Consider the following 59,959-nt stretch of genomic DNA (forward strand, 5'->3'; position numbering starts at 1 on the left):
CTGTGGGCACGAGGAGGAAGCGCAAGCGCCGCTCCCTGAGGGAGGGCACCCTAAGGTGCCCCCTTCCCCCCCCCCAGGGCCGTGTGGTTATGCAAAGTGACTCAGAGAGAGAGAGAGAGAGGGCTCCGTGCGCGCAGCGTCCTGTGCCAAGTGTTTTGGAGGCGCCTGACAGAGACAGAGCGCGCCCTGCTCTCCAGCCACACACGCGCAGAGGCACCGCCACCACCACACCTCTCCTCCTCCTCCTCCTCCTTCTCCTCCTCCTCTCCGCCTGGCTATCTCGGAGCCGCAGAGCCAGGCAGACTCCGCCAGTAGCAGCACCAGCACCAACAGCGGCGGCGAGAGGAGGAGGAGGAGGAGACGCGAGAGACCCCGCAGCGTGACGAAGGCGCACGGTCCCCGTCCTCTCTCTATCCATACGCGCGCGCGTTCCAGCCAAACCAGCAGCCGGCCGAACGCGAGCGAACGAGAGCAGTTCTGCCGTTGAGGGAAAGAGCTGCCGGCTGCTCTCTCTGCCTCCGTCTCTTGCGCGCGTGTCTCTCGTCTCTCGTCTCTCGCGGCGCGCATCCCTCCGGCCTCCATCTCCTTCCCGTGCGTCTTTTCTCCCACCACCATCACCACGAGCCACCATGGCGAAGGAGCTCGCCCGGAAAAGGGGCTTCAACTGCAGGCGCTTCCTGAAGAACAACTGGCTCCTCCTGGCCACCATCCTCGCCGTGGTGCTGGGTGAGTTGGCGGGCAAGGGAAGAAGAGGGGGAAGGAAGGAAGGAGGGAGGGAGGGAGGGAGACAGGCAGGCGAAGGAAGCTGGAGCGTCGCGGGGGCGCGTGGAAACCTCTTTCATCATTCGGGGGGGAAAGGCAACCCTTCCCTTTGGAGGGAATCCTTGGCGGCTGCTCTGGGTCAAGTTTGCCTCCTTCCAGCCGTGTGCAGTAGTCTTCCTTAAGGTGGGGTTGTAAGCAGGAAAATAGAAAATGGCAAGAAATAGTTCCATTTGCTTAACATTGAAGATTTATATGTGAATACACACAGAGAGACGTGTATATATAGGAACAAAGAAGATTAGATAGATGATAGATAGATAGATAGATAGATAGATAGATAGATAGATAGATAGATAGATAGATAGATGATAGACGATACACACACACACCAGGGGCGAAACAAGGCATTATTTCAGCCTGGTCAAAGACCAGCTTGGCACCCCCCCCCCCCATGCGCATTTGCGTACACACAGGTTGGGAGCATCAATGGTTTCCCTCTGGAGGCTTCACACAGGGCAAAAAAAAAAAAACCTGGCTACCCCCCCCCCATAGCTACGGCTCTACACACACAGAGAGAGAGAGAGAGAGAGAGAGAGAGAGAGAGAGAGAGAGAGAGAGAGAGAGAGAGAGAGAGAGATGCTAAACAAATGTTCAGCCACCATGGGAGAATTGTAGCGTTGTATTATGAGCATCCTAGAAAGGTAACCCAGCTGGGACTGGTTCCGGGACTTATAAAGGACCCCTGCTATCATTTGGGCAGGATTGCAGTCTATCTCTTCTAAGCTCTTTGCCAACCCCCCAGCTGAGCTTAATAATACCTAGTACACACACACACACACACACACACCCCTCGAATATCACATGATGAAGGTGGATAGGTGTTTTCCTCGAGGAGAGCCCTTTCCAAAAGAATGGATATCTCCCTGGAAACAGATTTGTTCTTTGTGGGGTGGATGGAGGTTTCCTCAGCCCTGTTGCAATAAAGGAAAGAGCTGGCAGTGAGCAAATCTTTGCCACTGTGATGAAATGGTACTAATGTTTAAGAGCTGATCTGGCATTCGTTGAGCCTCTATAGAATGATTATAAAATCAAAACACTGTGGCTCCTGAGTCAAAATTCGTTTATTCAGGTGTAAGTCCCACTAAGTTCAACCAGACTTGGCAAGTATTTTAAGAAAAGAGGAAACCTTAAGGAGAGCTGATTGCCCAGGTCTAGCCCCATTGCAGATCATTAAATCGTTCTTCATCTCAGCAATCATTGACTTGCCCTATACTAGTACCTGGCCCCGCATGATCCTAGTAATCTTGGAAAGGAGGCTCATTTCAGAAATGTTTACTTCCAAGTAAAGCTTATTAGGATCATAACTGAAGTAAGGGAAAGATGACCATTCTGTGAATGCCGCATAGGAGCTGTGTAGCCTCATTTACATTATATTTACTTGCAAATAAACCCTGCTGAGTTCAAAGGAACTTGCTACTTGTCTAGTAGGTTTAGGATTGCAGGAGAGCCTAACCACGTGTACTCAGATGTAGGTGGCTCTGTATTTATTTGTTTGTTTGTTTGTTTGATTGATTAAAGTTAAATACTGCTTGGGTGTAGAAAAAACCCCTCAAAGCAGTGTTAAATGGAACGCACTCCCAAATAAATGCGAAAAGCACTGCAGCCTCAGTTTCCCTTCCTTCCAGGAAGAATGATCCCCATTCTCTTTCTTAAATCTCCCAAGACACTTCTAGTACGTGAAGTTATTTCTGTGTATTTTTTTAAAACTAGAAACAGACAAGTATTTTAGTATATAAGCTGTATGCTCTCACTCCAGCGCGAATTGCCTCGCTGTCAAAAAATATAAAGCACCCTTGGTGATCCAGCCAGGATTTGTTAAATAATTCATTTCAGTAATCTCATTTACTTGCCTGCATTCAGTTATTGGTATTACTCTGGCTGTTAGTAGTTTAAATCACGCTTATCCAACCAGCATCATTCTCATGCAATATTAATTTGTTAAATGCCATCCGTTCAGTGTATTTCATAATGATGTCGGCAAATTAATACTAGAGACAAATATGCCTCTTCCCTCTCCATTTCTCTCAATACTGGTTTCCCAAAGACTAAATTATAGCCCTCAGTATTCCGCAAGTAAGTCATGGTGCCATAAAAAGACAAACAGCAGTGCTATTTTTCTTGAAGAAATTAAATCAATATAAATATTGCGAGCATATAAATTCCTTTTGAAGTAAGTTTGTTTACTTTAGTGTTACAATTATATCCACATTTCTTGTTGTTTAGTTGTTTAGTTGCGTCCGACTCTTTGTGACCGCATGGACCAGAGTACGCCAGGCACTCCTGTCTTCCACTGCCTCCTGCAGTTTGGTCAAACTCATGTTGGTAGCTTTGAGAACACTGCCCAACCATCTCGTCCTCTGTCGTCCCCTTCTCCTTGTACCCTCCATCTTTCCCAACATCGGGGTCTTTTCCCGGGAGTCATCTCTTCTCATGAGGTGGCCAAAGTCTTGGAGCCTCAGCTTCACGATCTGTCCTTCCAGTGAGCACTCAGGGCTGATTTCCTTCAGAATGGGTAGATTTGATCTTCTTGCAGTCTATGGAACTCTCAAGAGTCTCCTCCGCAGCACCATAATTCAAAAGCAATAATTATTCGGCGATCAGCCTTCTTTATGGTCCAGCTCTCACTTCCATATCCCACATTTATTTCCTCCAAATAGTTCAGTGGGTTACATTTCATCCTCACAGCAACCGTGTGTCGTAGGTTAGGCTGAGAGAGGGCAACTGGCCTAAGGTCATTCAGGGAGATTCATGGCTGACTGAGGATTTGAACCCTGGTCTCCTATGTCCTGGTCTGATTGGGGATTTAGGGTCCAACCTTAAACCAAGATCCACCAGTGAGTTAGGCTGCAGTAGATCTCTGGCTCAGTCAGCTGAGGCTGCAGTGGTTTAAGTCCCCCAACCCTAGCTTAGCTGGAGATGCACTGGTGCAAAATGCTCCTCTTGGCTCAGACGGCGCTCAGCCAGCCGACCCAAAGCTGACTGGATCAAGGCTGGTGTTAAGTCCCCAGGAAAGCATGTTGGGGACAGGGACAGGCAGGGAAGAGACTTCATAGGGACCCTAACTCTGTTCATCTCAATCATGTGGCCTAGCAGCCCAGCAGAACTTATGCCAGCAAAAAAAGGGGTGTTGTAAGTCACACTCTTAATTTACGGCTTTTTTAAGGCTATTACAGTGGTACCTCGGGTTAAGTACTTAATTGGTTCTGGAGGTCCGTTCTTAACATGAAACTGTTCATAACCTGAGGTACCACTTTAATTAATGGGGCCTCCTGCTGCCACCTCACCCCCGGAGCACAATTTCTGTTCTCATCCTGAAGCAAAGTTCTTAACCCGAGGTACTATTTCTGGGTTAGTGGAGTCTGTAACCTGAAGCGTATGTAACCCAAGGTACCACTGTATTTTAAGGCTTCCCTCAAAACAGGGTTGGGCTCTTTCGGTTGGCAGTAGCCTTGCTCCCAAATGGGGTATGGATCTGGCTTACCTTAAAGGTAAAGGGACCCCTGACCATTAGGTCCAGTTGTGGCCGACTCTGGGGTTGCAGCTCTCATCTTGCTTTATTGGCCGAGGGAGCCGGCGTACAGCTTCCGGGTCATGTGGCCAGCATAACTAAGCCGCTTCTGGCGAACCAGAGCAGCGCACGGAAACGCCGTTTACCTTCCCGCCGGAGCGGTACCTATTTATCTACTTGCACTTTGACGTGCTTTCGAACTGCTAGGTTGGCAGGAGCAGGGACCGAGCAACGGGAGTTCACCCCGTCGTGGGGATTCGAACTGCTGACCTTCTGATCGGCAGGTCCTAGGCTCTGTGGTTTAACCCACAGTGCCACCCACATCCCTCCTGGCTTACCTTAGGCTGACTTAAATTAAGACAGGGCCATTAAGCTGGCTTCCCATAGTTAGAATTGCTCCTTTAACCATCAGAAATAGCAAAAGATGGGCCTTACAGTTCAGTGTACCCTTGCTTAGAAATATGGAACTACTTTTGAATGTGTCTAGGCTCTAGTTTCGTGTATTCTCAGAACTGATCTAAAAAGGCAAAGGAGCATGCATCTGGACTGTGTATACATATTTAAAAGGTAAAGGTAAAGGACCCCTGACAGTTAAGTCCAGTCACGAACGACTCAGGGGTTGCGGTGCTCATCTCGCTTTACTGGCTGAGGGAGCCGGCGTTTGTTCGCAGGCAGTTTTTCCTGGTCATGTGGCCAGCATGACTAAGCTGCTTCTGGCAAACCAGAGCAGTGCACAGAAACGCCATTTACCTCCCTGCCAGAGTGGTACCTGTTTATCTCCTTGCACTTTGACATGCTTTCGAACTGCTACATTGGCAGGAGCAGGGACCGAGCAACAGGAGCTCACCCCGTCGTGGGGATTTGAACCGCCGACCTTCTGATCAGCAAGTCCTAGGCTCTGTGGTTTACACCAAATGTGTTGAATATATGCTATATGGTAATTTATGGGCCTAATAAAGCCATTTGCACGTAACAAAATATGTATTTACTCAAAGTAATTGTTGAACTGAAATACAATTAAGAAGAAGTGATATTTTAGGGAGCAGGCTAGCAGGCGGCGCCCATTATTTACATCATAGGAGCCTACACAACACAAGCCACTGTTGCTGTATGTAGATTTTATTTTATTTGTTTTTAATCTTATATTTTGGAAATGTACATCCAGGGTTTTCTTCCTTTAATTTTTTTGGGGGCCCCCAAGAGTGTAGAGCCCTAAACTATAGCTTGTTTAGCTTATACATAAATCCAGCACTGACTTCAGGACACCTGTTGTGGGGAGAATTTGACTGGACTTAATCGTCCAGGGGTCCTTTACTCTTTTGGGGGGGAGAGGAGTGTCTCTGGAATAATTTTTATATCATTTGACAAAGCAAGTCATCCATTGGACTCTGCATACATAGCTCTGAGCACCAGTGGCGTAGCGTGGGTTGTCAGCACCCGGGGCAAGGCAAGTAATTTGCACCCCCTAACCCGTGGATTTTAGCACTCGAGTGCGAGCTCACCCCCCCCCAGATGTTGCGCCCGGCCCCCCCTGCACCCCCACGCTACGCCACTGCTGAGCACGAGGGGTTTGAATACATCCTTTGTAAATTCTTATTCATTTTCCTTTGAACAACTCATCCCTGTGCCATAGGACATACTCCTTCAGAATCTTATCAGGTGACCTTGGAGGTTGCTGTTTTTGCATGTGGGGGTACACCTTGGGATGTTGGGATGAGTTTCATAATTATTTGGATCTTGGCTACAGTTCAGTTACTTTTCTGAGTTTTGTACATTCAGGATTTGATCCAGAAGGCAAATTCACACATGCAATGCTCATATTTTGATCTCCCCCACTGCTTTCCTGCAGGGAGAAATTTAGAGATTTTAATCCTTCTCCACTGATTTAAAATAATACATACAAACAGAATCTACTAGCAAATTTGTTGTTTCTTCACTGTAAGTTATTTTGTTTCTAAAGCAGCTATATATTTCACATGGAAGTCATTTTAGTTTTATGCTTTCCTAAAGAAATCTACTTTAGATAAGTAATGGTTGTGAAAAGATAACATTATTTAAAAAAAACATGTTGGTAAATTTTCCAGAAACTCATAGCATCAAATTTTAATGTATATAAACAATTTTATGTCCATACATTTGAATTCTAATAGATTTTTTGAAGAAAGCAAGAAGATCTATTAGAATTGAAATGTATGGTCATCATAAAATTGTCTCAATTTAGCAAAGAATTGGGCAATTAAAGGCCAAAATTGTGGGTATGGGTTAATGAAGAATAGTCTGGGTATGAAAATAGCTTTTCCATATAGCATTATATTAAGTTCAATATGTACTGCTATACTTCAGTACTTCGGAACATTGTTAAGGATAACTGCTATGCTTAGTGTATTTTTGGTATTTGGGATGATAAAGCGTGTCATACTTCAAAGAAACCAGTTAAATTGCTTTTTTGGTACAAGGACATGCCCTTGTGTGCAATTTTAATTTTTTTTGGGGGGGGATGGGGGGAAATAGATGACAACAACATTTCAATTAGAAACCTTTTCATAGCTGAAAGTGTAATCACACTTTTTTCAAGGTAAATTACAAAATACAATTCCATCCTTCCTTAGTTCAATCAAACGCTATTTGATGTTTGGGGACTTAATTTGCTTGAGGTTCTTAAAAATAATTAAATTATTAAGTAAAAAAAGCAAAAGAAAAGAGTGCTTCTGTGGAAGCTTTCAAAACTTTTGCAACCAAGCTTTGAGTAAGCAGTAGTGGAGTAGCGGAACTGTATACAACTAATATACATCATCTACTGCAGGCTTCCTCAACCTCAGACCTCCAGATGTTTTTGGCCTACAACTCTTATGATCCCTAGCTAGCAGGACCAGTGGTCAGGGATGATGGGAACTGTGGTCTCAAAACATCTGGAGGGCCAAGGTTGAGGAAGCCTGAACTACTGTGAACCGTATAACTATAATTCAGCTTCTTCTTTGACTTGACAGAATGTTTCCCCATTAAGAGTCAGGGGCAAAGCTTAACTTTTGTCTACACCAAGCTAGCAGTGTTGGTCAGTGGAATGGAAGAAAGGAAGTAAACATCTGCTCTGGGAAATCCAAACTTCCATTAGTCTTGACTCAGCCCTCCAGATGGTTTGGGACTACAATTCCTATCACCCTGACCACTGGTCCTATTGGCTAGGGATGATGGGAGTTGTAGTCCCAAAACATCTGGGGGGCCGAGTTTGCCTATGCCTAGTCTTGACATTAAGTACGGCGTTAATGTGAAGATTTCACATTGGTTGAAACCAAGAAATTGCAACTCCATTGCAAATTCTATTTCCATGTGAGCCCTCTCTTTGCAGACTGAGCAATTGCATTATGTTCATGACCTGGTGCAGGTGTTGTAAGAACTACCACACTCATCAGTGGTAGAGTCATAAGTAGAGGTAGGGAAGGAATTCAATTCAGTTTGCAATTAAAGTGGAACCTACCTAACTTGCATTTAGGTTGGCAGTTCAAATCCCCATGACGGGGTGAGCTCCCATTGTTCAGTCCCTTCTCCTGCCCACCTAGCAGTTCAAAAACACGTCAAAGTGCAAGTAGATAAATAGGTACCACTCCAGTGGGAAGGTAAACGGCATTTTAGTGCGCTGCTCTGGTTCACCAGAAGCCGCGTGGTCATGCGGACAAACACCAGCTCCCTCGGCCAGTAAAGTGAGATGAGCGCTGCAACCCCAGAGTCATCCGCGACTGGACTTAACTGCCAGGGGTCCCTTTACCTTTAAGCTACTGAAGGTAATGGGACCCTTTATATGTCCAGCCGTCCTTTGTCTACAGCAAATTGTCACTGTTTTTTGTGTTGAATATATGCTATATGGTAAATTATGGGCCTAATGTATCTAAAGCCATTTGCACATAACAAAATATGTACTTTATCAAAGTAATTGTTGAAAACTCCATGCAGAATGCAAAGTCCATGCAGAATGTAGGCACGCTATCTATAGAAATGAGCAAACCGGTGATATTTTAGGGAGCGGGCTAGCAGGTAGGGCCCATTGCTTACGTCATAGGAGCCTACACAACACAAAACACTCTTGCTGTATGTAGGTTTTATTTTATTTGTTTTTTATCTTATATTTTGGAAATGTACATCCAGGGTTTTTTCCTTTAAGTTTTTTGGGGGGCCCAAGAGAGTGGAGCCCTAAGTTATAGCTTGTTTAGCTTATACATAAATCCAGCACTGCCCTTACACATTTGTGGAGGCATGTATGAACCTTTCAACAGGCATTATCCAGTGAGTTTTTATATCATTTGAGCAACCACACTCCACAGAGTATTCTGAATAGCAACAGCCCTACAGTGGTACTTGGAAGATGCAACATCCCTGAAACTCCAGTGCTTCTTTGTAAGATGTCTTGACAGCTGCGCATTAGTTTTGCTATGAACTGCTAATATAGAAAAAGCCCCCCCCCCCAATGGCTGCAATGGCATTTGAAAACAGATCAGTGGTGCAAGTGCAGGGTTTATTTATTTTTTGAAAAGAATCTGGTATAGAAAGGTTTTAGATTAAAAAAAACAAATTCCCATCCGGAATTGTGAGGATTTAATTCACAAACAAACTGAGCTCTAATTTTATTTGTGCATCTATGGGTAATATATATTCATTACTGGCCAAAGGCAGTAATTTGCCAGAACAGGAAGCCCTTAACGCCAGAATTCCCAGATGGGCTCCCTCCATACATTTATAAATCTGATGGTCGCCATAAGAACCATTTTGACAGAGAAAACACACCACAGGGAAGCCGCCTCCAGCTCAAGAATCACAGGCACATGGTGTCAGTGTGCTGAAAAACAGAGATGACTGGGGTGTAAAGCACAGAAGGACTGCTTTGCTTTAGAGACATATTTACAGATACAGGGACAGAAATCATGGGATTCCATAGTAAAGTCCTAATAATTTCATATGCTGTGCAATGCCCAGAACATTTTAAATGGTTGATGATATTAATAGTGGGTAATATCATCAACCATTACCATCAACCATCAAAAGAGAGTCACTTTTGACTATAGTATGCTGCAGGCAGTGATGATGATGATAATGATGATAAATTTGAATAATAAAACGGTGGGGGGGGGGAATCTCTCCAATGTAAGTTTCATTCACCAGCCTTCCAACCTACCACAAGGAGCCAGGAAATTCCAAAGCAGCAATAAATCTTGCAAGCGGCTTGCCATGACTCCCAGCAATTAGCGCTCGCTGAACTCAGAGCCACGTACCTCATCAGTCAATGAGACAGTCCTCCGATATGCACACAGCCATCTCTGGATCTCTGGGCCCATAACCATTGTCGGAACACATGGGGGGGCATCACACAGCCCCTCACTGAGACAGACCTCTCTGGGCATCTTCCTCTGGAGCGCAACCCGTGACGCTCATAACTCTGCAGTCCTAGTGCGCAGCAGCGACACGTATCCAAAGATATATGCTCACTCAAACAGCAGAGTAAAGCTGGAAGCTCAGGCTATGAGGTGTGACATCTAAGTAATTTATTAAGCGATATATACAGAACAAAGCAGGGACGCAAGTGGCGCTGTGGGTTAAACTACAGAGCCTAGGACTTGCCGATCAGAAGGTTGGCGGTTCAAATCCCCGTGACGGGGTGAGTTCCCGTTGCTCAGTCCCTGCTCCTGCCAACCTAGCAGTTCGAAAGCACGTTAAAGTGCAAGTAGATAAATAGGTACCACTCCGGCGGAAAGGTAAACGGCATTTCTGTGTGCTGCTCTGGTTCGCAATAAGCGGCTTAGTCATGCTGGCCACATGACCCAAAAGCTGTATGCAGGCTCCCTTGGCCAATAAAGTGAGATGAGCGCCGCAACCCTAGAGTCGGTCACAACTGGACCTAATGGTCAGGGGTCCCTTTACCTTTACAAGACAAAGCAACCATGGTGTCCTCTCACATCTTCTCCAAGAGAGAGAGAGAAAGTACAAAAATACAATCCAATGGAAGAGATAGAACTGGCTTCCATTTCCCTCACTTTCCAAGCACGGAATGTAAACACAGACATGTGATGTAATAATCACACGTCCAGTAACGGGAGAGAATGAAAATGCTGACAGTTATTGCGACTTCTGGGCTAACGGGTCAGTTGTTTACCGGCAGCTGTATTCCCTGGGGTCAGCGGTGGAGGAAGCCTCTTGGGCTCCTGGGGCGGTGCACCCAGGTGCTGGGCGAGCCTCCCATAGGGGCGAGTGCACCGTGGGGCCTCCGGAGTCTGCCTGCCTCCTCCCACTCAGCCGCCCTACAGCTGGGAGGGAGGCAGCAGGCGGACCATTTGGGCAGCATGGAGCCTGCGCCGCACAAGTTACTGCGTCACTCCCAGAAGAGACGTGTGGCTCGGGCGCGTTGCAGGCCCCGCAGTGAGTGCCGCCCAGCATTTTGTCACCCCCCTCAGTGGTGACACCCAGGGCGGTCCGCACCCACCACCCACCCCTTCCTCCACCCCTGCCTGGGGTGTCTTCACTACAGATTTAAAGGAGCTTAAATATCCCCTCTCCAGTGTGGTGTAGTGGTTAAGAACGGTAGACTCGAAATCTGGTGAACTGGGTTCGCTTCCCTGCTCCTCCACATGCAGCTGCTGGGTGACCTTGGGCCAGTCACACTTCTCTGATGTCTCTCAGCCCCACTCACCTCACAGAGTGTTTGTTGTGGAGGAGGAAGGGAAAGGAGAATGTTAGCCACTTTGACTCCTTCGGGTAGTGATAAAGCAGGATATCAAATCCAAACTCCTCCTCCTCCTCCTCCTCCTCCTCCTCCTCCTCCTCTTCTTCTTCTTCTTCTTCCTCCTCCTCCTCCTCCTCCTCCTCCTCCTCCAGCTACAGGAGAGCTTTGCATTTGCTGCACATCACATTCTCCAATTAAACAAAGCTTATACTCCCAAGAGATTAGGTCTATACTCCACAAAACCAAATATAATAAAAAGTTCTAAGAAGTTTACATAAAAACCATTAAAAAACAATGATTTTCAGTTTTTAAAAATCCTAAAGACTAGAACAAACTGTGTACCACAAATGAAACTGAGCAATGTAAATAATTTGGTTAAAAGTGTTTTCAACAAGGTAGCATGTTTGAAAACTACCATGCTATGCCATGTGTGAGATAATGTGCCTATAACTATGCTAAGAGCAGTAATCAGAAAACAAAATCCACTCTAGAATAATAAAAGAAACTCCTTGTGTGAAAGTTATTTTCACTCAACATATCATTAAGTGTTTTCAGTTATATTTTTGACATTGCTTTCCTTTCCCTGGACTGACTGCAAGTGCTTATAAAATAGGGTGACTCAACTTTAGGAATGAATTTGTACGTAGAAAACCTGGTTAACATATGGCCAGCTATTCCAAAAGGTTTGTTATGAAACTACCATACAACATGTATTCATATACATTTGTTTCCTTTAGCTATATATACAAATACAATAATAATAATTTGAAATTTACTATGTGCAGACCAGACATTCTGAGTAAAGTATGATAGTCTGGGAATGTAAGGAGAGGATTCAGTTTATTCCTGCTGTGATACTGAGCAAGATAAATCACACAGAATGTCACCGCATGCTAGACCGCTTCCTTAAACCACTGAGATGCTTTGTGTTGCTTCCTTTTTATAACGTAGCACAACGTACTTCATTAAAACAAAATAAATTTAGCATGTCAATGAGGAAAGAGCGCTGAAAGAAAGAATGTGTCTTTCTTTATCCAAGGCAGATGACAGATGGCTTCATCTGAAAGCTTCACGTTTGGGCTGAAACATTCTTGAGAAAATGTCTCTCCAGAACAAAAGCATAGAGAACTGAAGCCCAACTCATTTCCTTTTCTTTATATTTTTGTGTATATAAGCAGACCGCTCAGTTTCAAAACTTTATGTTGCATAGACACACACAGAAAACATATTTGATGGGTTGGAACAATGGGGCAGCTTCAGGAGATGCTGGTGGTTTAAAACCATGAGATTGGTGGCTAGGTGTAACTTTTGAGCATGCTCCAAGGTGAGGCATGAGCCAGTGAGAACAACAACAGGAAGAATGCTTCCATCGTTGAGTTGCCTCACAGGTCCGTACACCTAAAGGAACCTTCTGCCATCTTTGAATAACATACATTGGTACCTCGGGTTAAGTACTTAATTCGTTCCGGAGGTCCATTCTTAACCCGAAACCATTCTTAACCTGAGGTACCACTTTAGTTAATGGGGCCTCCTGCTGCCGCTGCGCCACCACCACACGATTTCCGGTCTCATCCTGGGGCAAAGTTCTTAACCCGAGGTATTATTTCTGGGTTAGCGGAGTTAGTAACCCGAAGTGTTTGTAACCCAAAGCGTTTATAACCCGAGGTACCACTGTACTTGTGAAGAACAAACATTTCCAGCACTGTCATAATTTGTTTTATGCTGATTAAAATTATATTCAAAACATGATTTCATTCCTCCTCCCCCCCCCCCAAATACTAAATCTGGTTTTGTGTTTCACTGTTACTTCTTAGGCATTGGATTGGGTGTCGCCGTTAGGGAATATGGAAATCTCTCCAATCTGGATAAATTTTACTTCGCCTTTCCAGGAGAAGTTCTGATGAGGATGCTCAAGCTAATCATATTGCCATTAATTATATCAAGTATGATAACAGGTAAGACCAAATATATATCTTCTTATTTCTGTAAATAAAATCTGTTTGGTTAAAAAATAGCATTAAGCATTTAAAACTTTACTTCCACGACTTTCAAATGTAACATTTCTCAAGTCTTACACTGATGCTATTTTAAGAATATAATGTAATAATTATTTATTATTTATTATTTATCCCTCGCCCATCTGGCTGGGTTTCCCCAACCACCCTGGGTGGCTCCCAACAGAATATTAAAAACACAATAAAACATCAAACATTAAAAACTTCCCTAAACAGAGTTGCCTTCAGATGTCTTCTAAAAGTCAGATAGTTGTTTATCTCCTTGACATCTGATAGGAGGCCGTTCCACAAGGTGGGTGCCACTACCGAGAAGGCCCTCTGCCTGGTTCCCTGTAATATCAAAGCATTTCCTTCACCTCCTATTTCTAGATTATTGTTCCATAACAGGTTTTGGGAAGCTCAAACTTTGAAATTTACACAACTGTAGAGCAGGTTCTCAGCTCAGGGTTTCTCCTGAGGGCTCTTGTCTTTTGCCAGTTACATGCAGCTGCTTCACCAACTGCAACGAGTTCTCAACAGGGATAGCCTAACCATGCTCTAATAACCTCCCAAATTGAATTGCCAGGGGTGAGGGGAGGAGTCCCTAATCCCCTATCAATTTCCCCATCCTCTAAAATCATCTTATGAGATCCTCCTTCACGTAAACTCCCTGCCAGAGGTGGGGTGGTCAGAGAGAGGACCTTTTTCAGACATGGGTCCCCAGTTATAAAATACCCTCCAAAGCAGACACACCTGTCCACCAGTGCTGTTACCTTGTATGTACCAAGCAAAACTCTGGTTTTGCTTCTGGAAGGAAGAGCTGGGAGTGTTGTTCCTATCAAGTGGAAATCAGATGTCTTGTGCTGTTTCAGAGTAACAACAAACCTTTGAGAAGTGAATACATTTTAGAGCTCCGGGATGCAGGTGGCGCTGTGGGTTAAACCACAGAGCCTAGGACTTGCCGATCAAAAGGTCGGCGGTTCAAATCCCCACAATGGGGTGAGCTCTCGTTGCTCGGTTGCTGCTCCTGCCAACCTAGCAGTACGAAAGCAAGTCAAAGCGCAAGTAGATAAATAGGTACCGTTCCAGCGGGAAGGTAAACGGCATTTCTGTGCGCTGCTCTGGTTCGCCAGAAGCGGCTTAGTCATGCTGGCCACATGATTCAGAAGCTGTACGCCGGCTCCCTCAGTCAATAAAGTGAGATGAGCGCCACAACCCCAGAGTCGGCCACAACAGGACCTAATGGTCAGGGGTCCCTTTACCTTTAGTCAGAAGGCATAAATTGAAAGTAAATCATCCAGTAAGCTTAAAGAACCATCCTGTTAAGGCACAAGACAGCATATCCTAAATGCTAGTGCCTTGTGATGACAAGCACACACCCCAAACTGTACCCTGGCATGTTCCCATTTTTGTCCCTAATGGCGCTGAAGTTCTGCATTAGGCCTGCATTAGATTAGAGGAAACCTAATACAGTCATACCTTGGTTTTTGAACAGCTTAGTTCTCAAATGTTTTGGCTCCCGAACGCTGCGAACCCGGAAGTGACAAAAGCCGGTTTGCAAACTATTTTTAGAAGCTGAACATCCGACAGGGCTTCCGATTGGCTGCAGGAGCTTCCTGCAGCCAATCAGAAGCCGAGCTTTGGTTTCCGAACGTTTTGGAAATTGAATGGACTTCCGGAACGGATTCCATTCGATTTCCAAGGTATGACTGTACTGGATCTCACTCTCTGAAGCTGGAAGGGGATATCCAATATATCCTATGGGCCCAACACTCCTTCCCAGGGACCATCGGATTACATGCTCAGAAAGCAAAAACAAAAATGTATGCCATATTAATTATACATGAACATCCAAAAGTGTTTAAACTGTTTTTTTGTAGGAGGTACCTAATAAAGGTGCACTTAACATGATTTAAATGTTTTATTCACAGAAATCCCAAGTTATGCTTCATTTAAAAAAACAACAAAAAATGGATACTTTTAAATATTTTTAAATATGACAACTCAGTAATGTACACTTCTGGTTTACTATTTAGGCTTCAGATGGGGAAATTAAGAAGCTGGAAATTGCTGACATGTTAATTTTTGCTTACCTGGAGAGTTGTATACATGAATAAGTGCGCTTCTTACAGATAGTCATCTGATAATGTTACTTACAAATTTGATGTTGGAACCGACTAGTATTGTATCCATTTCCAGTTGTCCAATCCAGCCACATCTGCAGGGCACCCTGCTAGATACCTCTACAAGAAAGTAGCTGTGGCTTTGCAGTGTGAGATATCTGAGTCGTCTTAGTAGGGATGTGTAAATAGGCAGAAGTTTGCATATTCTGAATTATTAAAAATCTTACAAGGAAAGGAAGAAAGTGTTCAGATCACTGGCGTGAAGTGGAAGGAAATGACTGTGATGAAGGGCGTTGTTTGCCAAGCAGGACAAAGACTGGAGCTAAATGGAGTACTCATCTTTTGAAGCTAATTAGGACAGCTGAAAGGTAAAAGGACCCCTGGACGGTTAAGTCCAATCAAAGGTGACTATGAGGTTGCGGTGCTCATCTCGCTTTCAGGCTGAGGGAGCCGGTGTTTGTCTGCAGACATGTGGCCAGCATGACTGAGTCATGTGGCCAGCATGACTAAACCGCTACTGGTGCACGGAGGACTGTGACGAGTGCCAGAGCGCACGGAAACACCATTTACCTTCCTGCCACAGCTGTACCTATTTATCTACTTGCACTGGCATGCTTTCGAACTGCTAGGCTGGCAGGAGCTGGGACAGAGCATCAGGAGCTCATCCCGTCGTGCAGATTCGAACCGCTGAACTTCTGATCGGCAAGCCCAAGAGGCTCGGTGGTTTAGACCACAGCACCACCTGCGTCCCTCAAATTCAGAACTTAACAATCATAGAATCACAAAACTGTAGAGTTGGGTGAAGTGAAGGGCATGAGGCAGGAGTTGGTAATGCAGGTGCAAAGTTATTTTGGCACCTGTTTCTACCGCTTCATTTTCCCCTTGAACAATGTATAATGAAGGAGACAAAGGTCACAGACAGAGCACGGCAGACCACTGAGAAAGCCAAAGGTTAGATAGAGGGCATGATGTTCAGACAGCTGGGGCTTGTCTGCGGATAGAAGTGTGCTCCACATACGGTGGTCATTCCTTTAGTTTTTTTAGTTTTGGTGTTCTGAACACTAGACTTCTCTTGATGCAGTCTCTAGAATTGCATTAGCTTTTCTTTTCTTTTTTTTGGTGCTGCATCACACTGTTTACTCATATTAAGCTTGTGGTCCACTAAGACCTCTAGATCCTTTCATATGCACTACTATCAAGCCAGGTGCACTCACAAATCCTTCAGTAAGTCAAGATTCCCTCTTGTTCTGACAGTCATCAGATGAGAGTTAAAGGAGGAAATGGGTCGTGATTCATAGAAGACATGTGTAAATCCTCACAATCTTCTGGGAAGACAATGATTGTCTTAGTCTGAAATTTGCAAGGTGGTTGTGATGCAGTTTTCAAAGAGATGGTAATGTGATTGTTCTGTAATGTAGGCAAACTAGAATTTCCCCCTCATATTAGGTTATGTGAGTTGATCAGTTGCACATCACGTGCAACCTAGTTTGTGTGCAGGTTGCTTTTGAATTCCAGATCATCCACATCATTCTGCTGACACGTTCACAAAGCACAACCACATTTGCCGAACTGTACACCAAAGTGGTTGTGTGAATCAGTTCTTAATGCACGTGCTCTTTGAGCAGAGCTCATTTTAATGTTTGATCGCGCTTGGTTAAGTAGTAACCACACTCTTCAATAGTGTGGCATGTGTGCTTGAGGTCATGTATTTTGTCTCCGCAGTCTATATCTCGTGCAAGCACAACAAGCACCTATTGTCTGCCTCGGGAACTGGCCAAGTATGCAGTATGAAATCAATCTCTGTAGAGAGAGGATTTATGGTTTGATCATCAAATAGAGCAGTGTTGGCACAGGCAGTTAAAACAGGCCAGGCTTTTTTGCTGATCCTCTTTAATGACCAATTTATTGTGTGGGCTAAATGGAATGGAGGAAGAAATAGATTCTGTCAGTTTCCCTCTAATAGCTAGGTGACTTGTTCGGGCCTTGCTAGAAGCTCTGAGAAAGGGAGGAGGAGTACTGCTGATTCACACTCAGTGATGACTTTCAGATTTCATCAGTGGCTAATTTCTGAAAGAGAGTTGCTTTGAGTTCAAGCCTGCCTGATAGGCACATCCTTTGATCTTCTCCCTAATATCAGGTGTTTTGAGGGACTAACGCTGGTCACTCTGTGCAGGGAATGAACTCTGTACATGTGCAGAGGCACACATATCTTATTATCTCGCAACATCGTTCAGAATGGAAGCCTTGCTCAATTGAAATCTGGTTTTGGATCTCCATTTTAGTAATTTAGTGCGACCTTTAAAACACTGAAGGGACGTGGGTAGCGCTTTGGGTTAAACCACAGAGCCTAGGGCATGCCAATCAGAAGGTCAGCAGTTCGAATCCCCATGACGGGGTGAGCTCCCGTTGCTCAGTTCCTGCTCCTGCCAACCTAGCAGTTCAAAAGCACGTCAAAGTGCAAGTAGATAAATAGGTATTGCTCCGGCGGGAAGGTAAACGGCTTTTCCGTGTGCTGCTCTGGTTCGCCAGAAGCGGCTCAGTCATGCTGGCCACATGATCCGGAAGCTGTACACCGGCTCCCTCGGCCAATAAAACGAGATGAGCGCCGCAACCCCAGAGTCGGCCACCACTGGACCTAATGGTCAGGGGTCCCTTTACCTTTAAAACACTGAAATGCTGACACATGGCAGTAGAAGTCAATGTGCCGAGGCACCACCCCATAAAGAACATAGAACAGAGCTCTATAGCTTTGTACTGGGACATGATCACAATTCTGGCAACAGTACAGGATAAGCCATTAACACACTATACTGGCAGCTGCCACATGGCTGCACCAGGGCAATTATGTTGATCTTGGGGTGCAAGGAAATGACAGGATTCTCTCCACAGCAGCAGAGCAAGCCGATTGGGCGCCTGGGGCGGCGCACATGCCCTGCGCTATGGGGCGGGGCCACCCACCCACGAGGTGGGGCAGGATGCTCCATGGGGCCTCTGGAGTCTGCCTGCCTCCTCCCCTTCAGATGCTCCTCCCCTTCAGTTGCCCTATGGGTGGGCCGTTTAGGGTAGCGCGGAGCCTGTGGGCACTCAAGCCACCGTGTCACTCCCAGGAGAGACACATGGCTCGGGCTCTGCAGGCCCCGCGGTGAGTGCCGCCTGGCATTTTCTCACCCCCCTTCAGTGGTGACACCCGGGGCAACCCGCCCCCACCACACTCCCCTTCCTCCACCACTGCCTCTCCAATCCCCTTGTGTAATACTTGGGTCCCTTTGTCCCTTAAAGGAACTATTGAGAGTGATACAGGGACTGGAAGGTGTTTAAAGCAGTGTTTTTCAACCACTGTTCCTGATGTTGCCTGGTGTGCCGTGGGAAAAATTGAAAAATTTGAAAGATTTAAAAATAAAGTATTTTATAATTTTTCATATTTCTGTTTACTTACTATTTCATAATAAAGTAATTATAAAATACTTTCTTTGTGTTTATTTGATTCCTATTCAAGAGAATTACTTTATATATAGTCAATATAGGCACAGAGTTAAATTTTTAAACATTTTCTAATGGTGGTGTGCCTCGTTATTTTTTTTCATGAAACAAGTGTGCCTTTGCCCAAAAAAGGTTGAAAAACACTGGTTTAAAGGATACTTGCAAAACCATATTGAAAAATCAGAACTCCTATTAGAATAAACAAGTTCCGTTTTAAATACTGAAATACTAAATAAGATGGATAACAATGTGTAATAGAAAAAGAAGCATGCAATTAGGTTAAAGGTGTGTGAAAGAAAGCAATAGAAGTGGAAAAAATTGCAATGGAGTAGATTGGAAGTCTAACACAAAGGTGGGGTGAGGGATGGTGGGTGGTGATGGGAAAAGGAATTATCTGTGGGATTGAGTGTAGGTATGTTTGAACATTTTTAAGGATTGTATGAAATGTATGTTTGTATGCTTGTATATTCACAATATGAGTGTGTATTAATGCTGAATTATTTTAATAATAAAAACTTTTTAAAAAAATAATTTTTTTTTTAAAAAAAAGAGAGTGATACAAATTTGCACTGGTTATAGTTAAGGGGGTGTAGGACCAAACCAGCCAGGACACTGAAGAAAGGAGGTAGAGGAGCTCCTACCGTAACTGCATATTTGTCCTTTTGCATAGAAGAAGGGCTGTGAGGAAAGCACTGGCCCAGCAATTCAAACACAGCTTCTCTGCCAGAGTGCCTAGCATTAACATGATCAAGTGATAAGATCTCCTTGCAATGGAGCTAGGAAAGAGATTGATCCTCTGTCCTTCGGTTATTTGTCCATAGGAATAGGTCTTCAGAGTCTTATCTCTCTGGAAACCACTGAAATGCTGGGAAATTTTTTAGCAAAAGCTCTTTACTATGTGATTGGTATGTAATGCAGACCTTGCTTATTAAATCGAGCTTGTTGCAGCTTTTCCCTAACTGGAAAACCTTGTGAAATTTGAACACTGTCCCAAGGTTTGCTTGATTGTGTTTTGTTTTTTAAGAAGTTTTATCTGTGTTGCTGAGCAATGAAATTTCTTAGCATTGACAAATAGACAGAAGTACTTCCTTCTTGACTTCTGTTCCAGGAACATTTCTTAACAGAATTATTATTAAGTGGAAGAGGGAGGTTTTGGGGTTTTTTAGAACAATAAGTGTCTCTTTGAGCATGAACTGCATTTATTTAGAAATGTTTATGAACCAGAATCTCATTATTTTCCAAATATCCCCAGGTGTTGCTGCTTTGGACTCCGGCATTTCTGGAAAGATTGGCTTGCGGGCAGTTGTTTACTACTTCTTCACTACAGCTTTAGCCGTAATCCTAGGTAATCCTAGAATCTTTATAATCCTTAAATTTATTTGCATTGTACAATGACGTTTTGTTTTTATTTTAAATGCACATCAGAAGTAAACAGTCATTTTCACCTCACCCAGATTTACATCTAGAGTCATTCTCATGGAGTAGGATGTTTCCCCCCCTCCATGCTACATTCCACATATGTGATTTCATAGGCATACAGGATTGTCTTAACAACAATCATAATGCTTAACCATGGGATTACCTGTACCTGTACCGTTACCTGTACTGTTTAGGGAAGCTTTTAATATTTGATGAATTCTTGTATTTTAATATTTTGCTGGAAGCTGTCCAGAGTGGCTAGGGAAACCCAGCCAGATGGGCGGGGTATAAATAAATTATTATTATTATTATTATTATTATTATTATTATTATTATTATTGAGCAAACAAGGACCAGGCAGGAGCAAAGCAGCTGCAATTTCCTCCTTAGGATCCATGGGGCCATGTGCTGCCTTGGTTCATCAATAGGCTGAATGACTTGGTGGGTTGTGTGTTTATCCTTTCACCTCCTATAAAGCTTACACTCTGCTGTGTGTGTCACAGAAGCTCAGAAATGAGTCAGCTGTTTCCTCACTAAAGGAATTAACCCATTAAACTGCATTCCTTAACACAATCTTGTGGCGACTTTGTATCCTGTAACAGTGAACTCAGTTTTCCACCAAAGTTGAAAGCTGACATAATCCTGGCCTGTCATTTGCTGCACTCTGGAAACAGCCATGTGCAAGATTTCCATCTGTTCAGAATGTTATTTTTCTCCATTACAGGGGTTGTGTTGGTTGTGGCTATCAAACCAGGAGTGTCCCAGAATGCTGCAGAGATTGACAGAATGGGAAGTACACCCGAGGTCTCCACAGTGGATGCTATGTTAGACTTGGTTAGGTGAGCTTTCATATTCTGTTCTCTTACTAAACTGATTGCACCATAAATTCCACTGTCTCAAGCTTTAAGCTACCAAAGCATATGTATCTGAGAGATGGAAAAGCTTGTACAGTCATACCTCGGGTTACAGACGCTTCAGGTAGTATGTTTTTGGGGTTGCGCACCGCGCCGAACCTGGGTTACTTCCAGGTTTTGGCACTCGCTCATGTGCAGAAGCACTAAATTGCGCTTTGCACATTTCCAGAAGCGCCAAATCGCGACCTGCATGTGCGCAGACCCGGCGCTGCGGGTTGCGAACGTGCCTCCTGCATGGATCACATTCGTAACCCGTGCTTTCACTGTAGTATAGAACTTTTAAGTAATAGATTGTATTCAGTGCTGTCTGCAGACCTTGAGCAAGCAGAATAAACCTCTGCTTTTACAACGAGACTTCACATTCCTCTTCTCCCCATGGAGCCCTCTGAGTGCTTTCAGTCACCTGGAGCATATTTTGTGGGGAGAAGCAGGGATGTTGATGTCCAGATGCCCAAGTGGAAATCTGTTCATGCAATGCTGGATTCTGACCAATATAAAGGACTTTTTCATAATGATGCAGTTCCATTTCTTGATAAAGCACAAAGGGTAGCGTATGCAATTCATACTAGCTTTTTTTTTTCATTACTCAGCTGGTAGGTGTCCCCTGCCCAATGCAGTATTTGGAACCATTTGTCTGACAAAACAAAATGATATAATCACGAAACATAACAAGGAGGAAAGTGTTACAAAATCTGGGTGGGACATTTTTATCCTACTCTGTTAATCCAGTAAGGTTGTATATCTGTATCCCATCCACTGCATCCTGACTGAATGACAAATATAGCATGGAAGAAAGATCCCAGTCTGCTGTGAACCAATTTGTTAAAACGTTGACTCTTAAAGGCCTTACAGAAGTGTTTCACCTTGAACAGATCTTCCTAGAACTTTGAGCCTTGATATAATATATCCTGGGATATGTGGAAAGAGAGAGAAAGAGAAACATTATCACCAACATTCCCTATGGCTTCTTGAATATACTTTGTATTGCTACATTGCAATATCATTAAAGCATTTTAAATTCCTTCTGCAGGAATATGTTCCCAGAAAACCTTGTGCAGGCCTGTTTCCAACAGGTAAGTTCAATCTTGGTATTTACTAACCCCTATTCTGGTACTTACTAACCCCTTCTCTGGGTGGCACAGTGGGTTAAACCGCAGAGCCTAGGACTTGCCAATGAGAAGGTCAGCGGTTCGAATTCCCACGACGGAGTGAGCTCCTGTTGCTCTGTCCCAGCTCCTGCCAACCTAGCAGTTCGAAAGCACCTCAAAGTGCAAGTAGATAAATAGGCAGGAAGGTAAACGGCGTTTCCGTGCGCTGCACTGGTTCGCCAGAAGTGGCTTAGTCATGCTGGCCATACAACCCGGAAGCTGTACGCCGGCTCCATTGGCCAATAAAGCGAGATGAGCACCGCAACCCCAGAGTCGACCACAACTGGACTAATTGTCAGGGGTCTCTTTACCTTTACCTTACTCTGCATTTATTTCTCCACCTCCATAAAACAACATTGTGGTGCTTATACTGTAGGATACTGTGATATTTTGGGTGCAAAGAAACACAACCCTAATGAAAACATCAAGGAAAAATTAGGGTCTCCAAAAATTCACTTTCCTTTCCAATTACTAGCGCTTTTGGCAACAATTTTCAGAACCAAAGCAACATATAAAGCATGCATTCCAGGGCGACAATAAGATACAAAACCAAAGCCCTTCATAGATCAAGTGGTTCCCTTTTTCTAGTGGTGCAGAAATATTTCGTGGCTGCAACTTCCTCAGCACTGGGATTGGCCCGCAAGGCGTCATCTTTCCAGCCCACAAAAAGAAAGTGAGGAATCAGAGGGAATTTTGTGGTTCTCTGATTGCTTGCAGTTCTGGGTTCTGAGGAGAAGCGTTAGGTAGAAGGAATAAGGAATGTAGAAATAAACCAACACAAGGACATGACCCTGGCTCAGGTGTGGCTGTTCGGAGAGGATGTTGTGTTCTTCTAACTGCCCCTCTCCCAGCACTCTTAATTCCCTTGGCAAAGTTTTCTGGAACAGTCTCACACTTATCGTCTTACACAACAGCAGTTGGCAGGGCAGGGCAGGCAGGGCCTCCCAACAGCAAGCATTGCTGCTGATTACGTAGAGGTGGATAGGGAGGAGCAACGAGCGAGGAGCTCAGCACAGGAGCATCAGATTGGCTTTGTCGAGCTTCCTGCACCTTGCCCTTCTGCCTCTCTCTCTTGGTAAGCAGCAGGGATACTCAGGGTCGGGGAGCCAGGTGAGCAACACCACCCTGCCAACCAGTGCTCCTTCATCGTTATTTACACGGCCAAATCCCCATTTGCTTGCAGTCAGCATGCTCGCAACCACTGCTGGTTTTTTGGCACCGCAAGGGGGTGTGGCGGGCTTGGGTGTGTCCTGCCAATGCGTGCGGTGCCTCAGAACACAACCCCTGTGTAAATGGGGAGTTGCCTGGGCTCTGTTTCACACAGGCAACTAGCCTTGTGAAATACAATGAACCCAAAAAGGGAAACATGAAACCAGAGTTTCCCAAACTTTGGTCTCCAGCTGTTTTAAGACTACAACTCCCATCATCCCTAGCTAGCAGGACCAGTGGTCAGGGATGAAGGGAACTGTAGTAAAAAAAAAAAAGAGGTGGAGACCCAAGTTCGGAAACCCTGCATTAAATAAATACTTCATCAAACAAACATATTATTATTATTATTATTATTATTATTATTATTATTATTATTATGATATTTTATTGGAAAAAAATCAGATATAATGCAGTAGATATAAAAAGTAGGAGAAAGGAAAAAGAACAAAACACAGAACTGTGTAAAGGCAGAAAAACTATATGCAGATATACAAAAAATACCCTAACCCATACATGCTTTTATAAATTTGATATTGTTATCCTAATACTAATAGAAATATTAATAGTCTGCTGCATTTTGTATAAATTCATTCCAAATATTGCCGTATTTATCCAAGCAGAGTCTATGTCTATAAGCAGTCCGTTTGCCGGTTGCAAGTGTTATCGTATTATTAATCCACTGGTTAAAGGAGATCATATCTTTATTCTTCCAGTTCATCAATATCAGCCTCTTGGCTACCATTAGAGAGCGTAAAATCCATTTTCGTTGTCCTTTTGCTAACTTCCATACAGTAGGTATAAAGAAAACCAAATCATTTATTCCATACAACGTTGGCTCTTGTTCTAACATAACCCTTCATGATAATTTCCTAATATCATATTAGGTATTTTTAACTATGTATAAATTAAAATGCATCTGCATGTCAGCCGTTGTTGACATGTTGAAACCATAAATCGTATGTATCAGCATTCTAGGCCTCACTAAACACCTTCTACCCTGAAAAGAAGTTTAAAAAATAGTTTCCTTGTCAATCCATGATATCCTAAGAATGTAATGTATGTTTTCTTAACTTTCAGTATAAGACCAAGCGTGTAGAAATAACGATCACAACGGAAGTAGACAAAAATGCTACTATTCCTACACCAGACCCACTCTCGACTGTACTGCCAACAGAGATTTCAAAGGTATGATTACTACTGGTTATTGTATTACTTCAACTATTGAAATTATGAAGAACGGTTGAGGGTAGTGAAATTCTGCTTGTAAATGTGATAATTAATAACAGGAATTGAAAAGGATCTACTGGACCACAATGTTAAAAGACCCAAGCTTGTGGTTGAATCCTTTAAGATAATTTGTTCTCCAGAGGCTCCGCATGCAGCCATTTAATAGCACTACACAAACCAATACTTTCAAAACTATAACCCAGGCATAGGCATGACCCCTAGCTAACAGGACCAGTGGGCAGGGATGATGGGAATTGTAGTCCAAAACATCCGGAGGGCCGGAGGTTGCCTATGCCTGCTATAACCCAAGGGGGAAAGTAGCAAACTAATCAATAAATAGGACGCAGGTGGCGCTGTGGGTTAAACCACAGAGCCTAGGATTTGCAGATCAGAAGGACGGCAGTTCGAATCCCCGCGACGGGGTGAGCTCCCGTTGTTCAGTCCCTGCTCCTGCCAACCTAGCAGTTCAAAAGCATGTCAAAGTGCAAGTAGATAAATAGGCACCGCTCCGGAAGGAAGGTAAATGGCATTTCTGTGCGCTGCTCTGGTTCGCCAGAAGCGGCTTAGTCATGCTGGCCACATGACCCGGAAGCTGTATGCCAGCTCCCTCGGCCAATAAAGCGAGATAAGCACCACAACCCCAGAGTCAACCACGACCGGACCTAATGGTTACCTTTACTAACCAATAAACACCAAACAGGCTTAAGTTTCTAGAGTTTCCTGAACGAGAAAGCTGCTTAAGTTTCACATAAACAAAATGCGTTGTTGGTATTCATATTTTATTGAAAAGATTTCAGTTTAAAGAAATAAAGCAATGCAAAGAAAAAGAGAAATAAAAAGGCCAAAAATATGTAGGGGGGAAACCCACAATATACAAATATATATGAAAAATACCCAAACCCATACATTCTTATGTAAATCTGATATTATTATCCTAATACATATGGGAATATGAATAGTTCACTACATTTTGTCTAGACTGATTCCAAATACAGCCGTGCCTTGCAAGTCGAATAGAATCTGTTCCGGAAGTCCGTTCGAATTCCAAAATGTTCAAAAACCAAAGCGCAGCTTCTGATTGGTTGCAGGAAGCTCCTGCAGCCAATTGGAAGCCCCGTCGGACATTCGGCTTCGAAAAATAGTTCATAAATCAGAACAGTCACTTCCGGGTTTGCGATGTTCAGAGCCAAAACGTTCAAGAACTAGGCTGTTCGACTTCCAAGGTACAACTGTATTGTCATAGTCATCCAACCAAAGTCTACATCTGTAAGGTGTCCATAAATTGCCAGTGTTATCATATTGTCGATCCATTTATTAAAGGGAATTGTATCTTTATTCTCCCAGTTCATCAATACCAGCCTCTTGGCATTGTTGCTGATTGGTAACTTTTCTCCTTCACTCTCAATCTGCAGAATATAACCAAGGAATACAAAATAGTGGGTTTGTATTCCGATGGTATTAACGTTCTTGGCCTGATAGTCTTTTGCCTTGTCTTCGGAATTGTTATTGGGAAAATGGGAGAAAAGGGGAAGGTGCTGATGGACTTCTTCAATGCACTGAACGATGCCACAATGTATATAGTTCAGATAATAATGTGGTAAGTAGAATGATATCTTGCCCGTACGTTTTGTTACTGAATTCAGGATGATAATAAAAAAGTAATTTACGTAAAACTTCTTTCAGAAAGTCGACGTGATTAACAGGCTTATTCCTTGAGTTTTAAAATATTATGCATTTGGCTGTGAAAGCTCTTTCTCCCTCCCCACCTCTCTTGCTTTTCCTCTTCCCCCTCCTCCGAAGGAGGCTATTTATTCAGCTTTCAAAGTTACAGAATCGCTGGTGGTTGGGGACGGTATTTTTGGTATTCGTATAATTGAACCCTTGTTGCCAAAACTATGACACAGCATGGTTTCTGCTCCTAACTTTCAAAAATACATCTCTTCAGAGCTTCTAAGGTTACCAGACGCCCCCGTTTCCCGGGGACAGTCCCCAGATTTACAAATCAGTCCCCATACAAAATCCATTGAAGTTGACACGTGTCCCCGGATTTATTGAAAAAAATCTGGTAACCTTATCATGGTAACCTTACCAATGATGGTTTTTGGATGGGCGGGTGGCACTGTGGGTTAAAGCCTCAGCGCCTAGGGCTTGCCGATCGAAAGGTCGGCGGTTCGAATCCCCGCGGTGGGGTGCGCTCCCGCTGCTCGGTCCCAGCGCCTGCCAACCTAGCAGTTCGAAAGCACCCCCGGGTGCAAGTAGATAAATAGGGACCGCTTTCTAGCGGGAAGGTAAACGGCGTTTCCGTGTGCAGCTCTGGCTCGCCAGAGCAGCGATGTCACGCTGGCCACGTGACCCGGAAGTGTCTTCGGACAGCGCTGGCCCCTGGCCTCTTGAGTGAGATGGGCGCACAACCCCAGAGTCTGGCAAGACTGGCCCGTACGGGCAGGAGTACCTTTACCTTTTTATAATAGTAAATAGCTGCTTTACTTATTGCTTACCTGATTTCAGTGTTTACCACTTCTTTCCAATCCTATACTGTAAAAACGACACATGTGAAACCTGTAACTGTTTCTTCTGTTATTTTTGTTCTGCACTCTATTGCAATTTGCAAAATTAAAAAATATTATTTTTCAAAAAGGCAATGGAGTACATTTGAGAAAATGCACTCCCTTAGGAGTGCACCTAGAAGCAGTCTAGAATTAAATTTCTTTTAGAAAGAAAGAAAGAAAGAAAGAAAGAAAGAAAGAAAGAAAGAAAGAAAGAAAGAAAGAAAGAAAGAAAGAAAGAAAGAAAGATCACTTCTATAAAGGGGCTTTTATTTTGTTTTGCAAAGGTATTCCAGCTACACAATGCAGTACTGCCATTCTTAGCTGTCCAGTGTTGATTGACTCGTGGATAATTTAGCTGAGATTCCTGCAATGCAGAGGGTGGACTAGATGAGCTTTGGGTCCCTTCCAACTCTATGTTTCTATGTCTTCATGTTTTGCATAATAGCTCAAATTATGAAGGTGTTCATAAAATGTACCAGTCATGCTAATGTCTTTTTTTACAACACCGAAAACTATGTAATGGTTTATAAATACAACTTGAGAAGCAAATAATTTCAGCCACTTGCTTTCCGTTCATTGTCAAATGCATGCAAAAAATGTTGAACAAATTTGTTGTTTAGCGTGTTTTTATAGCGAGCTCAATGAAATAACAGCGATCATAGAATACTTTTTATGACGTTTTGTGCATTCCAGGTATATGCCGTTGGGTATTATTTTTTTGATTGCTGGAAAGATAATAGAAGTTGAAGACTGGGAGATTTTTCGCAAACTGGGTCTTTACATGGCTACTGTTCTAAGTGGGTATGTTATTCCTTGAACCCTAATAAAAATGTATTGATTTACTTTTCATTTTTAATTTATATACAATAGACCGGTTTCTTATGTAACTGGGTATGAGAGGACATTTGTTTTATAGACGTTCTAATTTCACTGTGCTTCAGAACGACATTGAATTAGAAACGCACTATTTTTATTTCACTTGTCAGCTTCCAGGCAATATAATGGGGCGGGGGAGGGGAGGCACAGGGTTCCAAGCTGAGTTATGTGCGTATAAATGGAACTCATTTATGTGGTCACCTAAGGAGTATGGTGGCCAATGTGAGATTTGAATCTCCCCTCTCCCCATAATTTTTATAAAATTTTCTGTTTTACATTTTAGAATATTCATTTAAACAACCTTAAAATATCAGTGACTTCCATTTTCTCTTTCCTTGGGTTCATTTTGCATAACATAAATCCCCGCATATTGTACATAAACTAAACCGTGGATAGGCAAACTAAGGCCCGGGGGCTGGATCCGGCCCAATTGCCCTCTAAATATGGCCCGTGGATGGTCCCAGAGTCAGCATGTTTTTACATGAGTAGAATGTGTCCTTTTATTTAAAATGCATCTCAGGGTTTTTTGTGAGGCCTGCCTGGTGTTTTTACATGAGTAGAATGTGTGCTTTTATTTAAAATGCATCTCTGGGTTATTTGTGAGGCATAGGAATTCGTCATTCCTCCCAAAAAAAATATAGTCTGGCCCCCCACAAGGTCTGAGGGACAGCAAACTGACCCCCTGCTGAAAAAGTTTGCTGACCCCTGAACTAAACCATTCAGTATTCCATTATTACACCCATCAAAACTTATTTACACTGTTGAATTTACCTTAATGCTGCCAGCGTTTTCAAGTGTACACAATTTCCCAATATGTCGCACCTTGATGCATATGAGTAGATCGTACATCAAATATATAACAATATCAAACAAAATATACACGTATGTCACATATATGAGATATTGTTGGGGCAATTTTCCAAGTCAAAAACTGCAATAGCTTGGCTAGCTTGCTATTTTTCTGGTAGATTTTGGAACCTGTTGACAGCACTTCCCTAATGATTTATTGTCAGGTAATATCTGAAAGGTAATAAAGGGGGTAGCAGGAGGAAGTATGCATTCATGTTGGGAAGCAGCACCTTGGGATCAGGGCCATAGTGGGCGCCGTTTTGCATGCACCTCTGGGTGTGTGGGGAAAGGGAGAGTCACCTGTTGCCTGAACGTCTAGAGATCTATTGCCAATATGAACAGAAAAGCTTGATGGGCCACAATGAAGGATGATAACTCAGTGGGACTCACCTCCCGCTGTGCAAGTGGAGGGGCTGTGAGAGCCCGCAACCCCACCTCCTCCTTAAGGCGGAAGTGGCTTTCATATTAATTTGGACAGTTTTAAAAACAGAACTAAATTTCAAAAATGGAGCTGCGATTTCTGCATTGCAAGTGGGCTGCACTAGGTGGGATCCTTCCAACTTTACAGTTCTGTGATTCTGTGATTTCCCCTCTCCTCTTTTTCCCCCCAGGCTTGCAATTCATAGTATTGTGATTCTGCCGCTTATGTACTTAATAATAGTCCGGAAAAACCCGTATAAATTTGCCATGGGGATGGCTCAAGCACTTTTGACAGCACTCATGATTTCCTCAAGGTAAGGATAATTTTGAAGAAGAAAAAAAATCTTCTCTTCATATCGAATCCTCTTGGAATTAATAGAAATGAATTTAGAAATGATTAAAGCTGCCCTCTGTTAAAGTCTACATCTTAATTTCCAGTAGCCCCATAAGTTGTTCTCATGCCAGGTTAATAGCCATGCACATTGGCATTTTACTACTATGCTTCTTAAAGTCTTTTCTGTATTTTCTCCCCTCCCCAAATGTGTGTGATGCAGTTCAGCCACTTTACCTGTCACCTTTCGCTGTGCAGAAGAAAAAAACCATGTTGACAAGAGAATTACCCGATTTGTTTTACCGGTAGGCGCTACAATCAACATGGATGGTACCGCCCTTTATGAAGCAGTGGCTGCTGTTTTTATTTCACAACTTAATGACTTAGAACTAGATATTGGCCAAATAGTGACCATTAGGTAAGAATTGTACTCTTGCATGCTTTTCAGTTCTTCTTTTCCAAGCAATGCAACTGCTGCCTTTGTTGTGATTTTCAGTTTAGCCCTCCAAGAATGGATTAATTCTAACTTTTAGAACCAATAATTTAGAGGAGATTTAGAGCACCCCCCCAAAAAAACAACAACCTCATAGCAGTATAAAATGCACTGTTTTAAAACCATTTAATCTTAATATATCAAACAGCAGACCTTGTTGTGAATGTTGTCCCACCTCCTCCAAGACAGCTAAAATACAGTGGTACCTCGCAAGACGAATGCCTCGCAAGACGAAAGGGTTTTCCGTTTTTTGAGTCGTTCCGCAAGACGAATTTCCCTATGGTCTTGCGAGTTCTTGTGAGTTTGTTTCCTTTTTCTTAAAGCCGCTAAGCCGTTAATAGCTGCTTCGCAAGACGAAAAAACCGCAAGACGAAGAGACTCGCGGAACGGATTAATTTCGTCTTGCGAGGCACCACTTTATCTTCCCTCTTGACACCACTGCTACTAAAACCTAAAATGGCTGCAGTGTTCTATGATGCAGGAAAAGACACAGATCAATTAAAAAAAAACTGGTATATCCCTTAGAAATCCCTTTAGATTATTTCTTCAATTTACAATCATCCAGCAGTTGGAGCTTCCCATAAAGTCAACTTTTTTAGAACAGTAGGGAATATTTTTTTAAATAACAACTCTGGTTTAAAAACTTCAAGAAGTGTTTCCATAACTGCACAAGACTGAATGAAGCAGAAACATATCTGATGGCCTTTTCTTTGTTTGGGATGTAGTGTCACAGCAACAGCAGCCAGCATCGGAGCTGCAGGTGTGCCCCAGGCTGGACTAGTTACCATGGTGATTGTCCTGAGTGCCGTCGGACTGCCTGCTGAAGATGTTACCCTCATAATAGCAGTGGACTGGCTTCTGTAAGTGTCTAACCATGAATGTCTCTTGATCCTGTGTCCTCAGTAATGCAGGTACAGTGGGTTTAGAACTTAATTCGTTCTGGAGGTCCGTTCTTAACCTGAAACTGTTCTTAACCGGAAGCACCACTTTAGCTATTGGGGCCTCCTACTGCCGCTGCGCCGTCACCACACGATTTCTGTTCTCATCCTGAAGCAAAGTTCTTAATCCGAGGTACTATTTCTGGGTTAGCAGAGTCTATAACCTGAAGCATCTGTAACCTGAGGTACCACTGTATCCATAATAAAACATAGGGTAACCTGACAGCGTAGTATGTGCTAGACCATTAACTTGAGAGCAGATCTGCTGTACATCTTATTATTTGTATCAAAACATGTGACATACAGATCGCAGCCCTGCTGGGGGGGATTACTCATCCGTCCACCCAGTGTGTGGTTTAGAGGGTTCAAAGTTGAACAAATTTGAAAACGTAGAGAAAGGGTGAGGAACCTGTGGTGGATCCACAACTTCCACCATCCCTGATCTTGGGCTATGTCAATGATGGCCAAAGTTGGCCCTCCAGCTGCTTTGGGACTACAATTCCCATCATCCCTGACCACTGGTCCTGTTAGCTAGGGATGATGGGAGTTGTCGTCCAAAAGCATCTGGAGGGCCAACTTTGGCCATCACTGGGCTATCTTGACAGGGGCTGATGATGGGAATCGGAGTTCAGCAGTCTCTGGAGTTCAGCAGTCTCTGGTTTCAGGTTGTCCATTCCTGGTCTAGGTATATCACTAATAAATGTGAAATTGAACACATACTTGACAGTAGGAAGAGAATTCAGCCACTCTTGTGGTTTTTGTATCATATATATGCTGCTAATGATTGAAAACCCACTGCCCCAATTCGGTCCACAAGTAATAGCTTTGAACCTCTTGGCGAATACAGTAGCTTCCCATTGCAGTCTCTGTTTGAAGTTCTTTTATTCAAGTTTGGGTACCATAAGGTCAGTAACAAAGTGTCCCAAGAGGTTAGGGTTAGGGTTAGGTTTCCCCAGTGTGTGTGTGTGTGTGTGTGTGTGTGTGTGTGTGTATATATTGCTGTTTCTGACATCACATATGCATTCATTTAGTATTTGGCATGGAGAATGACCTGTTTTGTTCTATGTAGCATGCAAAAGGCCATTGCTGGAAGGTGCTGGCAAATATCACATTGAAAGATGAGAAGGCGAATAACCCCCTGATGTTGTGGATGGGTCACAAAAAGTTAATTAGGTTCTGCAATAGGGTTGCTGGAGTAGACATGGGCACAGAGTTGGCATCTGGGTCTGCTGCAGGGTGGGGTCCATGTCCATATATGTCATACAGCCATACATTTAACACATCTGTTGAAGTGGCCCCTGAAAGCTTTGTTAGTCCTTAAGGTCCAGACAACAGACTAGCATGTTAACCCCTCTGCAAACTATCCTAAAATCAGAACAGCATCTACCCACAGGTATTCTCCACCCAAATCAATATTATTTTCTTAGTTTGACGGTTTGCTACTGAATTCCTGTAGCATTCATTTATTGTTGTTGTTGTTTTGTTGTTTAGTCGTTTAGTCATGTCCGACTCTTCGTGACCCCATGGACCAGAGCATTCATTTATATGTCACATTAAAATCTTTACTGAGCCAACTTAGAGTTCATTTCTGATCATTATGAAATTACACAGTTCAGGAACATCGGGAATTTATTTGGAGTATGTCTGTACTATTATTTGATTTGTGAGAGCTTTAGAGTGCGAACTAGAAAATGAGATAGCAAATGGGTCAGTTTCAGGTAAAATATATATTTTCAAGTATTACTTTATAGTTGAATCATGTTCCCGTTTTGTTTCATTGTGTTAATCAGTTTATTTCTGAATGATTGGTCTTTTTGTTGGCACAAGTTTGGATATTTCACTGTCAAGTTTTCCTTGACACTCAGTTAACAATATTAACAAGAACCCAGCTAATCATTTGGTTTCAAAGCCCCAAGGCAGCCAATTGTATACCTTTTCTTTGCAACGACAGACACTTACCTTACCGTGTACTAGTAAATGAATCTATTGCCATGACAATTGCCTTCTTGCATACACTTGCAATCTTATCTGTTGCATTTATTTTTAGAACACCGAATTCTTTTTGCAGGAAGCACATTGCACCAGACTATGTGCCAGGCCACTTAGCACTTCTGCAGATTGGCCCCAGGGTGCCACGTTGATTATCAGTCTTTCACTTATTACCTCAGATGTATCATCTTTGTCCTTCCAGGAAGTAACTCATTAGCAGTCATTTAGATTATATGCAAGGTTGTGTGTCCATGGTTGCCAGAGGGAATTTTGCTCCTAACTGCCTAATATGATTTTGGACCCAAAAAAGCACTTAAAAAAAAAAAGGAACTCCCAATAATGTTCCAGGGCTGAATCCTTGGAGAAGCAAATTAACACTAACAGTACATTTTTGCCTACTCAGAGATTGGTTTTACAGCGTTCAATTGGCTGTTTAACCAGTTGTATAATGTGGTGTTTGTAAGTAAGTAAATTGTGCACTACCGTTCCAATGTAACCCCTGTCTCAAGTGCCTCAAGGCGATTTTGTCTGTTGTCTGCTGAAGAAGCAGTCAGAGCATAGACTTGATTCTAAGCCATAGCCAAGCCCATTGGCCCCCTGTTTCTGTCTAAGTGTGGCACACAATCAGTTACATAGCATGGGTTGCTAGCACCTGGAGCTGCGTGGAGTGGGTGGGAGGGAGGGAAACAGCAGAGTACACATGCACATTCAACTGTGTAACGGTGTCCATGTCACCCAGGAGATTGCAGCCACAGAGATAAGAAAGGAAAAGCCATTCCCTTGTCTGAAGAGGTCACTTCCTGGTTCACATGGAGCCCAGTGACAGAAGTTTGCAGCTGTATGGAGGCAGCACTGGGTGTTGAAATTTTGCACCCCCTAGCAATTTTGCGCCCCTGCCCTGGTGCCCACCCACCCCGCTATGCCACTGTACACAATCTCCCACTGCCTCTGCCATGTATCTCATTTTTGATGCAGGTTGGCAACAGCAGCATTATCTAGTTGATAGAGGGTATATGAAATCAAGACACTCATTAAGCCATGCCAGTCTGCAGTCCCCAAAAAGGCTAGTGTAGTTACAGAATTTGCTTAGAGCAGAGATCAAATTTGTATAGAACTCTGGGTAGTATTCAACACTAGGACTTTCAGCTGTGCAACGAAACTTGCCCTCCCTCTCCTTTCCCTATGCATTCCCTGAGCATAGAGGGATTTCCCCAAACCCTTCAGAGCAGATTTTGGGGTGTGTGGGATGCAGACAGAGGAAGTTGGAAGTTCCATTGGACAAACAAGTCCTTCTGCTAGCAGAACAAGTGCCCTCTTAATTTGATTTTTAAGGGGGGGGGGGGACTTAGTTTCAGGATCCAGTTTGCATCTTTACATGAAAGCATAAATGCAAGCAAAAAATTCCAATTGCTGGGGTCCACTTGAAAAGTCAGTTCACTCTGAATTTAAAGTTCACGTTGAATTTTTGAAACACAAATGTTAAAATTCATTCCATAGAGCTTAAAGTTCATATTTTTTTAAAACTGAGCTTTCGAATGTGATCTTTCCCACATTTTGTTTGAGTTCTGGTTCTGTGCCATTCATGACAATATCAGCCTTGTGGACTGAAACACTTTGCAGAAGCAGTATAGCTTTTGCCTTTGTAAAAATAGATTGGACCTAGTCAACTTGCCCGGACTGACCCAAAATGTTTATTCCATAGGGATAGATTCAGAACAATGGTGAATGTCCTCGGCGATGCCTTTGGCGCTGGAATTGTGGAGAAGCTCTCGCAAAAGGAGCTGGAACTTATGGACGTTGGTGCTGAAGTCAACATAGTGAACCCTTTTGCCCTGGACAAAGCAACAAAGGATGACAGTGAGGAAACAGAGGCCAAGAAATCTTATGTGAATGGAGCTTTTGCTATTGATAAATCAGACACCATATCATTCACCCAGACATCACAGTTCTGAATGAAATTGACTGACAAGGGAGCCACACTGGATTAAAGGACATGGGAAGGCCCTATGTTGAGCCATATTCTGGGCCCCTCTCACTTCAGACCCCACATGCTGTATTTTTTCTTCTTTGCCTATATTCATACAGGCAAACAGGAAGACACACATCCTGTCTCACAAAACTCCCCTTCTCAGATCTGCCACAACACAGAGAGCACAGTTGTTCTGCTCCTTTTCTTGTGCAGGCTATAAAGAGATTTAAATTTGGCCCACAGCTGAGAACGTGGCCATTTCACAACGGGATGGCCAACATGTTGTGTTGATTTCTTCAGGAGCCTCAGTGATAGCTATATTCTCAGCATAGAGATGTTCCCTGACAAATACACAACGTCAGGGAACCCTACACAGCTGAGGCCCTACACTGAAACAGGCCACGGTCTTACCTGTGTCGGCACTCTGAAGAACATCACCATGCATGAAATCATTTAGCAAACCGAAAGGATAAGTGTGTTGCTTTGAAACAGAGGCTCCAGATTTTCCTCAGCTCTTTGTTTTTGAAACATATGATCATTGTGGGCAGATTGATCCCAGTTGCACAAATACGTATTTTCTTTTAAAGAGCCATCTCTTGAGAATTCTAGGTATCTGCTTGCAAAGATCATGCTGATAAGTTGGGATAATAAACCAAAGGATATGGTTTATATCTGAAGCATAGTGCGGTGTTCCCATTCCTCTACTCTGCACATGAAATTCCTTTTTGTTTTTCAAAAAGGAAGCCTCTTCTTTTAAAAATAACTTTAAAAGGAATTCTTATTTGAAATTCCATTTCTGACATATCTCTGCAAATCAGCACTGTGCCAAATGTACATTCTGGTAGCTAATTAACTGTTAGGGAAAGGAGATGAGACTGGTCCTTCAGTACGTGTGAACTTTTAAAAAGTATGTGTATATTTTTTTTAAATAAACTATATAGTATGGAAATTGGAAATTACTACAAAAGAGCTTTCATTTTCATGTTTTCTTTTACACCATAATTTATAGCAAGAGCATATCTGGACTTTGCTGTAATTTGAAACTCTCATAATTTAGCTGTCATCATTTATTAGTCCTCTTTTGGAAGTGGCAAGAAGTAACTTCAGAGCTACCAGTATTTATCAGCTCCAGGGAAAACAGATAAAAATAAACCGCATAGCTATTCATGACATAGCTTGTCGACATTTTATGCTTTCAAGAATATACCCACTGTGTAATTGCTAGTGGTTAGCTGAGTATCAGTTTCCTGCTTCTTACTTTCATTTTATAATTTAATCTGAAAGCTTGCAGTGGCCAATATGATTGGCCTCACGACAATAAAAACCCAAACTTTAAAGCAGCCCTCGAATGGTGAAGAACAAATATTAGCATTTTACAAGTGTTCGTAGCATAACGGAGACATATTTTCATATCGGCTACATGGGCGTGGCTTTTTTATCAAACCATTCCATAATGTTAAACATTTTATCTAATACTTATACCAGGTATTTTAATGGTGCACTTTTTCCTGCAATGAAAATTATTGCAAAGTATAAACTATTTTGAGAGCACATCCCTTGTTGGCTACCTGACTTGAAACACAGACTAAAATTAAGAGAGAATACCTTTTCTTTTTTTGTAAATAAGCTTGTGTTAAAACGAAAAATATGCACTTAATTGCTATCAAGAAAAATAAAAATTTCTGTAGCATTAGACAAACTCGGTCTTACACTTTTGTATTCAGTAAATAAGCCAGGATATGTGCCAAAGACAACTGAAACCAACCAACAAAATCACATCTAGCATACATTTTGATAAATTGCACCTTAACTGAGAGGCATAATACTGTATGTATTTAAATATTATAAGCTAAAAATGCAGTGTGCATACAAAGTGAAAGTGTTGATATGTTTATACAAAATGAAGGCGTGTACAGTGTAAATTAGTTCTTTATCTTGTGCACAATTATTTTTTAAAAGATATTTGTACAGCTTTGCTACTGCTAGAGACAGAAAAACACCCAGAGCCAGTGGTACTTATTTCTTTGCAGCTTTCTTTTTGTAACGCGTCCTTTCACCACTGTACATGTTGCCTTTCTCTCATCTGAATAAACAGTCATCCTGCCTTCAAACTATCCCTGTATGCAGACTTCTCCCTGGGAACAAATACATCACGTGGGCTTCTGCTCAACTGTTCTAGCTGTTAAACTAGAATGGAAGAAAAACAATGCCTGGTTTTTCTGAAGCTGGTTTTGCCAGAGTAGCCCTAAGAAATATCACACGGCTATTCCAGAGTGAGTTGTGGCTCGGACCCGTGTTTCCTTGCGACCAGTAAACATGATTTATTATTAAGTCACCTATATTATAGCAGGTGCTTATAAATCAAAAGAAACAGTGATGTATCAGTCCTCAGGCTCACGACCAAGACCTAAAGATAAGAGCTTTGGAAACTGGAAGCTCAGGACTAGTATCCAAAATGTGCTTTGGCTGTAGCAAACCCAAGCAATCTGACAATAAACAATAGCGTTAGTCACATAATATGCATATTTAAATCAGGTTGACTGTTTTGATTGTTCTTACGTTTCTGTGAACTGCTTTGGGGGGGTGTTCCTTTGGGGATCGAAGGATGAGACGGAAATTAAATAATACTGCTATATCTGTTAATCTTCTAGATTTCTCATGGTTATGCCCATGTGGAATAAATCGTGTACAGCATCATAAACTATGATCACTGTGTACTTTCATTCTTCCTACTTGTCGAGGTACAGCAAAAGCACATCTAATGGGTTACACATAAGCACATTGGGGCTTTTCTAAAAGACGTATGCAGCAAGATCCATGTGCACAACAGAGCCATTTGCAGTATTTTCCTCAACAGCAGTTTCCTGTGCGTGTAACGGGCGTGGCTTATCTTGTGAAGCAGAAAGGTCAAGTTGTGTACAGTGGTACCTCTGGTTGCGAACAGGATCCGTTCCGGAGGCCCGTTCACAACATGAAAAGAGCGCAACCTGAAGCACCGTATCTGTGCAGGTGTGCGGTGCGATCTGGCACTTGAGGTATGACTGTATAAAGCTGATGCACCAAAACAAGTTCATGTACAAGTGTGACATTACTTGCTGGAGAAGGACCACTAACTCCCTAGCATCACTGGAAAAACTCTTTCAGTTTGTTGATTATTAATGACTTGGCTAGGAATCAATACATGGCATCGTATCATGAGTCTTGAGAGGAATGTGTGCCTGCTTAGGTGCACAAGTATAATTAATTTTCATTGAAGTCACTGGACATTACCACACGATAACTGAGTATTTTAAGTTGCTATCAAGCAGTCATATGGTATTAACCATTCATGCAGAAAAGTGTGTTGAGGGCAGCCAGCAATTTTTCCACAGGTGGAAGATCACAGTTTGGGTTTAGTTATCCCCTTTATAACCAGAATGCGTCAAGAGTACATTTAAAATATTAAAAAGCTTGTCTCCTTTGTGTACACAGGGCCTGATTTATTTCCAACGTAAGCCAATTTAATTTAAAGAGTGTTTGGCACAAACTACTAGGGCAGATTCCAAAACTGCTTGGAATAGTTGAGTATGCATTTGTTGTAGTGCTATATTGACAATTTGTTTTCTAACTTGACAAATTTGATAAAACTACATTAAAGTTTTCAGGATGTCAACCAATGAATTAAACCCAGTGACCATGACTTCTGACGTGTGGTCATGAAGTTCATAGTCTGACACTCAACACTGTGACCTGGTTCAGATGTAACACTCTCCTCTACAAGAGTTTGAACACATCTGCATGCCAGAGTGGTGCATGCACTAGTTATCTCCCGCTTGGACTACTGCAACGTGCTCTATGTGGGGCTACCTTTGAAGGTGACCCGGAAACTGCAATTAATCCAGAATGCAGCAGCTAGACTGATGACTGGGTGTGGCTGCCGGGACCACATAACACCGGTTCTAAGATCTGCATTGGCTCCCAGTACGTTTCTGAGCACAATTCAAAGTGTTGGTGCTGACCTTTAAAGCTCTAAACAGCCTCGGTCCTGTATACCTGAAGGAGCGTCTCCACCTCCATCGTTCAGCCGGACACTGAGATCCAGTGCTGAGGGCCTTCTGGCGGTTCCCTCATTGCAAGAAGTGAGGTTACAGGGAACCAGGCAGAGGGCCTTCTCGGTAGTGGCGCCCACCCGGTGGAACACCCTCCTGTCAGATGTCAAGGAAATAAACAACTATCTGACTTTTAGAAGACATCTGAAGGCAGCCCTGTTTAGGGAAGTTTTTAATATTTAATGCTGTACTGTTTTTAACACTTGATTGGGAGCCGCCCAGAGTGGCTGGGGAAACTCAGCCAGATGGGCGGGGTATAAATAATAAATTATTATTATTATTATCTTGCATTTTCAACAAGGTATTGGCATTTTGTACTTTCATTGAAACCAGGAACGGCCATTAAAACTAACTATGCTTCCAAATTCGTAGTGGCCATTCTGGGAGAGGGGGTGGGGTAAGAGAAAGTACATGAGGCCAAAGTTCATCCACACAGCAGCAAACTATGATCTGGTGTGATCCCCAAACATACCAGGTACGCTGCTACAAAGGTCTGTCTAAAGTCACTTTTGAAATAGCATTTTGTGCTCATGGATTACCATTGTAAATGTATCGTGTGAGGGGAAATGTGCCATAGGATTTAAAATCCACATATGCTTCTCAAAGAAGAATCTATGGAAGGGACCAGACAGAAAACTAGGGATCTGTCTAGAAAGAGTTATCATCCCATATACTACGTCACATTATCCTTTCAGAATCCCAGTCCATTGGCCCAAAATGTTTCACCAGGAGCTCTGCTATAGACATCATAAGCCAGTGATAAAACTATCCTCCATTAATTTGTCTAATCCATGTGTAGGCAAACTAAGGCCTGGCGGCCGGATCTGGCGCAATTGCCTTCTAAATCTGACCCATGGACGATCTGGGAATCAGCGTGTTTTTACATGAGTAAAATGTGCCCTCTTATTTAAAATGCAGCTCTGGGTTATTTGTGGGGGCATAGGAATTTGTTCATTTCCCCCCAAAATATAGTCTGGCCCCCCACAAGGTCTGAGGGACAGCGGACTGGCCCTCTGCTGAAAAAGTTTGCTGACCCCTGGTCTAATCCCCCCTTTAAAGCTCACTTAGCGGCTATGACTACATTGTAATGGCAGCGAATCACAAACACCTGGTTGGAGCCAGACTGTTGGAGCACTCCACACACATCTTTGCACCGGGCTGGGGGGGTCATGGGTTGTGATGGGCAGAGGTGTCCCCCCCCCCAGCATACACAGAGCTTTGCCAACTAAGTCGGCTGGCTGCTGAACTTGTAGGCAGGCAAAAGTGCTGCTGGCAGGGTTCCCACGTAGCCCCACAATGGGGTATTCAAAGGGCAGGGAGAGGGAGGGGCAGAGTTGATCCTACAGCCATCAGGTGATGGGACCTGGATCAGTCCAGGCCCAAACACTGCATCTCCCATCCCATCCACTATGCCCCCACCACTCCATTCAGTCTCATTGGGCAATGGCCAAGGTTATGAGTGCCCCCCACCCCAGTCAGTTGAATTTCAGTCCGATTAAAATAAATGGAACAGGTTAGTAATAATTTAACTAATGTCCTATTGATTGCAGTGGGAACGGACTTCAGCTAAATTAATTGAGATTCAGCCACTAACTGTACCGATTTTGTGAAGAAGTACCTGTTAGTTTCAGTTGTATGTTAATTGCTTAAAAGGAATGGCCTACAAATTTTTAAATTATTTATTATATAACACACGGCCACAGATACACATAAAACTTATTATATTTTGACAAGTTTATAATGTAATTGATTGCATATTTAAACTTCATTGAATTTAAAAAATACAATAATTTATTTTTTAAACGTATGGATTTATTGAAATATAGATTTTACATTATAGCAGTGAAAAGCCTTAAATAACTCTATTTTTGCACTCTCATTTCATATGCTTGATAAAAAGGAACCAAAGATTCTCAAACTGTTACTTTTTCTTTCTTAATTATTTCAGTGAATGTTGATGCTGTTGTAACATACCATCTTATCTTATTAAGCCACTGTTCCGTCAAAACTCAGGACTGTGCCGTTTGACTAATATCACTCTGGGCAGTTGACAACAAAGTATTAAAACACAAAAAAACTCAAACATTAAAAACCTCCTTGTACAGAGCTGCCTTCAGATGTCTTCTACAAGTTATAGATAGATGTTTATTTCCTATTACAAACTGGCTTCAATAATAAAAGTAGATGTGTGATTGATGGCTTCTATATATTCCTTGACATTGCTGTTTGCAATCGATAAGCTATAAAACCATAATGTTCCATGAAGTGCTTTTTTTTCTTGGAGGGTACGCATACCCCTAAAGATTTTGTGAATCTAAGTTTGGCCTCATTGAGGTGCAGTATTTCAATATGAGTAGGAAAATGTGAGTACCCATAAACATTTTTAAGAAAAAAAGCACTGGTCCTTTTAAGTTGTGGGCGAACATATCAGACGACACAGTGATTCTTCCAAAGCAGCTCTTTATTTGTAAGCTGGAACAGAACTGAACTGAGGAGCTCAGTCAGCCTGCTTATGTAGAGCTCCACTAGAATGCAACAGTAACCATTTTCTGTAACTAGCCAATCACTGCACGTCACTTTCAATCCTTCATTTGCATACAAACTATCCAATCACTGAACGTCACTTTCGATCCTTCATTTGCATAACTATCTACAGTATCCCCCTGCTGGCCCAGGGTGAGAACTTCAGTGCATAACAGGTCCCATGCCACAATGTTCAGAACCATGGGGAATGAAGACAGCAGCCTGATCAGAAACAACTTTCACTCCACACCACACCTGTTTTCACAAATGATGTTTTCTAAAGCAAAGACACAAGCTTCCTTGAAAACCTGTACCTTTCAGGATAGTTAAAAAAAGAGTACTTTTCCTCTATATTTGATTCAAAGGGGATTCAAAAATAAATAAATCTGCAACGCATCTTGTTCTTGATTCTGAGCAGTCATGTGCTAAAAACCCCGCTTACCACAGAAGCAACAAGGAAACCAGGGTTTGTTATGGGGATTAGCTGAACTGGGACCAGAGCTGGGTGGGAAGGGGGCTTTGGCCCTACACCTCGGCTGACCCAAATCAGTCTTCCGGATACCTGCTATTTGTGCCCATAGGAATTTTGCTCACATAGCAAATAGAGGGTGCGAGGAGGGCCAATTCTGAAGAAGCTGCCCCCCCAGTATTATACTCCTGATTGAGACTGGGATTCTCTGTGCAAGTCACTTTTGTCTGTTGTTTTAAAAAAGAAACAAGCAAGCAAACGCCAGCCACACAAGACAAAACGACATGAATTTTGCCACATGCAGTTTGGACCTAAATCGTAAGAGTGCTGGATTTAGGATCTGATGTGGAGCTGATCTATTTCCACCAGGACTCAATTAATAGAGAGACCCGAACCCCTTTACCTTTCATACTGACCCCTCTTAACTACTGTGTTTCAAGGATATGGACGGCCACAATGTCCTTGTTTTCACTGGATAATTGTTGGAGGGGATGGAATAGACATGGGTAGGCAAACTAAGGCCCAGGGACTGAATCCGGCCCAATCACCTTCTAAATCCGGTCCAGGAATCAGAGTGTTTTTACATGAGTAGAATGTGCCCTTTTATTTAAAATGCATCTCTGGGTAAGTTGTGGGGCCTGCCTGGTGTTTTTACATGAGTAGAATGTGTGCAAACTTTTTCAGCAGGGGGCCGGTCCACTGTCCCTCAGACCTTGTGGGGGTCCGGACTATATTTTGAAGAAGAAGAAGAAAAAGAACGAATTCCTATGTCCCACAAATAACCCTAAAATGCATCTCTGGGTAAGTTGTGGGGCCTGCCTGGTGTTTTTACATGAGTAGAATGTGTGCTTTTATTTAAAATGCATCTCTGGGTTATTTGTGGGACATAGGAATTCGTTCTTTTTTTCTTCTTCTTCAAAATATAGTCCGGACCCCCACAAGGTCTGAGGGACAGTGGACCGGCCCCCTGCTGAAAAAGTTTGCTGACCCCTGGAATAGGATGTCCCTATTTGCACCTGAGAAATGTTGGAGGGGGTGGAATATAGCTAAAATTAGGGTTAATGAGAATGAGGTTTGTGAGTTGCACTAAGAGCTTCCATACCAGCCCAACTCCTACCAAGCATTTGAGCACTGACTAGATCCAACAAGATCTACAGCAATTCACTCATCTGGCTATTGTAGTGGGAAAGCCTCATTACGCCAGTCAAAGATAAGCCAAGTATTTTCCGGGAAAGGTTAGGAAGTGTGAAATTATGCCAGAGAGCTTTCGAAACATCTTCACTGGAGGTCTGAAAACTCTGCAGCAATTCAAAATGATTAACTAAGTCCCTGATGGCATGGTTTTATGTCCATAATTTTGTTTTGGTTTTGTTACATTTCTATAGAACCAAGAGATTGCTCACACTGGCGTATATACTGAAGAGGCAAGATACAAAAACATTATGGGCTTGCTGTTGCCTGGTCACATTCAATAATAATTATGCGCCTAATCTTCCTCTAACCTGGTAGAGGAAATAGCTTTACTTGTCAAATTTAATAGTGCTATGGAGAGACATAAAATATAAAATATGGATTATGAAATAATACGCAGTTGAAAAGGTTGACAATAGGACCCATGGATTCCTTTAACAGAATACCCTTCACATAGGGATGGCAAGAGCGTTCTCCCATCCCTATCACCTGAACCAGAGCCTACCCACAACCCTAAAAGTTGTGACAATTTGCTGCGCGGTAGGCGAAAACCAAATGGAAACAGCCAATCAGCCAAGTGGGGGAAATTCCTGCCGTGCCCCTGTCCCAATGACAGACGACACACGACGGCATAGCAAGATCAATTGGAAATGCCCTAAAAGTAGGGAGAGGTGGGTGGGTGTTCCGAATGCACGAGCAGAAAGAGGAAGCTCTGGGTATATATAGGTCCCTCGATCGGTTTACACTGCACCCCATTGGCCAGATTGAAACCAACATCGAGGGACCTACCAATCAGGTGTTGTGGCTAACCAATCCAACCCACCCACGACACAGAAAGTTGGTCTCCAGGTCTCACCACAACACGTGCCCTCTTTTAGGAAGGACATGATTTCTCATCTTATTCAACGTAGTGAGTGTAGGAGAACTTTTTGTCAGGGTTCCAAGTGCCCATCAGATGCAAAGCCAATTCCGCTTCCTCAGTTTGTGCTCTCCTTCCAGTTCCAAGGTCTGGTGGTGAGGGACCACATTTTGACCACAGCAGCCAAGCTCCCCTTCCCAGCCCCCCTTTCCCCAATGGCCTGGTAAAATGGCGAAGTGAGCCAGTTATGAAGCTATAACCCAGGGCTGGAAGCAACGGGCTGAAGAAAGCATGCTGTTCAGCCAACTGCGTGAATGACATCCCATTAATCCAGTGGGGGAGATTGGATGGTACTGCTCTTCTTCAAAGCAAAACTGTTCATTGCTATGGTCTACTCTGGCTTGATCTGTGTCCGAATGGCTCAACACAGGTCACCTTCCTTTTTCTTGCAATGTTCAAACGTTGAGTAATTTAAAGAGGAAAAAGCCATCTTTGCTATTTCCCTTTGCATTCTCTGCTCAGTGACACATCAAAATAAGAGAGACGGGTCTTAATTTGCATGTCCAGTTAAAAGTGACCCTGCTGATGAATCAGATTGACACCAAAAAGGCGGCACTTTTTAGCAGTAGTAGCGACCCACCTCAGCACATGGTCCTCAGGTTCTCAGTTATTTTCTGCTTGAGCTATCGTTCACCCATTTTCAGGGCAAAATTCTTACACAGGCAGGGAAGGCAGGCAGGAAGATATTTCTGCTTCCTCCCTTAGCATATTCTAGAAATCTGGGTGTGAATCGAGAGCCCCGCTTTGCGATGTGGAATTTTACTCCTTCCAAGGTTAAGTAACTCGACTGATTGAAATGAATTGGAGACTACAGTCCGATGTCTGTTCAGTGTGGAGTATCAGAGCGGAAATAAAGAGGCCGGCCATCACATTAAGGTTTCTATTTCTATAAATCTTCCCCTGCAAGGTGCTAAGGGTGGGCAATCATTTAAAGCAGCAATTTGAAGAGAAAATTGCTTTGATCCTCTTCCAACTGTTGAGACATAACTTTTGTCTTAGCAATTTGCTGTAAATAAGGCATTAGTGTGGTCCAAGGTCATTATTTTCTTTTTCCAACACAGGGTGTGCCAAACCATAAACCTGCTGGGAAGCTGAACCTTCTGAATCTTAAAAGCCTTTCTACTTAATCCCAGGTGTAGGGTAGACTGTGGCTATTTAGCAATAAGAAAAAATGCATTCTCTCCATGTCTTTGAGGCACTGCTGTTTTTACTGTTTTACTGTTATTTCACATAGGCTGGCAACAGGTTTCAGGACTAAGTCTTGCCCAATTTAAATCCTTGAACGCACTCCTGCAGTAGTCTGCAGTAGATCATAGTTCTAGCCTAAATCCCAGTGTTGCCAACATTTTGCCCTATATTTCTGAAATTTTTATCCCATATAAACAGGAATGGGGGCATAAGATGAATTCTGTTTGCATTTTAATGATCTTAATTCAAAGCAATATGCAAACTGAAACACCATTGTCCTTTGAAATCTGCGGATCTTGGAGCAGTTTGTATCTATTAGAAGAAAGTGCATAAAAATCCATATAATGTTGAAAATAATATACAAAATGTTTTTGTGTGCATCCTGAATCTTTTACAGCAGTAAGGCTCTGCAGGATGCTTTGAAAGTTTATATTTTCTTCTAATAAAGCACTGGAACTGACCACTCTGTCGTTTTTGGCATCCTTCTTCGGCATGCCTGCATCAAACCACCCACACTTGCCCTCCTCTGGGCTTGTGGATCACGACAGTCGTTCCTTATGTTTCTGGGGAGCAAATGCATCAAGCAGAAATGCTACAACAAATTTCAATGCAGCTATTTCAGCTTTGCTCATCTAGGACTAACAGCACAATTCTATGTATGCAGACCGTGACCATTTGAGTTCGATTTTTACCTCATTTATCTATTAAATTTATATCCCGCTCTTCATCACAAGATCCCAGGGTGGTTCACAGATAAAGCCAAGATAAAAATGTAAGTAAATAATTGAAAGAAAACAGTGAAACAATAACATACACACAAACCCTATAAAAGGTACATATTAAAAGGCTATAGAATATTAATCAGGCAAAGGCCTGATTGAAGAGGAATGTTTTCGCCTGGCGCCTAAAAATATGTAATAAAGGTGCCAACTGAACTTCCCTGAGGAGAGCATTCCTCAAAAAGGGAGACACTAAAGAGAAGGCCCCGTTCTCGTGTTGCCACTCTCTGGACTTCATGTGGAGGAGGCACACGAAGAAGGGCCTCAGAGGATGAACACAGAGTCCAGGACAGCTCATACGGATCCTTGAGGTATTGTGGTCCTGAGCCGTTTAAGGCTTTATAGGTCAGAACCAGCACTTTGAATTGGGCCCCAAAACTACATTAGCAGCCAATGTAGTCAGACCAGGATCAGTATAATATGCTCAAACTGTCTTGCTCTGGTGAGCAACCTGGCCGTTGAATTCTGCACTAGCTGAAGTTTCTGAACTGTCTTCAGAGGAAGCCCTACGTATAACATGTTGTAGTAATCCGACCTAGAGGTTACCAGAGCATAGACAACAGTAGTTAGGCTAGCCTTGTCCGCAACTGGGCCACGTAGGGTTGCCATATTTCCAAAAGTAAAAACCAGGACACCCCAAAATTGTTGAGCTCTTTTTTAAAGGAAACCACCAAAATTGTTGAGCTTTTTAAAGGAAAACCCAAAAACAAGAATTTTGGATGACTTGCCTAAGATCCACGACAAAGCGCTGCCTTTCAGAAATTCCCCCAGGTCACCAATTCCGCCTTTGAAATCCCAGGGATGTCCAGGAATGTATGGCAGACCTGGTTGATGGAACAGGCTTACTTGCAGGCAAGTATGTGTAAGATTGCAGCCTGAATCTGATTTAAGAATGAACCATTTAATTTACTCTAAAGCAAGCAGCAGGGTAAGTTATAAAGGTAAAGGACCCCGGACGGTTAAAGGTGACGATGTGGTGCAGTGCTCATCTCACTTTTGGGCTGAGGGATCCAGCGTTTGTCCACAGGCAGCTTTCTGGGTCATGTGGCCAGTATGACTAAACCTGATGGTGTTTCCTGCTTGGCAGGGGGTTGGACTCGATGGCCCTTGTGGTCTCTTCCAACTCTATGATTCTATGACTTCTGGTGCAATGGAACACCATGACAGAAGCCAGAGCGCACAGAAACACCATTTATTTTCCCGCCACAGGAAGCAGATGAGACAGAGCAACGGGAGCTCACCCTGTCACGGGGATTTGAACCGCCAACCTTCTGATGAGCAAGGCCAAAAGGCTCAGTGGTATAGACCATAGCACCACCCGCATCCCTTAGAATAAGTTATATATTATACCAAAAGGCCATTCCCATGTGGATGGTTCACATGGCAGGAAATTATATTTCAGTGTTTTGAATGCACTCATCAATGCATTCAAGATGTGAACACACATGTAGTTGCACTGATGAATGCAGTAAAGGCATTTAAACATGGCAGGGGTTTTGAACAGCAACCACATGTAGCAAGTTACATTTAATTGGCTGTATCTGCAGAACTTAAAAGATAAAACATTAATATTTCAAATTGCTCAGTGCTTCTGAGGGGAGAGAAGGATGTTCGCCACACAGTCGGTGGCTGTGAAATAGTAATGAGCTCATCATTGCTATAGAAAAGAGATTAGTTTAACTTCTGGCTAGCTCTTGATTAATTCATGCATTTAAGTTTGCAAATCCTGGGAAATATCTCATGGTACTCTGCTAAAACAAAGTCAAATCAGAAATGTCTGCTTTAGAGGATCAGGAATAATGTAGATGAAAAATGCAGATTTAAAATCCTCCAACGACAGAGCTAGCAAGCTGGAGTTAGGATTCACTCCATTTCTACTGAAAGAGACTACATTTTCCAGCTGAGCATCAGTCATAAATTAAACAGGTGCATCTTCAACAGCATGGAGATGCAGTCATAAATTTCTACATTTTATAGAACAGTGAAAGGCACTGAGCCTCTGTATGGGAAAAAGAGGCAGTTCTGTTCCTATTCGTAATGGGACAAACAAGACCTGGATCTTTGTATTTAATGTAAATATTTTTTAAAAGAAAAATGTAAATAGCATCCTGAAGCGGGTGCCAATAATCATCAGGATCACAGCAGGACTTGAGGAGGGTTTTGCAGATGACACCAAACTAGAACGGGCAGCTAAGACAGAATCAAGATTCAAAATGACCTTAACAAATTGGAGACCTGGGTCCAAAATAAAATAATAATAATAATAATAATAATAATAATAATAATAATAATAATAATAATAAATTTATTTATATCCCACCCTCCCCAGCCATAACCGGGCTCAGGGTGGCTAACATCAAAATATAAATACATTAAAACATAAAATTCAGCAATTGACTGAAATACAGCTTAAAATCGGATTAAAATCAAGTAAGATCAGAAGGCAAACCGCAAATTATGACTATAGGGGTTGGAAACCTTAGGTACTCAGCAGGCTCAGCTATTTATATAAGCTGGTGGGATGAGTTAGAGAGGCCTCTTATATATAGGGTCTCGTAGGAAGAGAGGGGTCAGACTGGGCCCCGACCAAAGGCCTGGCGGAACAGCTCTGTCTTGCAGGCCCTGTGGAGAGATGTCAAGTCCCGCAGGGCCCTGGTCTCTTGTGGCAGGGCGTTCCATCAGGCTGGTCAAGGCCAGTCTAACCTCCTTGAGGCCCTGAATTTCAGTAGGGGCAAATGTAACATCCTACACTTAGGCGGGAAGAACCAGCTGCACAAATATAAATGGTGAGGGATTTATGTTGCCTACCAGCAGAAATACCCCTGGCAGTAGCATCCTCTTACCTGTAATTTGGGTGGGCGGAGTCTGCAGAACTGGGCGGAGCCAGGAGAGGGCTGCTCAGTGGACCTTGAATTTATCCTAGAGTGGTTCTTCAAAGTTTGCTGTGCATCTTACCAGCACAAAACCAAACTCTTTCCCTTCGCCTTTATTCAATTCAAGATGGTATTCGCTTCCAAATTTCTAAAACTAAGCTTTACACTGAGGACACAGTCCTGAGTGGTAACATAATTCCAAGTAGGTTTTTCATGGAAAATACTTTCAGCAGCCAAAATCTTAAAGAAGTATATAGCACCATCAATAGGATCATGACATCAACCCACAATAAGCTGATAGCCTTGCACTTGTTTGAAAATGTATAAATCAAACCTTTAATCAGCACTACAATACAGAGTGTTGTTTTCAAACCAATTTAGACATAACATCACACAGAAAATAAACCATTCATCAGTTAGTTCTAGAACAAAAGTCTTGCCAGCAATGGGTCTTCAGGTCGATATCCCAAGGCTGCTGCATTCTTTCTGGAAAAAATGTGTTAAATTGTCTATTACTACAGGATGGGGGAAACTGATAAAATATTACAGAGAAACCTCATGCTTGGACAAACCCGTAGCTCCTCTTCTATTTTTGTTTTTGTTTTGCAAGGAACTGTAACATCATTGCTCTGAATGCAGTTCTCCAATGATGACTGCAAACTAAGCAGCAATCAATTGTTTTATTTGTACACAGCCTTTCTGAAGTTAAAACCATGCTCAAGGCGGCTTACAATATATAAGAAATTACGTTAAGTACAAACATAACAAACATAACAGAAATAGCCATAAACAATAAATAAAACATCAAAAAGCACACAACCAAATTAAACCATTTCTAGATAAGTAGTTTTCAATTGTCCAGTTGCAGGGACCCTTATTAACAATCTATTGTAGAAAACCTTCTGCGCATCTACTTAAGAATTTCCATCTTTTACAATGGATTCTGGAGCATGCATCCATTTACAGTTTGCGCAAGGTGCTAGTCAGTCCTGTTTATTTCAGTCATTCATTCATTTATAATAAATTTTATATGCTGCTTTTTTGGACACACGAAAGGAGAGGAGAAAGGAAGCAAGAAGAAATTCCGACAAAAGAAGAATGTCAGACAAAATTAATGGATTATGCAGAATTGGACAAAATGACAGGAAGGATTTGAAACCTGCGGGACCAGAGATTGGAAGAAGTATATGAATTACTTGAAGAGCAACTGTAATCAACAAATTACACTAGTAGTTTTGTAAGGAGAAATAGACAAAGTGGTGCGAAGTAGAAAAAGATAGAGATATTGGTTATGAGATTGAAATGTAATAGGGAAAATTAAGAAATACATACTAAGAGATTAGACAGGAAAATTTTCAGTCAGGGCAGATGGAAGTCAAAAAAATTGAATAAAATGTAAAAGTATTTTTAAGTACTGTTGAAAATGATATGTTAAAAAACTAATAAAAAATTATATATATATATATATATATATATATATATATATATATATATATATATATATATATATATATTTGCTTTCGTTTGCTTGATATATATATATATATATATATATATATATATATAAACGAGAAGGGAGAGGAGGCTGAGGGGACACTCCACAAGGGAGGGTGTTTGAAAAAGGGTGAGAGGCTGCCAGTTCTGCAGGCAAGGGGTGACAAAACTGGACTCTTGAGCCCCACAGGGGTGCCACAGAAATAATGTAGTTGGTTAAAGGAGCCATGGACTCAAAAAGGCTGAAAACCTCTGACTTAACATTCAAGTTACAAGAAAGGAGATTCCAACTAAACACCAGGAAGAACCTTCGGACCGTGAGACAGTGTGGAAGGTGGTGGAAGCTGCAGGGCTTCCACATTGCCAGTCTGGGTTTCTTGCACGCTCTTTAAATGAATGGCAGAACACGAGGGACAATGGCATCTTCATAGCAGAGCACGAGACAGGTCCTAGCCATAGCTGTCAACCGTCCCTTATTTGGCAGGAAAGTACCTTATCCCAGTGCCGTGTCCCGCTGCTGTCCCTTATTGATGATGTCCCTTAAATTTCCCGGGTTTCAAAGGAAGCAGCTCCTCTCCCTCCCTGCCGACCAGGGAGGAGGGAGGCTCCAACTGTGTTGCTTGGCTGCATTGCTCACCCAATAAGGAGTCTAAGAATGACTGGGGGGTGGAGCTTGCATGCTTCGTGCTGATCAAATCGGCTGCGTTGCCTGGGGACTCTCCTTTGCTCAGCGCTTCCCAGCAGAGAGGTGACAGTGGTTTTCCTTGCTGCATCCCCTTTGCCGGGTTGCTGCGCTGTGGGAACCACCGCTTGAGGCTTCGTTTGGCTGCTGGTTGACTAAAATCCCTTATTTTGGCTGCTAAGCCCTTATTTTCGAGGCTGCTGGTCCCTTATTTTCAAATCTATAAGTTGACAGCTATGGTCCTAGCAATAAGCAAGATACCACTGCAATCACTATCATCCTGCCTGACCCACGTCGGTGTGAGAATTGCACCTTACGGGGCCTGGAATGCTGTTGTAATAGTTTATCTTACCGATTTGTAGCAGGCTTGATATAACCTTCCCTGTTCTTTTTTTAATCTTCTGAAATAGACCAGTCCAATAAATCGAGAGAGAGAGAGAGAGAGAGAGAGAGAAGGAGGTGGTTTTATGCAGCATACCTTGCCAATGACAGCAGTTACAAGCAGTATCTTTGTTCCGTTGAGTCACACAGTGGGGAACTCCTCAAAGAGATGGACCTTCTTTCAAGGACATCATCAATTTCGGAATCAGTGGCTCCCTGCAAAATAGTTGCCCCGTTAAACCTGGGTTGTTCATCGTCATCAGCGCTGCTAAATGTGCCTGGCTGAAAACAAATATATCAGCTGTTCTAGGAGAATTAAAAGAAGCTTATCGCTGCACGTTTGGGAACAACTGATGTATGACACTGTCCTCTAGCTCTGTCGGTCAAAGTACCTTTCTATTAAGGTTCATTAGAAGAATGTATCATCTTGGAGAGACAACAGCAAGTAATGTCACTTTGGGTTAACTCACATGGATCTGTGTCTCCATCATGGGAGCTTTGAAATTAGTGAGTGAAAGCAGTTTCTGATTTAAACAAGGCATAACATTGAGATCCTGGAGGGGGAGATGAATGGCCACAAAAAATTATGAGCAGGAAAAAAGGCTTTTCGGTAGAGTTAAATCAGGGGTGGGGAATTCCCCACCCACAAGCTGGATGTGGACCACAACTTGATTTCATCAGGCCCTTGCGGGTCCCCTTCCAGCCATCAGATGTTTGGCAGAGAGGACCTGTGAAGATATAGGGCTCTGATGTTCCACAGAGTGCACAACTGCAGCTTCTTCCTCTGCAAGATGACCAAAGCAGGGGGGGAATGCTCAGCAGAGAGGCACATTTATGTTCCCTGCAATGTGCAAAAAGTGCCTATGAGTTTTGCAATTGTGTGCATGCAATTTTCAGGATACACTTGCATTTTGAAGTTTGAGGCATTGTATATCTGCAAAGAAAAAAATTGCACTGAACTTATTTGCATTCTTCTGCTGTGATTATTTTGCACAGTTGGGAAAAACGAAGGCTCTTTGAGGGGCTTTCTGCTTGTTTAAAACCATAGAATTGTAGAGCTGGAAGAGACCACAAGGGTCATGTTGTCCAACCCCTGGCAATGCAGGAAACTTTTGCCCAATGTAGGGCCCGCAACCCTGAGATTAAGTGTCTCATGTCTACCAAGTGAGCTTGTTTGTTTTAATAATTATTGATAACCCACAAGCTATGTGAATCACCCAACTGACTGATCTTGGCAATATCCATGGCTTCCCGAATAGGCAAAAGTGTCACGACCTCTTTAGCTACTGTAGGCTTTAGCTGCTGAGGTTATAGAGGACTGGCGTATCTTGAGCCAGGCTTTGGGTCTTGCATTAGTCAGCTTGGAAAAGGAACACAGAAGTTTAAAGCCCAAAGCAGATGTTACTCCAGATGTGCAGCTGCTGAAAACAGCATGCACATATCGACTTCCCCACCTGCCCACGCAACGTCTGTTGTCATTTACTTAATGTCCCTTCAACATTCAAATGCGGGCAAGAGTTTTCCACATGGAACTGTTGCCACTGCGCACTCTCAAGATGGTCCCACACTCGTAATCCACATGAACAATCCTCATCCATCTGGTTGGGTCATCTAAACACCACAAAACCCACATAGGAGCCATTCATAGAAAAACGGCTGCCACGTAACTATGGGAACATCTAAAAGGACACAGGATCTAGGCAAAGCGATGAGTCTTTGTCTCCCAGTATTAGCAACCAATGAAATCGAGGGGGTGGGGAGGGGTGGGATGTCATGTCGCAGAGCTAAGTTGCAGCACATAGGAAGACAGAAGGGAACTAGGCATGCTGCTGCCATTTTTGATGGCGCCCATTGAACAGAGTGCCATCTAGATTGCCCAGAGCAACTTTGGCTAAAACTTTAAACTGCAACTCCGCTCAGTTAACGAGTGTTGACTAGAGTTGCCATATTCCCAAAAGCGAAAATCCAGACAAAGCCGTTGACCTTTGTTGACATCTCCCCAAAAAATCCGCCCCGATGCCATTTTGACAGTCCGATTCCCAGACGTATAGCAGCCCCAGTGTTGACTGAAATGTTTTGATTTAATAGAGATAAATAAGTTGACAGAAGTGTTACACGAATGACAAGTCCCATCATCCCTGACCTTTGGCCCTGCCTGCTGGAAGCTGGAGACCAATCCATATGGAAGACCACAGTATATCTACTCCTGTTTTATATGTAAAGCCATATTAGGCAATATAGGACTTCACTCTTGCAACTGGAGTGAGAGGAATCAATAACAGTTCTGCTTAAAGCACATCATACTTACAAAGGATAGTCTTTGTATGGCCTCATCTGAAGTTAGAAGGTTTTTCACTCTCTCGTTAATCTCTTCCCAGCTTGAATTCGGGCTGGAATATATCCTGGAAAAAATGTCAGGGGACTCAAGTCACTTGATACTAAGCGTTTGTGATTTCTCTCCATATAGTCCTATCACGTAACGCAAGTAATGTCAAGTAGCGACCAGTTCCTAGTTCCACTCCCCACCATCACAGAAGCCCTCTGAACCTCTTTTAGGGCTGTGAAATTAGGCAGCCAGAGAATTGTTTCAACCTCTGACCTCTATGTTCTGCAAGTTAGGACCAAGAGACACCCGTAGAATGACTCTCCTTGCTACTACGAACAACAAATGGAACGGCTCCGCAGAGGAGGCCAACTTTTGCCAAAGTGCTGACTATGAACCCAAAGTATCTCTTTGACAAAGCAATGGCAAAGGAATCCAAATATATGGAATTCTCTCAGATCTTCTTGGCTATTTTTATACCACAAGGTCAGGATTGTTTATGGGGCCTGCCTGGAACATAGCTCCTATTCTTCTTAATCTCTCCTGATCAGCATCATTGCATTGCGTTCTCCAGTCAGCATGAAAAAGAAGCAGAGAACTGTCACTTAAACCTGTCACGAGGAAGAAACTCTGGATGTTCATAATTCTCCAGAGATCCCCCATCAAGCCCGAATAAAGTGTTGTGTGAAAGGCACTTTAGCACCTTCTGCATTCAATCGCCACCACTCCTATTTACTATTATTCAAATAAATTATTCCACCTGCCTAACAAAAGTCTCTAGGATGGCTTGCAATTTTTAAAAATTTGCAGTGAAAAGAACAGAATTCCACAACCACCAAAAAGCAAACACGCCACTATACAAATTTGCAAAGCCAGCAAATTAAATTTAAAAAAACAAATACTGCCAAAGGCCTTAGGAAATGCAAAAATTGTCTTCTTATCAACACAACGTCAGCAAGGTGGATGCCTGCCAAATTAAAGTGAGATGGATGCTCTGCAATCCAGGTGGCATCACCAAAAATTTGGTATTCAGAGATCTACCACTTCAGATGCCAGTCTCTATGGCTAGCGACCATTGATGACTGTATCCTCCATGAACTAAGGCCTTGGCCTCACTGAGGGGCCTGGAGACCACACTCCCAGGTTTCCATGGGCCCCATCCAAGCAGCCCATGCTGTGGTTGAAATTTCCTGTTGCCAACTCCTCCATGTCACCCAGCAGACAGGCTGGGGTGGAGATACCGGCCAACGATGGGGCAGCCCAAAGGTCAGAACGTTGACCTATGCTGCACCAAACCCCAATAACTTGTAATCAAAGCTGTGGCTGTTTTTAACTCAAGCCTGTCCCTGATGGCCATTGGTCCCATACACTTATCTCTCTAGATTTGTATGGTGGCATTATAAATTTGACAGCCCCGTAGGGTTGGCAGCTGATCCTGGGAAATAGGATGGCAAATAAGAACCGCAACATCGGCCACCGCGACTGACTTCCAGGAATTTTTGAGGCAGGGGTGCCTAGGCATGCTGGCCGCCTGTCACTTAAGTATCTAGGAATGGTCACCTGTGTTGAGGAGACGCCCACCGCGCACATGGGCTTGGTGATCGGTAGCGCTTTGAGGAGTCAGATGAAGGTTTGTGGCAAAGAGAAAGAGAGTAATCAAAATCAATAGGCTCCCTTGTTTCAAGTGATGATGAACCAGGATCCAAGCTGTATTGCATATCCAGCTCTCTGGTTACCTGTGGAGAAAGGAAGAGTTTTATTTATTATTATTTCACAACATTCATATACCACTTGATTGTAAAGATAAAGACAGACAGCCAAATGACAAAGGAATAATTCAGAGGACCCCTCCTCCAGCTGTGTGTTAGTGGGCAGAGGCAAAAAGGGTTTAAGGGATGTAGGGTTTCAGTTTGGATGATGTAAGCAAGGAAAATCGTTTGGAGAACCATGTGGGCTAGCTGGAACAGGCAGAGAGCTTGGCTGATTTCTCTGTTCTGAGACTCAAGCCTCTTCTGCTTATTGGAGAAGCAAGAGACCCTCTTGGGATGAAAATGCTCTGAACTTTCTCCATCTAGACCCAGGTTGTATTTACGTGTAAATAAACCGTATATCATAAAGGTGCCATAGTCTCCACTGTCCAAAAGGAAACACAGACCCTGGGAAGCACGCTTGGTACCCCTGGAATCTTGCACTGCCTGGAGACAGGAGTGGTGTGTAACAAAAGGTAAAGGACCCCTGGACAGTTTGGTCCAGTCAAAGGCGACTATGGCGTGAGGTGCTCATCTCGCTTTCAGGCCAAGGGAGCTGGCATTTCTCCACAGGCAGCTTTCCGGGTCATGTGGCCAGCATGACTAAATTGCTATTGCCACACGGAGGACCATGATGAATGCCAGAGCGCATGGAAATGCTGTTTACCTTTCCGCTGCAGAGGTACCTATGTATCTACTCACGCTGGTATGCTTTTGAACTGCTAGGTTGGCAGGAGCTGGTAAAGAGCAACAGCAGCTTGTTCTGTTGCAGGGATTCGAACTGCCAACCTTCCAAATGGCAAGCCCAAGAGGCTCAGTGGTTTAGACCACAGCGCCACCCGCATCCCTCCCACTTGATTGTAATAAAAACATAAAGCAGTTTTCCAGGAGTTGGGATGTCTATAAAGGGAGAGAACTCCAAGGACCCCCTAGCGGACGCATTTCCAGTTGACAAGGGTAAATATCATTTCCTGTACTTCAGTTATACAGTTCTACCACTTCCAGAACAAGCGCTTGTGTCACAAAGTCAATTCAATCTCCTTTCTCAGCATAGAAAAGAGTGTGTTGTACACATGGATCTGAACGCAACGCAGGTAACAAAACATAGGAGGAGGTAGGTTGGATTAACATCACAAAGTCCAAGTCTACCACACCAATACTCTGTGTCCATCCCCCAACCCCCCACCATCAGAAACCAGTCTTTGCATATGAGGAAGGGGAGGCACACATGAAAGATGACCTCTGTAACAAACCAGACCAAGGCTGTTTAAGGCTTGAAGAATAAACCTGGCACTCTGAATTGTGCTCTGAAGAGAAACTGGGAGCTACTGCAGATCCCTCTGCGCACACATTTAGTGCTTCTCTTGGTGCGCTCATGCTAGTAGGCTGCCACATTTTGAACAATGTGAAAACTTCCAAACTGTCTTCCAAAGGGAGGCCCATGGAATGTGACCATAGTTCAGACCAGAAGTTGCCAAGACGTGTGTCCAAATAGCCAGGTTTTCAAACTTGCTGATCAAGGGACAGTGGTAAAATGCACTCTTGGGCCATAGCTGCCAACTTAAGATGCCAGGACTGATACTGGGTCTAGAAGCATCATCAAACCATGAGGTTGGATCATTCAGGGTGGGTGGAGTCCTATCTTAGCTCAATCGGATCTCCCTGTTAGGATTCTTGCTCCGTGTTGGCAGTCATGAGATTGTTGTCTATCACATGACAGTGTATGTTTTCATTCCACAGAGTGGGAAGTGACGGAGACAGGATGTTTTGTACTACTGTGTTCCAGAATGTAGGACTATTGTCCTTTGCTTCTTTCTCTTTGCTGTCTGATGAGAAAGAGGCAGGAGCTAAGTCAGAATGCTCTGAGTGTAAAGGGACCCCTGACCGTTAGGTCCAGTCGCGGACAACTCTGGAGTTGCAGCGCTCATCTTGCTTTACTGGCTAAGGGAGCCGGCGCACAGCTTCCGGGTCATGTGGCCAGCATGACTAAGCCGCTTCTGGCGAACCAGAACAGCGCACAGAAACGCCATTTACCTTCCTGCCGGAGTGGTACCTATTTATCTACTTGCACTTGACGTGCTTTCGAACTGCTAGGTAGGCAGGAGCAGGGACCGAGCAACGGGAGCTCACCCTGTCGCGGGGATTTGAACCGCCAACCTTCTGATCAGCAAGTCCTAGGCTCTGTGGTTTAACCCACAGCGCCACCCACGTCCCTTGAACTGTACATAGTTTGCACTAAATAAAACCTGTAAAAGACAGGTCGGAGTTCTGGCTGTTTACTCGCGAGCAACCACCTACAGACCTGACAATTCTTCACAGGGAATGACAGTTCAGAAGTATGATTGCTGGCTTATATCCGAACCAGCTTTACACACCTTTTAGTGCAGAGTAAAGCGTGCCTTGTGGAAAGTTACATGAACTGTGTGCCCTTGCCAGACACCGATAAATAGCCTTTTACCCTCAAGTATTTGTCATTTCCTAACCTCAAGCACTACCATGGCAAGCATCTGATCTTATTAAAGTCATACACCCAATAACCTAACCAGCAAATAATGCTACAGACTCCACTTCTTAAAGTACCTTTGCTGCCGGGCAAGCAGACTTCCAGCTATCGTACGATAACGCTGCAAGAAATAAAAAAATTAAAAAATCAATTCTGAAGAATTAAAACAATGACTATAGTTGCATGTATCACATATGGAAAGAGGGCTGAGGAAAGATGCAATGATGGTTTCATGTGGATTGGTTGATTGGTTTGTCAACACAATTTCTAATATAGAACAGAAACAAGCAAGCAAAATAGATTCGCTGCTTTGCCTCCAACTGTTTCACTGCCATCCATCCATATACGTAGCTCCCCCAGCTAGTTCGCTCACAGGAACTGTCAATTCCCAAGCACATCAACAGCAGTAATCTTTGCAGGTGTGTTTATCAGGTGCAAATTACACAAATGTAAGAAACGGGTGGTGATATCTGGAAGGAGCAGCCTTTGCCCTAAAAGTTCCTTCTTCTAATCACAGGATGTTTGAAACAAGCTGTGGTTATGCTGGAGAAAGGGAAAGGACTCTGCACACTCTCAAAGGTACTGCCTTCGTCCCCCAACCTCACAAACATATAAAAAGCACAAAGAACTAACAGGGCCCACTAAATCTGGAACTGTCTCTGAATACAGCTGAATACATTGGGTTGTTCTTGTTTTTATTTTGATTCTGTGTGTTTTATATCGTGGTTTTATCCTGTGAACCGCCCTGAGACCTGCGGGTATAGGGCAGTGTAAAAATATAATACAGTCGTACCTTGGTTTTCAAACAGCTTAGTTCTCGAACGTTTTGGCTCCCAAATGCCGCAAACCCAGAAGTGACTGTTCCAGTTTGCAAACTGTTTTTGGAAGCCAAATGTCTGACGGGGCTTCCGATTGGCTGCAGGAGCTTCCTGCAGCCAATCAGAAGCCGCACCTTGGTTTCCGAACGTTTTGGAAGTCAAACGGACTTCCAGAATGGATTCCATTCGACATCCAAGGTATGACTGTAATAATAATAATAATAATAATAATAATAATAATAATAATAATACAAAATGTATTAGTATCTTATGTACTAAACTACTCAGCAGTGTTGTGCTGGAGAATTCCTTTACCCCAGCGGCAAATGAAAGGGTGAAAACTGCAACTTATAACATGATCTGAAATCCATTACTTGAGAGGGAAATTTCATGAATTCCCATGGAACTGAAATAATCATTTAGGATTTGAATGCAAAACATATTGGGATGCTATCCCAAAGAGTAGTCCACTTTCCTGAGAAATCAATGAAGCAATGTGAATAAAACATCAATTCAACGGAGTAATGGTGACAAAATACAACCCACAGCGTATTAGAACCCTATGACATGCATGGTGGTCTTGTTATCAGCACAGTTCACATTTTTAATTAAGATTAAGGAATTGTTAAGTACCTCGTTTCAACTGGAGTTTGTGGGAATTCCTTGACGAGCTCGTATTTTGACTTGGAATCCAATATGGCTCAGAAAACGTTTTAGAAGAATCTACCTAAAAAAAATTTTAAAAACCAAAGAAATAATAACAAGACAATATTCTTAAAACAAGAGAAAAAACAAACAAAAAAAATCCTTCCAGTAGCACCTTAAAGACCAACTAAGTTAGTTCTTGGTATGAGCTTTCGTGTGCATGCACACTTCTTCAGATACACAGAAGTGTGTATCTGAAGAAGTGTGCATGCACACGAAAGCTCATACCAAGAACTAACTTAGTTGGTCTTTAAGGTGCTACTGGAAGGAATTTTTTTTGTTTTGACTATGGCAGACCAACATGGCTACCT

The 59,959-nt window shown here is 43.0% G+C and overlaps 2 protein-coding genes across 9 annotated transcripts in view; one reads left to right on the forward strand and one right to left on the reverse strand.

The window, feature by feature from the left end:
• Window positions 1-210: 210 nt before the first annotated feature.
• On the forward strand, window positions 211-35,692 carry SLC1A1 (solute carrier family 1 member 1). 2 transcript variants are annotated; one of them, XM_081894362.1, is made up of 12 exons: window positions 211-726; window positions 12,851-12,991; window positions 19,886-19,978; window positions 20,777-20,891; window positions 21,997-22,039; window positions 24,401-24,508; window positions 25,963-26,147; window positions 27,793-27,900; window positions 29,436-29,558; window positions 29,799-29,993; window positions 30,794-30,928; window positions 34,698-35,692. In XM_081894362.1, the coding sequence occupies exons 1-12, from the start codon at window positions 630-632 to the stop codon at window positions 34,945-34,947; spliced, it is 1,593 nt and encodes a 530-aa protein (XP_081750488.1). In that variant the 5' UTR covers window positions 211-629; the 3' UTR covers window positions 34,948-35,692. The 2 variants fall into 2 exon arrangements, with proteins under 2 accessions (XP_081750488.1, XP_081750489.1); XM_081894363.1 differs by lacking the exon at window positions 211-726 and adding an exon at window positions 10,414-10,456.
• A 13,610-nt stretch (window positions 35,693-49,302) lies between these two features.
• The window catches only part of SPATA6L (spermatogenesis associated 6 like), a 23,580-nt gene continuing 12,923 nt past the window's right edge, over window positions 49,303-59,959 (reverse strand). For 5 of the 7 annotated variants that reach the window (XM_081894460.1, XM_081894459.1, XM_081894454.1 and 2 more), the window contains 6 exons: window positions 59,577-59,670; window positions 58,203-58,246; window positions 55,435-55,610; window positions 53,860-53,953; window positions 51,649-51,767; window positions 49,303-49,480 (listed from right to left, as the gene is read on the reverse strand). In XM_081894460.1, the coding sequence (XP_081750586.1) occupies window positions 51,666-51,767; window positions 53,860-53,953; window positions 55,435-55,610; window positions 58,203-58,246; window positions 59,577-59,670 (510 nt within the window). In that variant the 3' untranslated portion in view covers window positions 49,303-49,480; window positions 51,649-51,665. The remainder of the gene's footprint in view (window positions 49,481-51,648; window positions 51,768-53,859; window positions 53,954-55,434; window positions 55,611-58,202; window positions 58,247-59,576; window positions 59,671-59,959) is intronic. The other 2 variants (XM_081894455.1, XM_081894456.1) reach the window with 2 other exon arrangements.

The sequence above is a fragment of the Podarcis melisellensis genome (assembly GCF_964234715.1).
Source record: "Podarcis melisellensis genome assembly, chromosome: 17".
NCBI lineage: Eukaryota > Metazoa > Chordata > Lepidosauria > Squamata > Lacertidae > Podarcis > Podarcis melisellensis.

Bases quoted from the DNA above. Each gene is read 5' to 3' on its own strand.
- SLC1A1 (XM_081894362.1), top strand. From the start codon at position 630: ATGGCGAAGGAGCTCGCCCGGAAAAGGGGCTTCAACTGCAGGCGCTTC. The intron at 727-12,850 runs GTGAGTTGGCGG...GTTACTTCTTAG, and splicing joins CATCCTCGCCGTGGTGCTGG to GCATTGGATTGGGTGTCGCC. The intron at 24,509-25,962 runs GTATGATTACTA...CTCAATCTGCAG, and splicing joins TGCCAACAGAGATTTCAAAG to AATATAACCAAGGAATACAA.